Genomic DNA, 61,078 nt, shown 5'->3' on the forward strand with positions numbered 1-61,078 from the left:
TAAATAAATCTTTCAAAAATTCTAAACTTTGGGATGTTGACTTAGAATTATTTCTTATTGGGGCTGGTGCTGTGGCATAGTAGGTTAAGCCTCCACCTGCAGTGCTGGAGTGCTGGCATCCCATAAGGGCACTGGTTCAAGTCCTGGTTGCTCCATTCCAATCCAGCTCCCTGCTAATGACCTAGGAAAGCAGTGGAAGGTGGTCCAGAATCCTTTAGCCCCTGCACCCATGTGGGTGAGTGGAAGGAGACTCCTGGCTTCTGGCTTGATATCTGCAAGGTCCAGCCATTGCAGCCATCTGGAGAGTGAACCAGTGGATGGAGGACCTCTCTCTCTCTCTCTCTCTCTCTCTCTCTCTCCCTCTCTCTCCTTCTCCTCTCCCTCTCTCTGTTATTCTGATTTGCAAATATTAAAATAAATAAATCTTAAAAAATTATTTCTTATCCTTGGTAACTTACTGTTTAGTGAAAACTTAGCAGGTAACTTTGAACAGTTATATGTTAACAACTTATGAAAACATTTACCAAAAGGCCCAATGCCTTCTATATATTTTAAGAAGCCAAGAGTACATGTATTTAGAAAACTCTATCTTTTACACTTAGCAATTCAAAAAAAAATCATCCTACTGCAGAGTAGCCCTTGGTCTCTCTAGCTGCTACACTGCTTTATCTCTCTGCAGCCACTGTAAGTCAGAGATGCTCTTATCCCTGGGCAGGAAAACCTGAGGTTCATTACCTCATGTCAAATTGGATAGGGGCCCCAAATCAGTAATCCATCCCGTGATCACCTTGATGAGAGGATCTGGGTTGCGCATGGCACAAGCATCATGGGCCATCAGGAGTCGGATTCCCTTTGTACCCACAGTCATCCTCCTCACCTTGCACAGCTTGTACTGGGCATTCTCTTCAGTGTGTGTTCAGTTTGTATACCACCTCCAGCTCATGTCTGCCACCACATGGCTTCTGCTGTGATGTAGTGAACAGCAAGATGGCCCCTTGGTGTCAAAGATCAGGCAGAAATGCTCACCTGTTGGCTTGATGCTGATGTTTGCTCCATCTCACACATATCCATGAATCCAGCAAGGCTTGCAGCATCAGCTTGAACCTTGCTGTGGATTCTGACCCAGCACTGCTACATTATCTTCTCTACCTCCTCTCCAGTCAGTGAATACTTGAGTTTATATCTCAGGAAGATGAGGAGAGGGAGACATCCCTTAGGTTGCAGGGACCTGATGATGCACAAGGTGCCACAGCAAAGACCACCAATTCATTTTTTAGCAATTATACTTACATTGCCTTAGAAACTAAAACATTAGATAAGTATGGCTAATCTCTTAAGTCATGATCTTGCCAAAGAACAACTTTAAATTGGACTTCATAGGAAGCAATGAACATTGCATCATCTTTTCATCTATTGTTTGTGCTTAGGTGAAAATTACGTTGTGATTTTAAATCACACAAATAAGCACAACCAACTTTTACACATACAACAGTACACACATATAATGCATAGCATACATTATGGCACAGAAAAATATAGAAATCTCTGCAATTCTTTTTAAATCTTTTAATCAGGCCCTATGGCTCACCATGTGGGTAGCCAATTGTACAGATATGAATGTTGATAAGAGGAAAGAGCTTATTTCTACAAGCTGGCATCTTGGGGAAAGAAATATCTCTCTTTTTTTAAGATTTTATTTATTCATTTGAGAGACAGAGCCACAGAGAGTGGGAAAGCCAGAGATAAAGGTCCTCTACCAGCAAGACCACCCCCAAAATGGCCACAATGGCCAGGGCTGGTCTGATCCAAAGCCAGGAGCCAGGGCCTCCCCCATATCCCCCACACGGGTACTGGGTCCCAAGCCCCCCTGGGCATCTCCCACCACATTCCCAGGCCACAAAGCAGAGATCCAGAGCAGGAGAGGACCAACAGGGACATGAAATGGTACCCACATGGGATGGTGGTACTACAGGTGGAGGTCCAGCTCTATATGCCACAGTACAGCCCCAGAGAGAGAGAGCTCTTGATATAAAATGTAATATCTCTGTTACAGGTTAAATTTTTAAAAGATTTATTTATTTATTTGAAAGTCAGAGTTACACAGAGAATGAGAGGTAGAGAGAGAGGTCTTTCATCCAAAGGTTCACTCCCCAATTGGCTGTGATGGCCAGAGCTGTGTCAATCCGAGGCCAGGAGCCAGAGATTATTCTGGGTCTCCCACTTGGGTGCAGGAGCCCAAGGACTTGGGCCATCTTCTACTGCTATCCCAGGCCATAACTGCTAAAGGGTTTCTTAAAGGACAAGGGTAGCTTCAGGGGAAGGTAAATAAAACAATGAGTCACCTTAATTGACAATATGTAAATGCCCAAGCTTTTTTTCTGATGAGGCCTCTTAACCAGGGGGCTCAGCATCAGTTGGGTGAAGGCTTCTTTGTTAACTGGGGCAAAAGTCCACCATTATACAAATGCTACTATTCACCAGAGTAATTCAGGCAATATACAATATCAGTAATTGATTTTTGCTATATAAAATGTGAAAAGGAAAAGGGAAGGAGGATGGCTTTAGTATGGTTAAAATTCCTTTTTAAAAGCTCCAATCAACTGAATATAATTATTTCCTCTATTGGTAACCTCAGTTAACCCTATTGTTCCTCAGTGGAAACCTGAAAACTTTACTTCAGCATTTAACTCGGAAAGCAACTCTAGTCCCAGTGATGGTACTGGACACTAACATACATAAACATAATTATATCTTCATTTCATATTCAGTAGGCACTCTGTTAGAGAAACATCTTTTATTGCATTATTAACTCTTGTTCCTCATAGTCAATTTTATCAGAGGCATCTGGAAATTTACAATAGATTTTTTTAAATTTTTTAAATTTATTTCACAGATGGTGAGAGAGAGAGACAGAGAAAAAGGTCTTCCTTCCATTGGTTCACCCCCCAAATGGCCACTATGGACAGCGCTGTGCAGATCCAAAGCCAGGAGCCAGGTGCTTCCTCCTGGTCTCCCATGTGGGTGCAGGTTCCTAAGCACTTGGGCCATCCTCCACTGCCTTCCTGGGCCACAGAAGAGTTGGACTGGAAGAGGAACAACTGGGACTAGAACTCGGTGCCCATATGGGATGCTGGTGCTGCAGGTGGAGGATTAATCAAGTGAGCCATGGCGCTGACCCATACAATAGATGTTTAAGAGATCAGGGAGCCCCAAGGTCTCTGCTCTACTATTGGGTTGAGGTGTTAGAGTTGGATTGCTCTTGCCACCCCAAAAATGCTCCAAGAGACTTTCTCTCATGCAATTAACAAAGGGTAAGGTTTATTGATGATCCGACATGTCGGGGCCCCCGTCCCAATACAGGAGAACGGCCCCAAATAGTCTTGGGTTGGGGTTTTTATACACGTTTAAACAAAGAAAATCAATCATTGCATAGATCAGACAGAGGTATAGAGTAAACAATTGATACAGGTTAAGTGATTTTACAACCAGTTGATTTATGAATACAGGGAGTACAGGATATCGAGTAAGGGCCTGATTAGACCTCAGAGAACCATATGGCCTATACAGGGAGTATCAAAAAGCCTCCTATTGCCAAAAGGGAGGGCCACACAACAAACACAACAAGGTTGCAGGAACTGCCTTGATGATACCTAGGAATGCAGCTGAATGGCGATAAGGGCCATATGGTGGGGTCAGGGTTCCAGGAGGCAAAGAGATATACGGTGACTTCTTCTATCTTACTTAGGTGAAACTAAGGTTAGGCTCACATTGGGGTAATTACTGACTAATTAACTTTATAGAGGATGGCTATGCAGAGCAAGTCTAACGAGGTCAGGAAAGTTCACCAGAGGAGGTGGGGGGGAGCGGCTTTTAACTTTTTAACCCTACAGAGGTAGAACTGAAGCTTGGGCAGCCATTCTCCTGCATTGCCCAAAAGAGATAAACATTGGAATGTATTCTTTGTCCTTGAAACACAATTGGAGGGCCTGCACTGTGGCTGTGGCATAGCAGGTAAAGCCGCTGCCTGCAGTGCAAGAATCTCATATGGGCACCGGTTTGAGTTCTGGTGAAATTGGAGAAGACCCCCTAAATTTTACACTAAAATGTGGCCCCTTAAAGTTCCCTAGAAATGCTATCTAGGGTGCCATATGTGCTACTGGAATTTTGGGTGCCTTACGATTTCACCACGGGCTTATTACTAAATCCCCAATATTAATAAGCCCAAGAGGGTTCTTGCCTAATATTTAGAGGAGAATTCTAAATACCGGCACAGATAAATGAGGCAGCATGGTACATTTTAAGCTTTTATTTAGTGAGAAAAATACATAGGAGAGTGAGAGCTTTATTTAAGAGAGAGGTAAATAGGGGTTCATACCAAGCACCAGGAACCAGCCATGTGGATGAGCATCTAGGCCAGGAAGCCTAGAGCACATGGCCCAAAGGCCATGCGCCCTGGAGGTGTGGGGCTACAGCAATCCCCCTTCCTAGCAAGAGGCCAGGGAAAAAAAGCTGGCTGTGCCAAGGGGTGGCCCAGCTTTTAACCCACTTCCAAAGGAGAGTGGTTAATTAACCTGATTGGCTGGTGGGCATCCAGGTGTGGCCAGGTAGGGGGATGAGGTCACACAGCAGCGTGGTGAAGGCATGGTCTTCCAGTTCATAAATCTGATCAATTTTAACCTGTATGCCTGCCTACTTCACTGGCTGCTCCATTTCTAATGCAGCTCTCTTCTATTGCCTGGGAAAGCAATGGAAGATGGCCCAAGTCCTTGGGCCCCTTGCATCCATGTGGGAGACCCAGAAGAAGCTCCTGGCTCCTGGCTTCGGATCGATGTACCTCTCTGGCCATTGTGGCCATCTGGGGAGTTAACCAGAGGATGGAAGCCTTCTCTCTCCCTCTCTGTGTAACTCTGACTTTCAAGTAAATAAAAAATTTTAAAGAAAAAACTCAATTGGGTCTCACACTCTATTGTCTTCATACTCCACCCCTTACAGCCACCTGAAAGACCAGTTCCAGGAATTCCCCTCTGCTTGCTGCCCCCTACCTCACCCCCATCCCCCACCTTCCCTGGGGGTCAGGGCCTTCAGTCAGGTGTTCCATCATGGGCACATTGACAGTGGCAGTTGGTTACCCATCTCTACGGATTTATTTTCTCTGAATAAATTCGGTCTGGATATAAATTGGTACACTGCCTCCTCTCTATTCTGTGACTCTTTTCCTAACAGGACACCCTCCCCCCGCCTCTGCCTCTCTGTAATTCTGCTTTTCAAATAAAATAAACATTTAAAAATTCCACTTAACAACCACCTTCTCTTAAATTTAACACATATGCAGGCCATGCAATATTACAGTAGAACACCATTTTTTTCTTAGTCATAAGATCCTGACTATATCTTGCCCAATCAGCCACGATGCAACTCAAGGTGATTTTGGATGGAAATTAAATTGAACCACTCATATTTCACCAAAGAGGAAGAAATCCTCATACAAACAATCAAATGAGAACTCTTCCAAAAAATATCCAAATTTCCTCACAGGGAGGCTGAAGTAAAAATCTTAGAATCTGTCTCCCACACACCAGTATCACAAAAAATGACCTAAACCAGGTCCAAATGCCATGAGCCCAAAGAGCAGAGGCAGAAATTGCAGGTATGCCCCTGGTTCAACTTACCCAGTCTCTGAGCTGTTGACTCTAGGCACAAAGGGGAGCCATGGACTCCCTGCAAGGTAGCTAATGCACAGCAGGAAGATAAAAGAAAGTCCCAGAGAGAAAGTGCTCTCAGAAGCTGCTGGGATGTCCCCAGAGTCCCAGCTAAAATATTAGCTCAAGAGCAGCTCTGGGGTGGAGGTACAAGTGACCATTGCCCTCCTTACTAATGTGAAAGGGTTAAGCCACTTGAAAAATACATTCCAGGGGCCAGTGCTGTGGCTCAGTGGGTTAATGCCCTGGCCTGAAGTGCTGGCATCCCATATGGGCACCAGTTCTAGTCCCGGCTGCTCCTCTTCCCATCCAACTCAGTGCAATGGCCTGGGAAAGCAGTAGAAGATGGCCCAAGTCCTTGGGCCCCTAACCTGTGTGGGAGACCCCGAAGAAGCTCCTGGCTCCTGGCTTCAGATGGGTGCAGCTCTGGCTATTATGGCCAATTGAGGAGTGAATCATTGGATGGAAGGCCTCTCTCTCTCTGCCTCTCCTCTCTGTGTAACTCTGACTTTCCAATAAATAAAATCTTTAAAAAACAACAACAAAAATACATCGCAGACTTCTGGGCTAGCTCACCAATGTTGTTTCCAGACACATAATCTGGCTCTTGATGCTCACCGCTTCAATTCGCCATAGCTGAGTGCTGGCCAGAGGAAAGGGTGTATTTCCAGAAGGCAGCTACAGTCTTGGGAAAGAAAGTCCTCTCAAACCAAAGAAGCCTTTTGCTACCAAACTGTGCAGCACAGAGGATGTTTAAAGGGACAGGGGTAATTGGAGCACCAGGCTTGAAATAAAACAATGAGTCTATTCAATTGATAATTATGCAGATTTTCAGACTTTGTTCTGAGGAAGCTCCCACCAGCCAGTCAGGGGAGTCCAGGGTGTCAGCTGGGAGGTGCATTCTGCCTCAGTTGGGGGGAGGGTTCTCTGTCAGCTGGGTCAAAAGCCTGCCCTTCCAAATCATCTCCTTTTTTTCTGTAGGCTTCCGAAACTCTTCTGCAAATATTACTCACAAGATGAGGGGAATGTAGGGTGCTTTCATTAGGACTACCATGCTGTTGGAGGAGGGTGATTGGGGGTTTATAAAGAGGTTCTAAGGCAGGGGGTGCTGGTGTAAGGACTAGATGACCTAATGGGGAGTCCTTGTAAGAGTGGACAAGATGCTTGCTTCTCCCCAGGACCTGTCTATTAGCAGTTTCTAGCTTTATCATGAGAATATCGAGGAAGCAATGATCCCACCCTTCTGAGCTTCTAGTTTTATCATGAGAATAGAAAGAATTTGCCTATCCTACTATTCAGCTGGATTTTTGTTTTACAAGAGCAAACTAGACAGGATTTTGTCCCCAGCCTCTGATTGATTGTTAGCTGTGATTATTCTGCTCATCCAAATTGCAGTTAAAAAACTCCATCCATTTTTCAGGTCTCCTTCTTGTGGAGATTCCCTTATTGTAAGGTCACCACAAAACACACCAAACACTGGAGTAAGGGAAAGGATTTATTGACTAAAACGCAGCAGGCCAGAGGGGAGAAGCAAAGAAGGAAAACAAGGAGAAGGAGAATGTGAGAGATAGAGGCCAGGAGATGGAGAGAAAGAGGGAGAGAGGAGAGAGCTAGAGACAGAAGATGAGAACAGCTGAGAGGAAAGGGGAAAGGAGAGAAGGAAGCAAGACAGAGCAGAGAAGCACATGTTCAGGAACAGCTCCTTTTAAAACTTAGCTGGAGGGCAGGCAGGGAAGCAGGAGCAGTGAATCCCATTAGAATGAGAGTGGAGCTTCACACCAGTGGTTAGGCCATGAGGCCACCTGGCTTCTACTAATGGCCAAGAGGGGGGGGCATACAGGCCACAGGTGCTGGGAATCCTAGACAGCGCATTCTCGAGCTAGGAATACAGGGACCAGAAGTGGGTCTGGGTTTGCAATGCCCGACCAGAGGGAGGGAGCCAGCCAGCTGAGGAGCAGCCAGGTCCATCCCCCAGGGAAGTGCCAAAGGAGGCTTTGGGGGTGCGCTGTGCCAACCTTGGCTTGGCCAGGGAAGCCCTCCCATCTCTGTGCCTCCGGCCGTCCAGGCAGGCTGCAGGGTCGGGCTTGGCCGTGGGCCTATGGAGCTTGCTGCCCTGCCCGTGGGCGGGGCCTCCACGCGCCAGCCAGGTGGCACAGGGTTCCTGGGGCTGCGCCTTGTCCCAGCCCAAGGGAGGTTGGGGGAACCGCGGAGGCACAGAAAAATAGCAGGAATATACAGGCCACAATCTAATACCCCTGAATAGCAGCAAGTGACAGCAAAATACAGAGTGAAGGAGTCTGGAGAAACTAACAGCTTCATTTGATATTCAGGTGAAACTCAGTCCTGTATTAATAATCAGTATGAGCTACAACTTCTTGCATGTCATGTTAGTGTGTGAGACTTTTGTAAACTAGTTGTGCCCAGTGAAAACTGTTAGTAATTACATATACGGTCTAGATAAGTGGTGAGCATGCATCACAATAAGGAGTAAGATTAACTCAATCTTAAAACCATGAAGTTCCCAAAAGAAAAACAATAAAATAAATCAAGGGGCCGGCACTGTGGTGTAGTAGGTAAAGCTGCTGCCTGCAGTGCCAGCATCCCATATGGGCACTGGTTCAAGTCCCTGCTGCTCCACTTCCAATCCAGTTCTCTGCTATGGCCTGAGAAAGCAGTAGAAGATGGCCCAAGTCCTTGGGCCTCTGCACTCATGAGGAAGACCTGAAGAAGCTCCTGGCCCCTGGGTTTGGATTGGCACAGCTCCAGCCATTGTAGCCAATTGGGGAGTGAACCAGCAGATGGAAGACCTCTCTCTCTCTGCCTCTCCTTCTCTCTCTGTGTAACTCTGACTTTCAAGTGGAGGGATACATCCAAAAAAAAAAAAGATACAGACTAGCTCAATGTATTAAAACACAAGATCCATTTTTTACTGCCTGTAATAAACACATCTCGGCTACAAAGATACATACAGACTTTGAAAGTTAAAGGATGGAAAATGATATTCCATGATAACAAAAAGTAAAAAAGAGAAATATTAGCCATGATAATATCATGCAAAACAGACTTTAAAGCAAAAACTATTAAACAAGACAAAGAAAGGCATTTTGTATTAATGAAGGAATCAATCCAACAGAAAGATAAAACTATGTTAAATGTATATGTACCCAATGCCAGGTGCATGATTGCTTTTCATTTTTTTATGATCCATTTATTTATTTGAAAAGCAGAGCTACAGAGAGAGAGAGAGAGTTCTTTCATTTGCTGGTTCACTCTTCAAATGGCCAGTGGCCAGAGCTGAGCCAATCAGAAGCCAGGAGGCAGGAGCTTCTTCTGGGTCTCCCACATGGATGCAGGGGCCCAAGGACTTTGGCCACCTTCTACTGCTTTCCCAGGCCACAGCAGAGAGCTGGATCAGAAGTGGAACAGTGAGGTCTCAAACCAGTGCCCATATGGAATGCTTAACCTGCTTTGCCACAGTTCCAGCCCCAGTGCCTGATTATTTAAAAACCAAGGTTAATGGATCTTAACAGAAACATTGACTTCAATCCAATAGTAATGGGCGACAGCAATATCACAGTTACATCAACACACAGGACAACTAGACAAAGAAAAATCAAAGAAGACAACTAATCTACACTATGGACCAAAGTGACAGAATTGACATATACAGAACATTTCATCCCATAGTTGCAGAATACACATTCTTATCACCAGTGCATGGAACTCCTTCTAGGACAGATCATATGTTAGGCCATAAAGCAAATCTCAGCAAATTAAAAGAAAATGAAATCATACCATGTATCTTTTCTGACCACAATGGAATGAATCTGAAAATTAAGAACATAAGAAACTCTAGAAAGCATGCAAGCACATGGAGTCTGAACAGCCTGCTCCTGAATGAACTGTGGGTCATAGAAAAAATCAAAAAGTAAATAAAAAATTACAGGAAAGAAGTGAAAATGACAACATACATATCAAAACTTATGATATACAGCAAAAGCAATTCTGAGAGTTAGGTTTATAGCAATTAGTGCTTACCTCAAAATTGGAAAAGGATCAAACAAATGATCTAACAATCCATTCAAAACCTAGAAAAACAATAAACCAAATCACAAGTTAGTATGAGGAAAGAAATTCTTAAAATTAAAGAAATAAAATTGAAACAAAAAAGAAACAAAAGATCAGTGAAATGAAGAGCAATTATTTTTGAAAAAATTAAAATTGATGCACCACAGGCCTAAATAATGTAAAAAAAAAAGAGTGGAGAAGACACATATTAATAAATTCAGAAATAAAAAGGAAATGTTAGATACCACAGAAATAAAATTCATCAGAAATTATGAAAACAGCTATATGCCAACAAATAGGGAAATTTAGAAGAAATGGATTGATTCATAGACAGCACAAACTACCAAACATTGATGCATGAAGACACTGAAAACCTAAACAAAACAATAACCAAGATGGAGACTGAATAAGAAATAAAGACCCTCCCCACATAGAAAAAGCCCAGGACTGGATGGTAACATGCTGAGCTCTACCAAACTTATAGAAAAAAAAATGAATTCCAATTCCCCTCAATCTATTTCAAACAACTGAGATGGAGGAAATTCTCCCACACTGCTTCTATGAGACCAGCATAACCTTAATTCCAAAACCAGAAAAACATACAACAAAGAGAATTATAAACCAGTATCACAGATGAACAAAATATGATTGTTCACTTGGGCCAAGTGGTATCCCTGGTATGCAGGAATGGTTCAACATATGCAAATTAACAAATGTGACACATCACAATAACAAATAGAAGAATGAAAACTGTTTGTTTATTCATCCTGAGAGAGTGTTGTATTTTATCAAATGGTTTCTGCATCTATTGAGATAACCATACAGGTTTTTTTAGTTATTCTTTTTTTTAAGCTTTATTTTATTTATTTGAAAGACAAAGTTAGAGAGAGGCAGACACAGAGAGATCTTCCATCTGATGGATCACTCCCCAGATGGCTGCAATGGCCGAAGCTGCACCGATCTGTGGCACAGCAGGTTAAAGCTCTGACTTGAAGTGCTGGCATCCCATATGAGTGCCAGTTCAAGTCCTGGCTGCTCCACTTCTGATCCGGCTCTCTGCTATGGCCTGGGATAACAGTAGAAGTGGCACAAGTCCTTGGGTCCCTGCACCCTTGTGGGAGACCCAGAAGAAACTCTTGGCTGTTGGCCAGGAAATGCAAATACAAACCACAATGAGGTTACACCTTACCAGAGTTAGAATGGCTCTCATACAAAAAATATGAAGCAATGACTGCTGGTGAGGATGTAGGGGGAAAAGTTCCCTAGTACACTTTTGGTGGGAATGTAAACTAGTGCAACCTTTACTAGAGGCAGTATAGCGATTCCTCTGAAATCTGACAGTATATCTACAATATGACCTAGCCATCCCACACTGTGAATGTACCCAAAAGAAGTTAAATTGGCATATTAAAGATACCTGTATGCCCATGTTTATTACAGCTCAATTCATAATAACTAAGATATGGAATCAACCCAGATGCCAATCAAGTAATGACTGGATAAAAAAATATGGTATCTATGCACTATGGAATACTACTCAGCCACAAAAAAGAATGAAATTCTGTCTTTTGCAATAAAATGGATGCAACTGGAATCCATCATGCTTGGTGAAATAAGTGAGTCTCAAAAAATACAAATATTGTATGTTTTCCTTGATATATATTACTAATATACAGAGTATAAAAGATGTAATGTATAGGAGCAAAATTTGCATTTTGAGATTATTGTTTATAACATTTTCTTTACTCTCAAGGAACAGTGGTTTTCTTCTACATTCTATTTCTTGAATCCTTTACTTTGTGGAGGGTCAAACATGATTATAACATAAACTAAAAGTATGTCTTGTAAAAATTAAAAGTAAAATCATAATGGAGGGAAGAAGGTTGGGAGCCTGAGCAGGAGAGGGTAGGATAGGAAGTATCACTTTGTTCCTAAATCTGAATATATGAAACACATGAAATTTGTTCACCTTATATAAATAAAAAATTAAAAATAAATAAATTAAAGCAATCAAGAGAACAATTCAATTTCAAAAGCACCAAAGGTAATAAAATACTTAGGAATAAACTTAACCAAGGAAATAAAATACCTAAACATTGAAAACTATAAAAGATTACTGAAATGAATGAAAGATCACACAAATAAATGTATATATATACACTCTGTTCATGGATTATAAAATATATATAATAAATCAATGTTCCTAGTGATCTACAGATTCATATCATTCTTCATAATATCCCAATAGTTATTTTTAGTCAAAAATTTAAAAAACTATACAGAAAATTAATATGGAATGTCAAAGTATTTAAATACCCAAATATTCTTGAACATAAGATCAAAGTTAAAGGCCTCACATTCTCTTAATTCAAAAGCAAATGTAATCTAAACAGTGTGATATTTGAACAAAACCAGACATACAGGCACAGATTTGGTCTCAGTTGAGAGTCTGGGTAAGATATCTGCATTGCATACTACAGTGTTTATGTTCAACTCTCACCTCTGGCTTCTGAAACCAGCTGCCTGCCAATGGAAAATATGGGAGGCTGTGGGAATGGAACATGTAACTGGGACCCTGTCACCCACATTGGAGGCCAGGATTTGGTTTCCAGTCCAGACCTGTCATTGCAGACATATGCAGAGTGAACCAGATTATAGGGGTTCTAGCTCTCTCTGCCTCTCAAATTAAAAAATAAAAATATTAAGTGTAAATATTTAATGTAATAATCAGAAAATCAAGATTTGAATACCTCATCAATAAAGAAAAAAATTGACTAAATTCAATTTATGATTAAAACCGCAAATAAACTGTTAACTGAGGCAAACTTCCACCACAGAAAGGGCACCTATGGGAAATTTACAATAAACTCTTGTAAAATGGGAATAAGACTGCTACTTTTTTTTTTTTTTTGACAGGCAGAGTGGACAGTGAGAGAGAGAGACAGAGATAAAGGTCTTCCTTTGCCGTTGGTTCACCCTCCAATGGCCGCCACGGCCGGCACGCTGTGGCCGGTGCACCGCGCTGATCCGATGGCAGGAGCCAGGAGCCAGGTGCTTTTCCTGGTCTCCCATGGGGTGCAGGGCCCAAGCACCTGGGCCATCCTCCACTGCACTCCCTGGCCACAGCAGAGGGCTGGCCTGGAAGAGGGGCAACCGGGACAGAATCCGGCACCCCGACCGGGACTAGAACCCAGTGTGCCGGCGCCGCTAGGCAGAGGATTAGCCTAGTGAGCTGCGGCACCGGCAAGACTGCTACTTTTAACACTTCTATTCAACAGTGTAGTGGATGATTCTACCAAAAAAATGAACAAAGCAAAAGAATAAAGCTCCAGATTGCAAACAAAAGAGCAAAATTGACTTGTAATATTGAACACATAGTCTTATATGTAACATATATTCTGAGGAAGTCACTAAAATCCCACTCCAAAAATACAGTAAAACTCAGTATTTTTGCGGAATATAAAGATATAAGTAACAATTATATTTCTGTTTAACAGTGATGAACATTCTAAAAGTATAATTAACAATAACATTCAAGGTAGCATCAAAGAGTGAAAATACCACAAGAAGTTTAAGAAAAAAAAACTTGATTAAACTTAAATTGCGCTGATCCAGAGCCAAGACCAGGTGCTTTTCCTGGTCTCCCATGGGGTGCAGGGCCCAAGCACTTGTGCCATCCTCCACTGCACTCCCTGGCCACAGCAGAGAGCTGGCCTGGAAGAGGGGCAACTGGTACAGAATCCGGCACCCCAACCAGGACTAGAACACAGTGTGCGGCGCCGTAAGGTGGAGGATTAGCCTATTGAGCCACAGTGCCAGCTGAAAAAGGTCTTCTTTATGTTGGCTCTGCCCCCAAATGGCTACTACAGCCAGAGCTATGCCAATACGAATCCAGGAGCCAGGTGCTTCCTCCTGGCCTCCCATGCAGGTGCAGGGCCCAAGCTCTTGGGCCATCCTCCACTGCCTTCCCAGGCCACAGCAGAGAGCTGGACTGGAAGAGGAGCAACCTGGATTAAAACCTGGCACTCGACCTCGCGGCCGTGCAGACTTCTAAGGCTGCCTGCAGAGGTTTAGAAAATGGCGACAAATGAAAGTGGCAGCATCTTTGGCTCAGCGTCCTTGGCCGTGGAATATGTAGATTCCCTTTTGCCTGAGAATCCTCTGCAGGAACCATTTAAGAATGCCTGGAACTATATGTTGGATAATTATACGAAGTTTCAGATTGCAACATGGGGATCCCTTGTAGTTCATGAATTGCTTTATTTCTTGTTCTGTTTGCCTGGATTTTTATTTCAATTCATACCTTTCATGAAAAAGTACAAAATTCAGAAGGATAAACCAGAAACATTTGAAAACCAGTGGAAATGTTTTAAAGTACTTCTCTTTAACCACTTTTTTATCCAGCTGCCATTGATTTGTGGAACCTATTATTTTACAGAATTTTTTAACATTCCTTATGATTGGGAAAGAATGCCAAGATGGTACTGGATTTTGGCACGTTGCTTTGGCTGTGCAGTCATTGAGGACACCTGGCACTATTTCCTGCACAGACTCTTACACCATAAGAGAATATATAAATATATTCACAAAATTCATCATGAGTTTCAGGCTCCATTTGGAATGGAAGCTGAGTATGCACACCCTTTGGAAACCCTGATTCTTGGAACTGGATTTTTCATTGGAATCTTGCTTTTGTGTGATCATGTAATTCTTCTTTGGGCATGGGTGACTGTTCGTTTGATAGAAACCATTGATGTCCATAGTGGTTACGACATTCCGCTCAACCCTTTGAATTTCATCCCCTTCTACGCGGGTTCTCGGCATCACGACTTCCACCACATGAACTTCATCGGGAACTACGCGTCCACATTCACGTGGTGGGACCGGATTTTTGGAACGGACTGCCAGTTCCATGCCTATTACGAAAAGAAGAAGCTGGAGAAAAAAACGGAATGAACATCCTGTAAACCTTCCTGAACAGCATGGTTTCCCGAATTGGAACTAGTGGCTAACATCGCTTCCGGGGGGCAGAAACAAGTATGTGTCTTGGCTGCCTCGTGACAGCGAGAACATTAACAACCTTTCGGTACCTTCCTTAGCGGGACCTTTTTCTACTCTACATACAAGTCTATAAACGCCGAAACAGACACATGCCTATTTAAGTACAGTCTTCGTGAGAAGTTTTCAAGGCCTCTTTGCTAGCCTCACTGAAAGGTCGTACGTAACAGCAAACGTATTAACCCGAGTCTTGCCCCAGCAATACCGTAGGCCTGAAGTCAACACTGGTCTTTAAATCTTTTAGATACACACTGGTGATTTTCAGAAAATCCTGGAGCGTGGGGTTGGCCTTATATTCAGCTTTTTTAGAATTTGCCTGAGAGCAGAATGCCATGGCTTGAACCACAGCGGTTGAAGGGGTTGAGTGACTGAAGCTGCCAGGTGAGCTGTCGCCCACACTGGGAGCCTCGCGCCTGCGTGGGCTGCCCACTCTGGGGTGGCTTCCTCTGAAGAGCCACGTGTGACTGAAATGTGCTGCTGGCATCTGGAGATTAAGGCAGTTCTGAATTGATGTAAATGGAATATTTTAGTCTAAAGGTTTTCCAAAGTACTTGAATTTTTTAAAAATTGAGGAGCTTTATTTCCACTATATACCCTTTCGTTTTGGTATATCAGGTTTTCAATATACTTAAAGCTGTCTCTTGAAACTTTGTGAATTGACTTGCTGTATTTGCACTTTGAGCTATTGAAATAAATGTGATTTTTGTCTGAGAAAAAAAAAAAAAAAAAAAAAAACCTGGCACTCATATGGGATGCCAGTGCCGCAGGTGGAGGATTAACCAAGTGAGCCATGGCGCCAGCCCCACAAAACTTGAATTTTATACTGAAAAATTACAAAAAAAACCCATACAATTTAAATGAAGCATTGATTTCAGTAAGAGATTTTAATACTGCAAAAGTATATTCTTCTGGACCCAGTGTTGTGGTGCAGTGGGTTAAAGCCCTGGCCTGAAGTGCCAGCATCCCATATGGGTGCCAGTTCTAGTCCTGGCTGCTCTACTACCTATCCTGCCCTCTGTTATGGCCTGGGATAGCAGTGCAAGATGGCTCAAGTCCTTGGGTCCCTACATCCATGTGGGAGACCCAGAAGAAGCTCCTGGCTCCTGGCTTTGCGTCAACACAGCTCTGGCTGTTGCAGCCATCTGGGGAGTAAACCAGTGGATGGAGGACCTCTCTCTCTGTCTCTACCTCTCTCTGTAACTCTGTCTTTCAAATAAATAAAATAAATCTTTTAAAAAACTATACTTAATATAAATCATTGTGGAAATGTAAATCAAAACCTTAGGGAAATAACACTTCTTATTAAGTCAAATGACTCTGATTCACTATAGATGAATGTTGACATGGATGTGGAGAACAGGGAACCCTCATACATTTCCAGTAAAATATTGCAGCCACTCTAAAAATAATTTGGCAGTTTCCAAGCAATTTCTACATGGGATTATTTATTGCTTCAGCAGTTTCTCTGCCAGGCATGCCACTAAGAGAGACACAATCCACAGGCACATGAATACTGAAGCAATATTTATGAAACCAAATGTGAAAGCAACCCAAATACTGATATGTAAAGAAAGCAATGTTTAGTATATCTTTTATACTGCTATACAATCTGACAATCAAATTATAGATCACAAATAATGCAATTCAAAAGACAAAGAAAGGGAAGAAATGCAAAGCCATCCCCATATACTCAAACATCCCATTTCCCATTATGACATGTCCAGGAAAGGTCAATCTCTGGAGATAGGTTTAGATTAATGCCTTTGCTGGGGCTGATGGTAAATGAGGAGGGCTATAGATAATATGAAGCATTTGGGATTAATGGAAATGTGTTTATATTAGAATGTGCTTATGATTACATAACTTGCAACACAGCACAAAGCATAGACTATTCACTGAAAATAGGAGACAGGACTGGGCACACTGAATTTGTGCCTCATGGCAGAAAATAAAATGAACAAATATGAGGGGGTTTCACATATTTTCTGGAACATGAAATTGAAATATGTTCATTTTGGTTGAAATATATTTAAACCCAAAAATGCAAAGGCCTTACAATTCATGGACATTGTTTAGTATGAAATAACCATGCATGTTTTTCAATAAAATTTTACACCAAAATTAACATGCAATTTAATTCCATACTTCTTGTGATATTGTCCTAATTAAAATTAATTCCATATACTCTTTTTTTAAAACTTTTATTTAATGAATATAAATTTCCAAAGTACAGCTTATAGATTACATTGGCTCCCCCCCATGACTTCCCTCCCATCTGAAACCCTCCCCATTCCCACTCTCTGTCCCCTTCCATTCATATCAAGATTCATTTTCAATTTTCTTTATATACAGAAGATCAGTTTAGTATACATTAAGTAAAGCTTTCAACAGTTTCCACCCACATAGAAACACAAAATGAAAAATACTGTTTGAGCACTCTGGCCTCAGAATCAGCCCTAAAGGCATTCCGATCTGGCTGAAAAGCCCATGAGAGTATTTCAAGCATGGAAAGCCAAGACACTCTGGCAAAAAAAAAAAATAAATAAATAAAATAAAATAAATAAATAAATAAATGAAAGATCTCTGTGAGTGAGATCCCAGTGGAAAGAACAGGTCTTCAAAGAAAGAGGTACCTTTCTCTGAAGGGAGGAGAGAACCTCCACTTTGACTATGACCTTGTCTAAATATGATAAGAGTTGGAGAACTCAAAAGGCTTCCATAGCCTTGGCAACTCATGACTGGAGCCTAGGAGATTACTGATGCCATAAACAGGAGTGTCAATTTGTAAAGTCAACAACAGGAGTCACTGGGCACTTACTCCTCATGTAGGATCTCTGTCCTTAATGTGCTGTACATTGAGATTTAATGCTATAATGAGTATTCAAACAGTATATTTCATTTTGTGTTTCTATGGGGGTGCAAACTGTTTAAATCTTTACTTAATGTATACTAAACTGATTTTCTGTAAAAAAAAAAAATTAACAATTCCCAACTTGACTCTCACTGGGATTAAACATGACAATAGGTCTGATCTGAATTCATCATCATTTAAAAAATCATCTATTATTTTTCACTTTATGTTTCTGTGTGGGAGCAAACTGTTGAAATCTTTACTTAATGTATGCTAAACTGAACTTCTGTATATGAAGAGAATCGAAAATGAATCTTGATGTGAATGGAAGGGGAGAGGGAGTGGGAAAGGGAAGGGTTGCGGGTGGGAGGGACGTTATGGGGGGGGAAGACATTGTAATCCATAAGACGTATTTTGGAAATTTATATTCATTAAATAAAAGTTAAAAAAAGAAAAATACTGTTTGAGTACTCATTATAGCATTACATAACAACATACAGCACATTAAGGACAGAGATCCTATATGAGGAGTAAGTACACAGTGACTCCTGTTGTTGACTTTACAAATTGACACTCCTGTTTATGGCATCAGTAATCTCCCTATGCACCAGTCATGAGTTTCCAAGGCTATGGAAGCCTTTTGAGTTCACCGACTCTTATTTAGACAAGGTCATAGTCAAAGTGGAAGTTCTCTCCTCCCTTCAGAGAAAGGTACCTCCTTCTTTGAAGACCTGTTCTTTCCACTGGGATCTCACTCACAGAGATCTTTCATTTGGGTCATTTTTTTGCCAGAGTGTCTTGTCTTTCCATGCTTGAAATACTCTCATTGGCTTTTCAGCTGCATCCGAATGCCTTTAGGGCTGATTCTGAGGCCAAAGTGCTGTGTAGGATATCCACCATTCTATGAGTCTGCTGTGTATCTTGCTTCCCATGTTGGATCGTTCTCCCCTATTTTATTCTATCGGTAGTATTAGCAGACATTAGTCTTGTTTATGTGATCCCTTTGACACTTAGTCCTTTCATTATGATCAATTGTGGACATAAATTGATCACTGGGACTAGTGAGATGGCATTGGTACATTGGGTAAATTCCAAGGAGTGGGATGGCTGGGTTGAACGGTAGGGTTATATTCAGGTTTCTGAGGAATCTCCAGACTGACTTCCATAGTGGCTTGACCAGTTTGCATTCCCACCAACAGTGGGTTAGTGTCCCTTTTTCCCCACATCCTCGCCAGCATCTGTTGTTGGTAGATTTCTGTATGTGAGCTATTCTAACCGGGGTGAGGTGAAACCTCATTGTGGTCTTGATTTGCATTTCCCTGATTGCCAGTGACCTTGAACATTTTTTCATGTGCCTGTTGGCCATTTGGATTTCCTCTTTTGAAAAATGTCTATTGAGGTCCTTGGCCCATTTCTTAAGTGGGTTGTTGGTTTTGTTGTTGTGGAGTTTCTTGATCTCTTTGTAGAATCTGGTTATTAACCCCTAATCTGTTGCATACTTTGCAAATATTTTTTCCCATTCTGTTGGTTGTCTCTTCACTCTCCTGTTTCTTTTGCAATACAGAAACTTCTCAATTTGATGCAATCCCAATAGTTGATTTTGGCTTTGACTGCCTGTGCCTCCCAGGTCTTTTCCAGAAACTCGTTGCCTGTGCCAATATCTTGCAGGGTTTCTCCAATGTTCTCTAATAATTTCATGGTGTCAGGTCATAGATTTAGGTCTTTAATCCATGTTGAGTGGATTTTTGTGTAAGGTGTAAGGTAGGGGTCTTGCTTCATGCTTCTGCACGTGGAAATCCAATTTTCCCAGCACCATTTATTGAATAGACTGTCCTTGCTCCAGGAATTAGTTTTAGATCCTTGACCAAATGTAAGTTGGCTGTAGATGTTTGGGTTGATTTCTGGTGTTTCAATTCTGTTCCATTGGTCTATCCATCTGTTTCTGTACCAGTACCATGCTGTTTTGATTACAACTGCCCTGTAGTATGTCCTGAAATCTGGTATTTTGATGCCTCCGGCTTTGTTTTTGTTGTACAAGATTGCTTTAGCTATTCGAGGTCTCTTGTGCCTCCATATGAATTTCAGCATCATTTTTTCTAGATCTGAGAAGAATGTTTTTGGTATCTTGATTGGGATTGCATTGAATCTATAAATTGCTTTTGGGAGAATGGACATTTTGATGATATTGATTCTTCCAATCCATGAGCATGGAAGATTTTTCCATTTCTTGGTATCCTCTTCTATTTCTTTCTTTAAGATTTTGTAATTCTCATCGTAGAGATCTTTAACGTCCTTGGTTAAGTTTATTCCAAGGTATTTGATTGTTTTTGTAGCTATTGTGAATGGGATTGATCTTAGCAGTTCTTTCTCAGCTGTGGCATTGCTTGTGTATACAAAGGCTGTTGATTTTTGTGCATTGATTTTATATCCTGCCACTTTGCCAAACTCCTCTATGAGTTCCCATAGTCTCTTAGTAGAGTTCTTGGGATCCCCTAAGTAAAGAATCATATCGTCTGCAAAGAGGGATAGTTTGACTTCTTCCTTCTTTATCTGTATCCCTTTAATTTTTTTTCCTTGCCTGATGGCTCTGGCTAAAACTTCCAGAACTATGTTAAATAGCAGTGGTGAGAGTGGGCATCCCTGTCTGGTACCAGATCTCAGTTGAAATGCTTCCAACTTTTCCCCATTCAATAGGATGCTGGCCGTGGTTTTTTCATAAACTGCTTTGATTGTATTGAGGAATGTTCCTTCTATACCCAATTTGCTTAGAGTTTTCATCATGAAAGGGTGTTGAATTTTATCAAATGTTTTCTCGGCATCTATGAGATAATCATATGATTTTTCTTCTGCAGTCTGGTAACGTGGTGTATCACATTGATTCATTTGCACATACTGAACCATCCCCGCATACCAGGGATAAATCCCACTTGGTTTGGGTGGATGATTTTCCTGATGTGTTGTTGTATTCTATTGGCAAGAATTTTATTGAGGATTTTTGCGTCTATGTTCATCAGGGATATTGGTCTGTAATTCTCTTTCAGTGCTGCATCTTCCTCTGGCTTAGGGATTAAGGTTATGCTGGCTTCATAGAAAGAATTTGGGAGGATTCCATCTTTTTCAATCGTTCTGAATAGTTTGAGAAGAAATGGGATTAGTTCTTCTTTAAATGTCTGGTAGAATTCAGCAGTGAATCCATTCGGTCCTGGGCTTTTCTTTGTTGGGAGGGCCTTGATGACTGTTTCAATTTCTGTCTCAGTTATGGGTCTATTTGGGTTTTCTATGTCTTCATGGTCCAATTTAGGTAGATTGCATGTGTCCAGGAATCTATTCATTTCTGCTAGATTTCCCTGTTTGCTGGCATACAAGTCCTTGTAGTAATTTCTGATGATTCTTTTTATTTCTGTGGTGTCTGTTGTTACGTTTCCTTTTTCATCTCTGATTTTATTGATTTGGGTCTTTTCTCTTCTTTTTTTAGTTAGTTGGGACAATGGGGTGTCAATTTTGTTTATTTTTTCAAAAAACCAGCTCTTCGCTTGGCTGATTTTTTGTAATTTTTTTATTCAATCCTGTTAATTTCTTCTCTGATTTGAATTATTTCTCTTCTCCTACTACATTTGGGTCTGGTTTGCTGCAGTTTTTCTAGGTCCTAGGGATGCACTGAAAGCTGATTTATTTGGTACCTTTCCAATTTCTTGATATAGGCACCTATTGCTATAAACCTGCCTCTCAATACTGCTTTTGCTATATCCCATAAGTTTTGATATGTTGTGTTGTTATCCTCATTAACTTCCAGAAGGTTTTTTATTTCTCTTTTGATTTCTTGAATGACCCAGTGTTCATTCAGGAGCATGTTGTTCAGTCTCCATGTGTTTGCATACTTTCTAGGGTTTCCTGAGTTGCTAATTTCCAGCTTCATTCTGCTGTGGCCTGAGAAGCTGCATGGTATGATTCTAATTCTTTTGGATTTGCTGAGACTTGCTTTATGGCCTCATATGTGATCAATCCTCGAAAAGGTTCCATGCACTGCTGAGAAGAATGTAAAGTCTTTAGAGTAGGAGTGAAAGTTCTGTAGATATCTGTTAGATCCTTTTGGGCAATAGTGTCAATTAAATCTGCTGTTTCCTTGATCTTCTGTCCGGATGGTCTGTCTATTTCTGAGAGTGGAGTATTGAAGTCCCCCAGTACAATTGTATTGGAATCTAAGTCTCCCTTTAAGTCCCTTAACATATCTTTTAAATAGACCGGTGCCCTGTAATTAGGTGCATATACATTTATAATAGTTACATCTTCCTATTGAATTGAACCCTTAATCATTATATAGTGCCCCTCTTTGTCTTCTCTTAACAGTTTTTCTATTAAAGTTTATTTTGTCTGATATTAATATGGCTACACCTGCTATTTTTTTTGGTTTCTGTTGGCATGGAATATCTTCTTCCAACCTTTTACTTTCAGTCTTCATGCATCTTTGTCAGAAAGATGTGTTTCTTGTAGGCAGCAAATAGTTGGTTTTTGTTCCTTAATCCATTCAGCCAGTCTACCTTTTGACTGGCGAGTTAAGTCCATTAACATTTAATTTGACTATTGATACATAGTGACTTTGCCCTGCCATTTTCCCAAAGATATTTTCTAGTATATGCTTTGAGCTTCCTATGCTCTTTTACTGGTAGGTTTTCTTCCTTTACCTTCTTTCATATTGATGGCCATGTTTCTGTGTTTCTGAGTGTTGCACATCTTTAAGCATCTTTTGCAGGGCTGGACGAGTGGCGACAAACTCTTTCAATTTCTGTTTGCTATGAAAGGTCTTTATTTCACCTTCATTCACAAATGAATGCTTAGCAGGATATAAATTCTGGACTGGCAATTTTTCTCTCTTAGCCCCTGGGCTATGTCTCGCCATTCCCTCCTAGCCTGTAGTGTTTCTGATGAGAAGTCAGCTGTGAGTCTGATTGGAGATCCTCTGAGAGTAATTTGACGTTTCTCTGTTGCACATTTTAGGATCTTTATGTTTCACTGTGGTGAGTTTAATTACAACGTATCGTGGTCATGTTTACTAGGGGTTACTACGGGTTCTATGAGCTTCCTGTACTAGAATGTCTCTGTCCTTCTCCAAATCTGGAAATTTTCTGCTAATATCTCACTAAAAAGGCCTTCTAATCCTTTCTCCCTCTCCATGCCTTCAGGAACTCCTAGAACTTGAATGTTGGTTTTTTAATAGTATCCTGAAGATTCCTGACAACATTTTTTAGATTTCTAATTTCCTCTTCTTTTCTTTGGTTTGACTGTATGTTTTCCTGTTCTCTGTCTTCTAAGTACGATATTCTCTCTTCTGTTTCACTGACTCTGTGTTTTAGACTCTCTAATGTGTTTGTTATTTAATCTATTGAGTTCTTCATTTCATTTTGATTTCTCTTCACTAGCACACTTTTCTGTTCTACTAGTTTCTGCATTTCATTTTGATTCTTCCTTAAAATTTCATTTTCACGAGAGAGATTTTCTATCCTGTCCAATAAGGATTTCTGTAGTTCAAGGATTTGCTTTTGAAAACTTCTAAATGTTCTTATCATAAATTTTTTGAAATCCGTATCTTGCATTTCTTCTATCTCATCATCTTCATAATCTTGGCTTGGGGTGTTTTGTTTATTTGGAGGCATCATAGTGTCTTTGTTGATCTTGTTCCCTTGATTTTTGTGTTTGTTGCTTGGCATTGTTAGTTCTTCTTCCCTCACTGTGAGTTTTTTTTTTTTAATACTATGTCTGTTTTAAGTGGACTGCCTGCTGTTGGAGGAGCCTTGGAGGCTTGAGATGGGTGTGGCCTGAGAGCTCTGCTTGGTTCTTCTGGGTTAAGCGTGTGCAAAGGTGACACCCTCAGGTTATGCGTGGTAAATCGCTCTCTTTTTATTTATTTATTTATTTATTTAATTTTTTTAAACGTTTATTTAATGAATATAAATTTCCAAAATACGGCTTATGGATTACAATGGCTTCCCCCCATAACGTTCCTCCCACCCACAACTCTCCCCTTTCCCACTCCCTCTCCCCTTCCATTCACATCAAGATTCATTTTTGATTCTCTTCATATGCAGAAGATCAGTTTAGCATACATTAAGTAAAGATTTCAACAGTTTGCTCCCACACAGAAACATAAAGTGAAAAATACTGTTTGAGTACTAGTTATAGCATTAAATCTCAATGTACAGGACACTAGGACAAAGATCCTACATGAGGAGTAAGTGCACAGTGACTCCTGTTGTTGACTTAACAAATTGACACTCTTGTTTATGGCCTCAGTAATCACCCTAGACTCTTGTCATGAGCTGCCAAGGCTATGGAAGCCCCCTGAGTTCACTGACTCTGATCATTTTTAGACAAGGCCATGGTCAAAGTGGAAGTTCTCTCCTCCCTTCAGAGAAAGATACCTCCTTCTTTGATGACCCGTTCTTTCCACTGGGATCTCATTCGTGGAGATCTTTCATTTAGGTCATTTTTTTCCCTAGAGTGTCTTGTCTTTCCATGCTTGAAATACTCTCATGGGCTTTTCAGCTGGATCCAAATGCCTTTAGGGCTGATTCTGAGGCCAGAGTGCTGTTTAGGACATCTGCCATTCTATGGGTCTGCTGTGTATCTCACTTCCCATGTTGGATCATTCTCTCCCTTTTTTATTCTATCAGCTAGTATTTGCAGACACTATTCTTGTTTATGTGATCCCTTTGGTTCTTAGTCCTATCATTATGATCAATTGTGAACAGAAATTGATCACTGGGACTAGTGAGATGGCATTGATACATGCCACCTTGATGGGATTGAATTGGAATCCCCTCTTATGTTTCTAACTCTACCATTTGAGGTAAGTCAGGTTGAGCATGTCCCGAATTGCACATCTCTTCCCTCTCTTATTCCCACTTTTATATTTAACAGTGATCATTTTTCAGTTAAGTTTCAGCACTTAAGAATAATTGTGTATTGATTATAGTATTCAACCAAAAGCATTAAGTAGAACAAACAAACAAAATACTAAGAGGGATAACATATCAAGTTGCTCATCAGCAGTCAGGGTGAGGGCTGATCAAGTCACCATAATTTTTTTTTTATCAGGAGGTAAATAATACCACACAGCTGAGCAGAATTGATGGTATTTAGCTTCCAATCTCTGGCTTCTGCCCAAAGAATCTGTGTGGGCTCAGTTTCTCCTGCGGACTCCCACTGGGTTGCCTAGGCCACTGAATTGTAGCACCTCAGTTCATTAGCTCTACCCTTTTGTTATGTATATCCAGAATGGCACCTGCTCTTTGTCTCTTGCTCACCTTTGCAAGGTCGGTGGAGAGAGAAACTTGCCCATACCAGTACCTCCCGACTTTTTTTTTCTTCCTTCTCTCCTGTAGTCAGTCTGATGAACTTTCCCTCCTCAAGCCTGCTTCCCTCTAGACTCTGTCCGCCGTTTCCCCACCAATGTCTCAGGTTACTGAGTTCACCTCCCCTTCCAGCGCCGATGTGTGGACTCAGAGCTGTGGGCGTCCCTGCTCTCCCCGCTGGTCATCTGTGTCACATCCACTAGATCCAGAAGGGTTTCCTCTGCATTTTTGCCCCCAAGCCTTTCCCTGTGATTACTGTAATTCCTCTTTTATCAACCTATCTTTTCCCGGATTATCAGTGCACATCCTCACTATTCTGCCATCTTGGCTCCACCCCTAATTCCATATACTCTTAAAGAAATACTTCATTTTTCTTATATGAAACAATTAAAAAGTTGTACTAATTACTATTGTAAGGTAAAATACTGCCTCCTAATCACTCCACTTAGAAGGACAATATGCCAATTCATGGGGCTGGTGCTGTGGCACAGTGGGTCAAAGCCCTGGCCTGAATGCCAGCATCCCATATGGGCACCAGTTCTAGTCCTGCTGCTCCTCTCCTGATCCAGCTCTCTGCTATGGCCTGGGAAAGCAGTAGAAGATGGCCCAAGTCCTTGGGCCCCTGCACTCATGTGGGAGACCCAGAAGAAGATCCTGGCTTTGGATAGGCTCAGCTCAGTCCATTGTGACCATTTGAGAAGTGAACCAGCAGATGGAAGACCTCTCTCTCTGTCTCTACCTCTCTCTGTAACTCTTTCAAATAAATAAAATCAATCTTTAAAAAATGACAATTCACATATTTCTAGATTATGTTTGTATGAATAAACTGCTTCCAAAGATCAGAATTTTAGTTGTGATACTAATTTAAGTATTTTAACACCCCTTAATGTTATACACCAAGAACGATGTTTTGAGTTTATTTTGTTGACAATAATTATGCATACCTATGGACTGCAGTGAGAGATTTTAATTCATGCATACAATGTGTACTGAATAAATTGGAGTAAACAACATTTTCCCTTCTCTGACATTATACTTCAGGGCCTTGGAGCACCTTTCCTCTATTTGTTCCTAAAATATGGGATAGCTTACAGTGGACTATAGTCACCTACAATGATATGTAACACAAGGAACTCACTATCATCTAGCTCTGATTTGGTACCAATTACTCCATGAAGTTTTTAAAGAATTTCTCAATTAATTAGTTTCAAAGAAAAAGAGACACAGAGAGAAACAGAGAGAGAGAGGGGGAGAGGGAGAAGGAGAGAGAAAGAGAGGACATTCTCATCCACTGATTCAAATCACCAACATCTAAAACTGTGGCTTTGCCAGACTTTTATAATGATTTAGGTATGACTGCAAATGTACAGGTGACAAAAGCAAAAATAAGGAAGTAGGACTGCAAAAAAATCAAGTTCTACATACTAAAGGAAAAGCTGAAAAGTGAAAGCAAGGAAAGAGAAAATACTGGAGAATCATAGCTGATTAAAGGATTAATTAAAAGAATAGACACAATTCAAAAGGAAATATTGTAATAAAAAATTGGCAAAGGATCGAATCAGTTTTTCCATAAGCAGCCAACAGGCATTTAAAAGGGTCTCAGCACTGCGCTCAAGACCACAATGGTTATGATCACACGTATGTAAAAATAGCTATTATAAAAAAGTAAAAAAAAACATAAATATTGAACCAGCATTGGAGAAAAGGGAACATATAAATTGTTTATAGAAAGTAAATTAGTACATCCACTATGGAGAACAATATGGAGGTGTCTCAAATAAAATTAAAAATGGAGCTAACAAATGATAAAGCATTCCCACTATTGGATGTGCATCTAAAGAAATAAAATTACTATCTCAAAGATACAACTGCACAACCATGTTCATGTGAGCATTATTCACATGAATAAGGTATATAAACAAACATTGTCTATCAACAGATGAGTAGAGAAAATGCCAGACACACACAATGGAGTCACATTCAACCTTAACAAGGAAATTCTGACATTTTGTCACAATCTGGATTGAAAAGTTTGAATATACAATTGGGCTGATTGAAATGTCACAGAAAGATAAATACCACACAATCTCCCTTATTTATGGAATCTCAGAAAGTCAGACTTAAGCACAGAAGAGAATAGTGGTTGCTAGGTGCTGAGAGTGAAGGAAATGGAAGATGTTAGTTGAATGACACACATTTACAGTTAGGAGATAATGTACAGCTCAGAAATGTTATGAATATATGATTAGATATTCACAACTTGTTAAGGCACTAGGTTTTCTTTTAAAAACTATGTAAGGTGATGGATATATTAGTTTGATTTTCCTAATCATTTCAGAATGTATATGTACAAGGGAACTCCAAAAGGTTTGGAAAAACAGGATTAAACAGTGAAATTTCCATAAATTTTTAAAAAGTCTCTTCACATATCAAAACATCAAGGTGCAGGCCTTGAATATATACAAATTTTGTTTGTCAATTATACTCCAATAACTTTGAAAACAATCACCCTACATCAAAATTAAAACTCAAAAAAAAAAAAAAAAGGTTTATATCTTTGGGGTTGGGAAGGTTTTCATGGAACAGAAACAGTTTTAAAAACATTGATAAATGTGACTAGCTAAAATTTCTTATTTGAAAATTCAGGGAACATGTAAAGGCTCAGATGACATCCAAGACCAAAATACAGTGTCGTCTTGTCCCCCTAAAACCTCTACCAAAGCCCTGATCAAAATAAAACTGTTTCATTAACTTACCTGGTCTGTGACGCTGTTGTTACCAACAGAAAACGTGGTCAGACTCCCAGAAAGAGGTACGCTAAGAAGTCAAGGGCCATGAACTGAGACTCAGCTTCTGAACTATTCAGAAAACTTGGGGAATGCTGTCACCCCGGGGAGAAGAGGAACTGAGGATCCCATAAGTGACAGCTCTTCGCTGCAGGAACCCAGCACACAACCCATATGCTCCATAATGACCATCCTGTCCCCACTGCACAATCGGGGAAGACAAGGGGATGCCACCAACAGCTGCCCAGGGATGGCCCCTGGACTGTGAGCAGGAAAGGAACAGGACGCTGGGGTCCCGGGTGCCAGTCCAGCCCCCGTACTGCAGACCAGAAGGGGCTGAGTGGAGGGTCGTATCAGCAACGAGAGGGGGCCTACAGGCTCCAGCGACAATTTCTGGGAAGCCCACATCCTGCCAGCCTTTTCTGACAACTTCCCCACCCTGCCTTCCCCTCTCCTCAAGCTCCGCCCCACGCACCATGTCCCAAGGTCCTAGGTGAGCAGCTTCCTGCGATGGAAAAAGGTACGAGAACAATGGACATGGGCTACATTCAGAGTTCTGAGTGTTGGAGCCCCTCCTAGGGCCTCTCCACCACGGAACTGGTTGACTACTATGATGTCAAGATTCCGTGGGATTACGTAGCATTTATGCTACCACACCTGATTGGACAGCTTGCCTAGCTGTGAGGATGCACCACGTCATAAAAGATGCAGCCAATCAGTGTGCTGCATAACTCCAGGTCTTGCTGGAGGCAGAAGCAAGAAGGAGTCTTGGGCTCATTTCTGAAACTTCATCCTCTTGTGCGCCACCCTCCCTGCAGCGAGTGGTGGGATCTCCTCTCTGGTCCTGCTCACTGCTGGGCTCCCACCTGCATCTTCCTGAGAGGATCCTACTTGGAGCTTGCAGTAAACTAACTCAAGTCGGTTACCATTTAATGGCTGTTTATTGGCTTCAGAGCCTTTCTTTTTCATCATCTATGTGATACTTTTTCTGTTGAATCATCTGTAGTTTTTTAAGTATTGATTTAAAGAATATTTAAGGATATCACAAAATTGAATCCTCCAATTTCACTTGTTTTTTTTTTTTAGTCTGCCTGTCCTTTATTATTATTTTCTGTTTCCTGCTAGTACTTAGTAATTAGAACACACACACACACACACACACACACATGTATGTATAATTCTTCCAGTAATCTCATTTATCAGTTTTTAAATTTTTATGGATTATCTCTGTATATAAGCATCACCCAGGATATTCACATTTTATGACTTAGAAATTGATCTTTATACCATGTAATTACTTTTTGCTGTTTTATTTCCTTTATTACACCTGTAGTAGAAAGTCTGAGAGAGAGTGCAGGAATCATGGCCTAGGTTTAATGTAAGGAAAAAAGCTTTCAATGAGCCTTTATTATTTGCGTCATTTGCTGTAGGTTCATTTCACTCTCAGGCACAGTAAAGAAGTCACTGGCTTTTTTGTTGTTGCTCTGCTGGCAGTTTTCTCTTTCCTAGCTGCTGAACTTCACTAAATGCTTTCCAACACGGAATCTAAATGACCATGGGATTTTCTTCTTGTGATTTTTACCTGCATGGAAGTCCTGTCTGGGAATGTTAACCACCCTTGCATTTTTTATTATGTCTCTGCTTCCTATTCATATATTTTCTTAGATGATTTCATTTATTACATTAATACTTTTCTGAGGATATTAGTAGCTCTGTTTATAAAAGAGATGCTTTTTTTTTTTTTGACAGGCAGAGTGGACAGTGAGAGAGAGAGACAGAGAGAAAGGTCTTCCTTTGCCGTTGGTTCACCCTCCAATGGCCGCCGCAGCTGGTGCGCTGCGGCCGGCGCACCGCGCTGATCCGATGGCAGGAGCCAGGTGCTTCTCCTGGTCTCCCATGCAGGTGCAGTGCCCAAGCACTTGGGCCATCCTCCACTGCACTCCCTGGCCACAGCAGAGAGCTGGCCTGGAAGAGGGGCAACCGGGACAGAATCCAGCGCCCCGACTGGGACTAGAACCCGGTGTGCCGGTGCCGCAAGGCGGAGGATTAGCCTAGTGAGCCGCAGTGCCGGCCGAAAAGAGATGCTTTTAAAAACTTAATTTTTATTTCAAGTCTTGATCCAAAAATTTATTTTTTTAATTTCTTTTTTTAAAGATTTATTTTATGTATTTGAAAGACAGAGTTACAGAGAGAGGTAGAGACAGAGAGAGAGAGGTCTTCCACCCACTGGTTCACTCCCCAGATGGCTGCAACAACCAGAGCTGCACTGATCCAAAGCCAGGAGCCAGGATCTTCTTCTGGGTCTCCCACATGGGCGCAAAGGCCCAAGGACTTGGGCCATCTTCTACTGCTTTTCCCAGGCCATAGCAGAGAGCAAGATTGGAAGAGGAGCAGCCAAGACTAGAACCGGCATCCATATGGGACGCTGGCACTTCAGGCCAGGGTTTTAACCTGCTGTGCCACAGTGCCAGCCCCCTTTTTTAATTTCAAGTCTTGGTCTGCTTGCACCATCCTCACTGTAATGGTGGTTTTCCAAAAGAAACTAAAAAATAGACTTTGCTTATTTTCACTTTGGGTAGGTCTTTGAAATGTAAATTTGTTTTTTCTTCGGTAAAATTTTGAAGTATTCTCTAATTCTGGACCTGAAATTGTCATTGTGTGACTTTCTGGGTTGACCGTTTGGAGTTTTCAAAATGTGATTCAACTTACTTGGGTTATATAGGAGTTTTTCTATTTTATGTTATATTTGTGTTTTGGAAACCTGATTTTCAAAATAGGGTGGATATTGATCTCTGTAGTCAAATTTTACTCCTAGGAATTTCATATCTTTCTCTAGTATCTTGCCCAAAGCTATAATCTCTACAAAAGAATGATACTGTTTTAATTCCTAAACTGGTTATTTGTGTTACTTTCCCCATTTGTTCCTTAATTGTTTTTTCCTAATGGTTAACTTTGTTAACATTTTTCTTAAAAAAAGTCATTGTGTCCTCGTTTATTTGTGGTACATTGTATAGCATTTCATACATGTCTGCCATTCTCTTTTTTCTTCCTCTTCTTCAATACTCTGATATTTTTTGTTTATAATTAACAAGGGGGCTGTAATGATTGATTTTCAGTGTTTTGTTCTAACATAAGCATTTAAGGTTATAAACAATCTCTAAGCACTGGTTTACTGCATCCTCTTTATTCCTTCACGTGTTCCCAACCTGTTTCCATCACAGGCTGCGTGTGTCTCCAGTTCTGAAACCCACATGTACTGACTGGTAAATTAGTGCTTCAGCCATTAGAGACCCACTTTTTACACTTGTGTGCCCAGGTAATCACAGCCCATCAGCTACCCTTTCCATGTCTGCAAAAGGGCTATGGTCCCTTAAAATCTATCACATCTTGATTTCTTTTAGAGAAGCAATAAAATTTCCCAGACAGTCCAAGTTAGACATTTCTATATATACTACTGGCTACATCTGAGTTGTTGCTTCTAAATCAATCTTTCGTAGCAAACAGAACTGCTCTGATTGTCAGTTTTTTTTTTCTTTATGGTGTTACCGGCTAATTACCAACTTGCGTTGATGCTAGTGAGATTCACATACCTGATTTTTCTATTAATTAATTTGACATTCTGGAGTGGGCTGAATGTCAAAATTCTGCCCTCATAGAGCATATTTGAAGAAAGTGGTATAAATTATAGCTTTGTGTAAAATAGTTTAAATATTTGAAGTGCTCTGGATAAAAAATAAAATAATGTGATAGGTCCCAGTGGAAAGGACAAGGGTTGCTTTAGCCAGAAGAGTTTGAAAGTCCTCACTAATGGATAATACGTGATCTTAAAACATAGCAATGGGGAGTAACTTTCAGTGCGGAAGCTAGGAAAAGAGCATCTAAGCTGCAGAAGTGAAAAGCAAATTTAAAGATTTTAATGAGGGGAAAATATAGATGTATAATTAATGGATAAAAGAGGAAAGATTTGGAAGATGAAGAAAAAAGTGAAACATGGTGACTGCACTTCAAAATGTTTTCTCCAAAATTTTTGAGAAAAATTTAAAGAATTTTAACTTTTAAAAATATGCATTATGATTATACAGTAATTCACTTTATTAAACCATTTTACAATGTGTATAAATTTCAAAACAATATGTACAATGACCATTCAAGAAATTCATGTAAAATGCATTGAGAGATTATTTTGATTCAAAAACACTTATATCCATATAGATTTTTATAATGGACATTTTCAATGAGTTTTTAAAAATCACCCAGATTCATGAATTTCAAATTTTAATGCACCAAAATAAACTTACCTTTGAATCCCATTTCCATCTTATTTTTTAAAATACACATTGTTGGTGCCAGCGCTGTGGCTCACTTGGCTAATCCTCTGCCTGCGGTGCCGGCATCCCATATGGACACCGGGTTCTAGTCTTGGTTGCTCCTCTTCCAGTCCAGCTCTCTGCTGTGGCCTGGGAGGACAGTGGAGGATGGCCCAAGTGCTTGGGCTCCTGCACCTGCATGGGAGACTGGGAAGAGCACCTGGCTCCTGGCTTTGGGCTGATGCAGCACCGGCCATAGTGGCTATTTGGGGAGTGAACCAACAGAAGGAAGACCTTTCTCTCTGTCTCTCTCTCTCTCACTGTCTATAACTCTACCTGTCAAATAAAAAAAAAACACATTGTTCATAGTAAATGAATGTATGATGTATATATTTTATTTTTAATTGAAATCTATTTATTTTTTCCAATAAATAAATAAGAAACATAAATGAGACTCTATTAGTGAATTTTAAGGATGGAGATCTTTCTTTGTCTCTGGTGATTTTAAGAGATCACTTCTCTTGTTGACACTGGACTGTAGGATCCAATGTGTAGACTAATCCTGTTGGGTGCTCTAACAATGACTTATATATTCTTTTCTGATAGAGATTTGAATTTTCCCCCTATTGTTTTCCTGCTTATTTGTTGGTGGGTTACTATTTTAAGAAACACTGAGAGGAACATTATGTGCCCATTATGTCTTTGTGGTCTATTCCTTTCATTTCCTTAGAATAAATTCCTAAAAATGAAATTATTGGGTAAAAGAATGTAATCATTCTATTCTTTCATCAGACAAGATACTCTATTCTTGGGAGTCATGGTGCTTGGGCTGTGACCATTTGAGAAAAGTGAAATAGAAGTTCTTGTTATGGAAGTATTGCTCCTGCCTTCTTGTTTTTTGATTAGGAACCATAGTTTGGGAATTATTAATACATCCAGCTGATGAGGAAAACTTTTCCCTTCAGTAGAATGTTACTACAACAATGTGAAAGTCAAGGTAGAGCCGGCGCCGTGGCTCACTAGGCTAATCCTCCGCCTTGCGGTGCCAGCACACATGGTTCTAGTCCCAGTTGGGGTACTGGATTCTGTCCCAGTTGCCCCTCTTCCAGGCCAGCTCTCTGCTGTGGTCAGGGAGTGCAGTGGAGGATGGCCCAAGTGCTTGGGCCCTGCACCCCATGGGAGACCAGGATAAGTACCTGGCTCCTGCCATCAGATCAGCGCGGTGCGCCGGCCGCAGCGCGCCGGCCACAGCGGCCATTGGAGGGTGAACCAACGGCAAAGGAAGACCTTTCTCTCTGTCTCTCTCTCTCACTATCCACTCTGCCTGTCAAAGAAAAAAAAAAAAAAGAAAGTCAAGGTAGGATTATAAAAGAAGGAAAATTAAATGAAAAATTAACAAAGATAAAGAAGACATTTTACAAAGGTATAACAACTATGGACTAAAAGAGTGTCCTAAAACACCTTCATGCCGGTCAGCAACTAAGTCATTTCTGGAATGAACAATGTGGATAATTAGGTTAGGATAGTGCTTCTGTTAGGACTCAGGTCAAAGTCACAAGGTATGTAGTAACAATTTACACATTTTATGAGGAAAGATTGACTCTGAAACAGGGACTGTTTAAAAATCACATACTGAGATATAGCCAACATATTCAGATGGGCAGATTTGGATAAAATGAAAACTTCAGTGGAAATAAAACTGAAAGTCATAATCCTGGGGATGAACTTAGTTTTACCAATGTAAAGAGAAGAATCATTATTTCAAGGTACAACACACATTGATAGGCTAAAATGAGAAACTATAAGCAATTCAAATATCAAAATGTTCCATGCTGAATCACAAAAACGGGATTTTCAGATTAATCCAACTTGTAATGTCTCATAGAATTTAGGAAGTTGTTCTGGTTCTGTGGATCTTCAATTGCTCTTCACACAGAATATTTTCTTCTTCTTAGAAATAATGTCTTCTGAATGGCTCTGCAGTCAGCATGAAAGGGTAGGAAATGGCTTTTCAGAGTGGCTGGGCAAACATGCTTCCAAAGTGATTCATTGTATCATTTTATAATATCTCCAGATTTACACATGGAACTTCAGGATTTCATTTTTTTTTTGTTCATTCTCAAGTCTATGGACTTCAGCTCCTAAGGCATCAATGATATTTTTTCTAAGTTTAAGTGCAAAGGTCTCTAGTTCTAGTGTTTCACATCTTCAATTTCATATATCACTTAGTCAAAAATCTTGTCCTTCCAAATAAAGTCTTGTAACAACTCAGCCATCAAAATGTACCTCTGCATTAAATCTTATTTATCTAACCTGACATCTGTGGCTTTGATGTCATGAACTGCCCTTACAGATCGATCTTTCTCCAGGAGTTCAGTAAGCTGTTGTACTTATTCTGGCTGTCAGGATTGCTATAGAGGCCTTCTGTGTTAGTGTGGATAAGGATTGGTGAGACCACAGCTAATAAGGTGCACACACCCAAAGAACATAGGCTGACAGAGTGAATTGCCTGCATATTCATCAAATAAAGATCACTTTAGGGATGCAGTGGGACTGAAGAAAATGAGAAAGTCAAGCAGAAGGACTACTGCAAATAACTGATAAAAGTGCCAGGGAATCTTGTTAATGAATGTGACAGTGCCCTGAGGCAAAGAAAGTATCCACATCTACTAATTTGATGTTCTCACACTAACTGGTCAATGTTCTTCATCAAAGGGCTTCTGGGAAAATGAAGAGGCAGGTAAAGGGATTTCCTTGATGACTTTGATTTTCTCCCAGAATGCCTACATATGTTGCAGAAACATCATGGGTTCTGCCAAGTCTTTGAAAGCCTCAGCCATGTTAAAGGCCAATCATTGTTCCTGTAAGGTGGTGTTGAGTTGGTTAACCTCTGGGTCATAAGCTTGCAGAACTGCAAATTTCATGATCTCCAAGTCAGACAGGATTTCATTATCCTTTTGATCCAATGTGTGTTTCAACTTCTCAAAAAATTTCTTAATTTCATCTTAATCTTTAGTCAGTAACTGTGAGTATTTTCTCTTACTAGTTTCCAGGTATCCAAGTGAGAAAGAGCATCTCCCCTACACGTTCTCTCAAAGCTCTGGAAGAGGAAATCAAAGGCATTCCTTTCCTGAGCAGAGGCATCTTCAATAGATCAGAAGACATACTTGGTGTGGTCAGCAGGAATAGCACAGATCCCACAAATCAGCTGCATATCAGTCAGGCAGAAAGCAATGAGGGACTGCCCCAAGAGTCCTTTGTACACGGGCATCTTGGGAGAAATCTTGATCTTGTTCTACTTTTCTACAATACCCATCAGGGAATAATTAACCTGCAGCCTGCTAACTCCAGTAGCTGACATTTTCTTATGGCAGGAGGGACACTTGAATGATGATAGTCTCCACAATAAATTCTGCACAGTTCCCTCTATGAGACCTTTCAGGCGCTTTTGGCAGAAGTTATGTGAGCAAGGCAAAACTTGAGGATCATCAAACAGATTGCAACAAATTGGGCACATGAGATCTTCAAGCACTACATCACATTCAGGGAGTCTTCTGTAAGTCAGAGGGCACCAAAGACAATGGTGTTTCTAGGGAAGAAATGCTATCTTCTGGTTGAGTAAGAAGCACGAGCAGTTAGTCAGCAGCTCCATCAGCTCTACCAGAAGGAGTGCCTCTGGCATCATGAGGGATATGCCACACCCCCTCCAGCCATGGGGGCCACGTGATATGTGCCAATAATGGCTGCAAGATGGATTCATGGCTCCACATTACTTCTTTATCATTTTTCAAAAGGGAACATTCCTCAGTCATTAGATGAGTCAGTGTTGTAAGAAAAGAACATGTTTTAAATTGGTTGGCTAAATGAAGAGGTTTTCCCTGTTTCTTCCAGTATGACATATCCTACAGATACTAAACTCTAGACTCTTTTAGACAAAACAAAATGTAATTAAAATGTCAGTAGTTATAAGATCTATTTTTTGATTTACATCCTTATTTCACTGTTTGTCAAACATTTTTCTTCAAGCTCATTTTCTCCAAACCCTTGTATAAAATAAAACCCAATGTCCAGTTCTCATTGATCATGCAGATAATATCAACTGATTCAAACAAAGAGAGCTCTCAGAACCGTAATAGCTTAACCTCACCACACCTGCACTGCATGCAGTTCCTGAGGAACTATCAAAGTCTTCAAACATCATTGCTTGGAAACTAGTGGTTTAGATGAAATGTTTTAATCTATGTTTACTTTGCATAGTGTGATTGGTCTCCCGTTACTGATATGCCCATGTAGGAGCCATGAAGTTCAAGTTCTTGAATGATTTTCTTTGATAAAGAACATTAGAAAGTAGAAAATGTTAATGAAATTTTTTTTTTCTAATCGGATCGGTGGCTCTAGTGGCACAAATATTTTCAGCAGTGGGACAGTATTTTAAAATTAAAAGCTTAATGGAAAATCTAACATGTAAAACATATTAAGCCATTTTACATGTAAAATCATGATTTAAAATGTTAATATTCATGAGTGACCCAACCACTAATTAAGTGCAATGTAAGACATTTGCAGGTTTAAAATTACCAAACATTATATTTGCATCAGATGTTATGGTAAGTACTAAAGTTACATAGTGGTGAACAAAATTAACATAACCCCACCCATATCAATCTGATAGTCCAAAAGAGAAAAACTTAAATAACCAAAGAAAAACCTATAAATCTTATGAAAAGTCAATATGTTAGACTCAACATTAAATTTATTTCTACATTTTAATGATCTAACATTAAAATCCAAGTATAAATAAATAAGTAAAAATTATTTCTTAAAAAGTCAGCCCCTGGTATTCTCTAAGACCATTTTTCATTTAAACAAAGATGACAAAAGAAGTGTTATTCTTGAATTTATAGTAAATTCATTTACCTTAACAACAGACATTAATATGATAGTCAATGTGTTAAAAGCATTTCAATGGATACTTTCGTTAGTTTCAAAAATAATTTCATAGAAAATGAATGTCAGCAAATATTTTGAACATTTTTGATAAAATTAAAATAAATGCCCCTAAACAATTTTTTTAAAGATTATTTATTTATTTATTTATTTGACAGGTAGAGTTACAGACAGGAAGAGAGAGAGAGAGAGAAAGCTTTTCGTTCCAATGGTTCACTCACCAAATGGCCTCCATGGCCAGAGCTATGCCAATCCAAAGCCAGGAGCTAAGTCCTTCTTCCTGGTCTCATGTGGGTGCAGGGGCCCAAGCACTTGGGCCATCCTCCACTGCCTTCCTGGGCCACAGCAGAGAGCTGGACTGGAAGAGGAGCAACCAGGACTAGAACTTGGTGCCCATATGGGGTGCTGGTGCTGAAGGCAGAGGATTAACCTAGTGCACCACCTTGCCACCCCACCCCTAAACAATTTAAAATATTGTCAATATAGTGTAAGTTTTTCTCTTAAAGAGGTACAGGGAAGACATTTTATTTCATCCTGAAGTGACAGGTAATCTCTTAGTGTTAAACTCTTACAGTAAAAATGATGCTTGTGTTCACATACATGCACTCTTGTACATATAAATGTCATGCATTTCTTCCAAAACTATGCATACTATACATAAGTAAATAAAAATAATAAATGTTATAAATATTCATTACTTATACATTCATTTTTTAAAAGTTTTTGTTTAATTGGTGACTCTCAATTTTCTTTTATTTTAAAGATTTATTTCTTTATTTGAAAGAGTTACTCAGAGAGAGATGGAGAGGCAGAGAGAGAGAGAGGTCTTCCATCCACTGGTTCACTCCCAATTGGCCACAATGGCCGGAACTGTGCTTATCTGAAACCAGGAGCCAGAAGCTTCTTTCAGGTCTCCCACATGGGCACAGGGGCCCAAAGACTTGGACCATCTTCTACTGCTTTCCCAGGCCATAGCAGAGAGCTGGATTGGAAATGGAGCAGCCAGGACTCAAACCAGTGCCCATATGGGATGCCAGCACTGCAGACAGCAGCTTTACCCACTACATCACAGCACTGGCCCCACATATACATCATTTCTATAAAGCTTTTTTTTTTTCCCAGAAAACAACTATTTCATCTTTTGTATCAACATGTGGTACTTGTAAAACTTATGGAATATAATCCAATATTTCAAAACATGTATAAGTAGATCAATCAAGTAATTAGTGTTTCCATTTCCTTATAGTTTTTTTCTAAGCTCATCAGCTCCTCCCCTCTAATTGTTCATATAGTATATAATGCAATATTGTGATCTATAGTTACTTTGCTGTACTGGGAAAGCTAAGAACTGATTATTCCTATATAACTAGATTTTCATAACTATACCTGATGTCATCTGCCCCTCTTCCCTCATCTTTATTTTAATTAAAATTATTTTAGAATTAAAATATTTTAATTTTAAAATTGGTTATCTTCTATAATGACTCCAATTCTAACTTTCTCACAAGCATACTAGTATTTTAAAGCTGAATATCATATGATTATTTTGTATATGAAAAATATAAAAATACCATTGCCTCCGCCTTGCAGTGCTGGTACACTGGGTTCTAGTCTCAATTGGGGCACTGGATTCTGTCCCAGTTGCCCCTCTTCCAGGCCAGCTCTCTGCTGTGGCCAGGGAGTACAGTGAGGGATGGCCCAAGTCCTTGGGCCCTGCACCCCATGGGAGACCAGGATAAGTACCTGGCTCCTGCCATTGGATGAGCACGGTGCGCCGGCCGCAGCGTGCCAGCTTCAGCGGCCATTGGAGGGTGAACCAACGGCAAAGGAAGACCTTTCTCTCTGTCTCTCTCTCTCTCACTGTCCACTCTGCCTGTCAAAATAAATAAATAAATAAATACATACCATTGGTACTCCAAGATGTGCAATAAGTATTGTCATTCTGACTGCATTTTTAAATATAAAGACATGTAAACATGTAATTTCTTTATTTTCTACTGTGAGGCACACAAGTATGCCTCTATTTTTACTCATCTTATCCTAGAAGAAATAGATAAATTCTTGAACACCTACAACATACTTAAATTGAGCCATGAAGATGTAGAAAACCTAAACAGACACATAACAAAGACAGAAATTGAATTAGTAATGAAGACCCTCCCAACAAAGAAAAGCCCTGGACTGGATAGATTCACTGCTGAATTCTACCAAATACTTAAAGAACTAACCAATTCTTCTGAAAATTTTTAATAAATTGAAAGGGAAAGAATCCACCCAAATTCTTTCTATGAAACCAGCATCACCTTAATTGTTAAAGCTGAAAAAGATGTAACAGAAAAAGAGAATTACAGACCAATTTCCCTGATGAACATAGACACAAAAATTTTCAACAAAATTCTGGCCAATTGAATCCAACAACACGACAAAAAGATCATTCGCCTGAACCAAATGTGATTCATTCCTGGTATGCAGGGATGGTTCAACATTTGCAAATCAATGTGATACATCACATCAACAAATTGAAGAACAAAAACCATATGCTTATTTCATTAGATGCAGAGAAAGCATTTGACAAAATACAACACCCTTTCATGATGAAAAATCTAAGCGAATTGGGTTTAGAGGAACATTCTTCAACACAATCAAGGCAATTCATAACAAACCCACGACCAACTCATACTGAATGGGGAAAAGTTGGAAGCACTCCCACTAAGATCCGGTACCAGTCAGGGATGCCCACTCTCACCATTGCTATTCAATATAGTACTGGAAGTTTTAGCCAGAGTCATAAGGCAAGAAAAGAAATCAAAGGGATACAATTCAGGAAAGAGGATGTCAAACTAACCATATTTGCAGATGACATGATTCTATATATAGAGGACCCAACAGAATCCACTAAGAGGTTACTGGAACTCATAGAAGAGTTTGATAAAGTAGCAAGATATAAAATCAATACACAAAAACCAACAGCCTGTGTATACACAGACAATGCCATGGCTGAGAAAGAACTAAGGTCAATCCCATTCACAATAGCTACAAAAAAGTCAAATACCTTGGAATAAACTTAACAAAGGATGTCACAGATCTCTACAATGAAAATTACAAAACATTAAATAAAGAAATAAAAAAAGACACAAAAAATGGACAAATTTTCCATGTTCATGGATTGGAAGAATCAATACATCAAAATGTCCATTCCTCAGAGAGTAATTTACAAAGTCAATGTGATACCAATCAAAATACCAATGTCACTCTTCTCAGATCTAGAAAAAATGGTGCTTAAATTCATATGGATCCACAGGAGACTTTGAATAGCTAAAACAATCTTATACAACAAAAACAAAGTTGGAGACATCACAATACCATACTTTAAGACATCATACAAGACAATTATAATCTAAACAGCCTGGTACTGGTACAAAAACAGATGGACAGATCAGTGTAACAGACTAGAAACACCAGAAATCAATCCAAACATCTACAACCAACTTATATTTGACCAAGGAGCTAACCAATCCCTGGAGGAAGGACAGCCTCTTCAACAAATGCTGCTGGGAAAACTGGATTTCCACATGCAGAAGTATGAGACAAGACCCCTACCCTACACCTTACACAAAAATCCACTCAACATGGATTAAAGATATAAATCTATGATCTGATTTCATCAAATTATTAGAGAACATTGGGGAAACCCTGCAAGACATTGGCCAGGCAGAGTTCTTGGAAAAGACCCTGGAGGCACAGGCAGTCAAAACCAAAATTAGCAAACAGGATTACTTCAAATTGACAAGTTTCTGTATGGCAAAAAGAAACAGTCAAGAAAAAGAAGAGGCAACCAACAGAATGGGAGAAATTATTCACAAATTATTCAACTGATAAAGGATTAATAACCAGAATCTAAGAGATCAAGAAACTCCACAACAACAAAACAATCAACCCAGTTAAGAGATGGGCCAAGGACTTAAACAGACATTTTTCAAAAGAGGAAATCCAAATGACCAACAGACACATGAAAAAAGGTTCAGGATCATTAGCTATCATGGAAGTGCAAATCAAAACCACAATGAGGCTTCACCTCACTCTGTTTAGAATGGCTTTCATACAGAAATAAACAAACAATAAATGATGGTGAGGATTTGGGGGAAAAGGTACACTAATTCACTGTTGGTGGGAATGCGAACTGGTAAAATCACTATAGAAGACAGTTTGGAGATAGTTCAGAAATCTGAATATAGTCCTATCATATGACCCAGCCATCCCATTCCTTAGAATTTACCCAAGGGAAATGAAATCCACCATCAAAAGAGTTATCTGCACTTTCATGTTTATTGCACCTCAATTCACAATAGCTAATGTATGGAATTAACAACCTAGTCACCCATCAATGGAAGATGGGTCATTTGCAACAAAATGGATGAATCTGGAAAAATCATACTTAGTGAAATAAGGCAGTCCCAAAGGGACAAATACCATATGTTCTCCCTATTCTGTGACAACTAACAGAGCACCTAAAAGGAAACCTGTAGAAGTAAAATTGATACGATGAGAAGCAAAGACTTGAACAGCCCTTGTCTTGAATGTCAAGGAACAGCTTATTATCTCATTTTTTCTACATAATACCATTGGTTGTACTCTTTACTTAAAATAGAATTAATCATAGGTGTATTAATTCAATGGAAAATATATCCCAGTAAAAAATAAGGGTGGAAATAAGAGAGATACAAGCTGTACAGTTTGGAGCACATTCCCACAGACTTACCTAAGGGTAAACCTAAAAACGTGCCATGAGACTCTCAATCTCATTAAGCTGGATGGCTTCAATGCCACCTTATGTATTACAGTGATTATATTAAGTGCATAACTGATCATATAGATAGGGTTAAGTGTCAAAGGGATCAAATAAATAAGACCAAGTGTCTGGTAATAACAATAGATAGAATTAAAAAGCAGAGATGTTCCAACATGGGAAGCAGACTGCACAGCGGACTCATAGTATGAGAAATGCCCTAAACAGCACTCTGACCTCAGAATCAGCCCTTAAGGCATTCAGATCTTCCTAAAAAGCCCATGGGAGCATTTCAGGTATGAAGAGCCAAGACATTGTGGCAAAAAATGTTCTACATGAAGGATCTGTGTGAGTGAGATCCCATTGGAAAGAAGGGGCCATCAAAGAAGGATGTACTTTTCTCTGAAGAGAGGAGAGAACTTCCACTTTGCTTATGGCCCTGTCTAAATATTGCTGGAGTTTGTGGACTCAAAAGACTTCCATAGACTTTGCAGCTCATGTCAAGAGACTCAGGTGATCATTGACACCATAAATAAGAGTTAATTGTTCAATCAACAACTGGAGTCCTGTGCACTTACTCCCCATGTAGGACCTCTGTCTTTAATGAGTTGTACTATGATAATTAATTGCAAAACTTGTTTTCAAACAGTACTGTATACTGTGTGCATGTGTGTACAAATTGTTTAAATCTTTACTTAGTACAGAGTTGGTCTTTTATATATAAGGTTAATTAACAATGAATCTTAGTGAAGAATGGGATGGGAGAGGGAGTAGCCAGTGGGCTTGGAGGGCAGAAATGGGGAGGAAGAACCACTATATTCTTAAAGCTGTACTATGAAATTTGTATTCATTAAATAAAAGCTTTCTTTTAAAAAAGAGACTATTGGAACTCCCAGATGTGCTTGATAAAGTAACAGGATATAAAATCAACACACAAAAATTATCTTCCTTTGCAAATGCAGACAATACCACAGCTGAGAAAGAACTTGTAAGATCAATCCCAATAGCTGCAAAGACAGGCAAAGACAGGTGGCAACATATCAAAAGTCACTGCACAGGTGGCTGAGATGACAACTCCACCACCACAAACACAAAACCCACCACCTAAACCCATTGGCACTTGGGGACCAACCTGATCAGAGCAACTCAGGAATGCCTGGTTTACAGGTGGCTCAGCCTTGGTAGACCCTGGAAAGGTGCAGCCTGTAGACCCTCAGATAGAATGATCCTGACAAAAGAGGGAATAGACAATTCAGCACAGCATGCAGAAACGCTTTCAATTTGGTTAGCAGTAGAAAAAACAATCCAAGAAGGACACAAACACATTTACATTTGCAATAATTCACAGTGCTCATACAATGCAGTCACAATTTCGCCTAGTAAATGGAAGAAAAATAATTGGCAAATCTGTGGTAAAGATATATGGTCCAATGAGACATGTGCTAAGATATCTGAGTCCAAATAAACTTAAAATAATGATTTAACAAACTTAAAATAATGATTACTCATGTAGATGCCAGTACTAATAAACCCAATCATGAAGCACAATACAATGAGGTGGTAGACAGATTTAGTAAAATAGATCAAATAGCAACTATTAAGCTAAAAAAACCCTAATAATTGGTAAATTAACATACCTAAATTGAAAATCACTAAACAAAATTGAGAATATAAAGTAAAAATACACTAAAATTAAAGAAAAATCCAAATGGAAAATAGTTAATACTGATCCATTAGAGATAACAAAAGAAACTCTTCAATTACATCAATGGCTAGGACATATAGGAACACATGCAATGTACAAATGGGTTCCTGATTGAGACCTACCCATTACGTGGCAACAGTGTAAGAATGCTATTAAAATGTGTACAGATTGTCCAAATATATCACCAAGATTTAGACAGAACCACCATTAAAATATAAAATTAGAACATTTAGCTGTTTACTACAAATAGACTTTATAGATCCATTACTCAAGCTCCAAAAGAAATATGCATGTACAATAGTAGACACTGAAACAGGACTGGAAATTGCTAGAGAATGCAAACACCCAAACCAGGACAACACTATTAGTATTTACGGACATGGATTTCACTCTTTGGAGTCCCAATAGTGATTGAAAGTGATCAAGGATCCCACTTTATGGGATATAAAAGATGGGCAGAAAATTTTGACATCATATGGAACTGGGGCTGGTGCTGTGCCGCCGTGGGTTAACATCTTGGCCTGAAGCACTGGCATCCCATATGAGTGCCGGTTTCTAGTCCTGACTGCTCAACTTCCTATCCAGCTCTCTGCTATGGCCTGGACAAACAGTACAAGATGGCCCAAGTCCTTGGGCCTCCGCACCTGCATGGGAGACCTGCAAAATGCCCTAGACATTGCAGTTTTTGAATTAAACTCCAGACCAAGGATAAACACAGGACACCCACATAAAGCATAACACAAAATGCCAATGATTTATTAGAAGTAACACCACAACAAAATTCAAAACACAAAGTCAAACCTTATAAGTTAATTTAAAAAAACATTTAAGGATCAAATGTTACCCTCACAAGAAATTATAGCTAACAGACCAGGAAACACATACTGGACTACAAGCAATAAAGAACAATTAAAACTCCCAAGGAGAGATGAGTTAATATTTGTTGTAAACTCAGGTCAATACTCTTGTGCTGGGGCTAGCACTGTGGTGCAGCAAGTTAATGCCCTGGCCTGAGGTGCCAGCAAGCCATATGGGCACCATTTGAGACCCAGCTGCTCCACTTCTGATCCAGGTCTCTGCTGTGGCCTGGGAAGGCAGTGGAAGATGGCTCAAGTCCTTGGGCCCCTGCACCCATGTGGGAGACCCAGAGGAAGCTCCTGGCTCTTGGCTTCAGATCAGCACAGCTCCAGCCATTTTGGCCAACCAACGGATGGAAGACCTCTCTCTCTTTCTCTGCCTCTCCTCTCTCTGTGTAACTCTGACTTTCAAATAAATGAATAAATCTTAAAAAAAAAAAAAAAAAAAAAAAACAAAAAAAACTTGTGCTTATCTGAAGTAGGATCATGCCAGCAAATAGCCAACCCAATCTGGATCCATCAACAATACAGGCCATCACTACCTTCATAAAACCATTACTGCCCTTGGATGGATTTATGACAACCAACTACTAGACATCCTGGTGAGTATCCTGCACAAGAGTCCAACCTCAGAGTTTGAGCCCAACATCTTCAACATTTACACTGACACAGACATTAAATTTAACACTCAATAACACTGATCTACCCTGATGATGGGATGCCAATCTGCCTGTGCAACCCCATGAAATCAACTTCAAGGTTCTTCCAAACATGCTTCCTACAATATATACAACCTGTTTAGCCTTTACTGTGGTTGTCCTGTCTTGACATTAACATTTTATGAACAGTCAGTGAACAGTAGTGACTGGTAGAGAAAGCTCATCTCCAACTACACCTTCTGTTTGATCAAAACCTTAAAAGAATAAAATTCAATGGATATTAATAATTGGACTATAATCAGTACAAACCCATATACATATATGGTAGAACTGCAGAGCCCAGATGGAATTATACAAAGATTCCATTCATCACCTTTTACACTGGATCAATTCCCAATTGGATACACAACCCAGGAATGTGAATAAAGAGCCCAGGAGTGTATGGAAACAGATGAAAATTATGAAGATTTCATTTTGATTGATGATGAGACAGATAGCATTGGTATAAATCAAGAATAGTTCATCAAAAATATAATAACCTATATCGATGACTTACTTCCACAATTAAATATTCATCATCTCACCATTGTATACCAATTATTGGGATGACCAATCAGAAGACATCTTGACAAACTTTACTACTGCTCCTGAGACAGAAACAGAATAGTATGAGATGCCTCATCATTTCCTATATTATCCTTCAATTTCTTCAAATTTCAATCTCAAGCCCCCCCCCCCCCATATTTCACCACCAACCCTGCTACTCCAATCTACAATCATACTGACAATCTGGAAACATCTTGATGAAAATATTACCAAAGTGGCCGGGCACTTTGATCATAAATAGCTTGCCAAAAATATCTCTTATAACATTAATAACTTTTATGCCAAATATGCCTTCTGCTTTTATGTAAGTCAGTATGTTTATACAGAACAATGCAAAGAATACTGCAAAGCAAATAGAAGATATAGTGTCTGGCAAGCAGAGTTTTGGCCAGTGAACAATTTGGCAGAGCTTTGACAAGATGCAGCAGATCCACTCAGCCATCACTTGCAATAAGCCATTGTTGCCCAAGAGGATGGAAAGCAGTTGTGAGGCTTGATTTTTATCCCCTCTCTGGGGTAGGTGGGCAGTGATTGTGATCTAGGGCATCCTCAATCACAAGCCCATCCTTTTTGGGTGTCACCAACCAGAAGTTGGTTTTGGGTGTGGCCAATGGTGTGATAGAAGCCTTCTGAGTGAGACCAATTGTGATACGGTAAAGTGGGTGAAGTAAAGTAGTGGCCAGCTGGTTGGCTGCTTCTTTATGATGTAATGTTCTTCTGTCCTTATCGTGCTGACAAGCTGTGTCTGTTTCTGGCAGAAGATCTGGGCAGTTCCTCGTGCTTAGTAGCATTAGCTAAAGTAACTCGATCTTGGTTTGATTTTTCTCTTTCTTTTTGGGCTAGTGGTGCTCTGTAACTCTTTTGGGACTCCTGCAGGATTCCCTACAATGTGCCAGCAGGAGTTGTTTATTTTGAAATTGGAGATATAGATTCAATGGGGATCCTTGAGAAGACAAAGTGGGAAAGCCACACTCAATTGTTGCTGACTTCCCTTTGTCAACTCAATTGCTCTGTCTGAATTAATGTTATACCTCCCACATAGTGATTAGCGCTTGTAATTTCAAGCCGCTTATCAATGACCTGAGTACTAATACATATTTTGTGTTAAATCTACAAAAATGTATATAATGTAGCTGCTGTGGTAAACATAAAAAGAGTGATAATCAGAGTGGAATTGACTGAGGATCTTACAAGAATTAAGATCCAAGTCAATCTTGTAATAATCATTAATGAAAATATATACATTCATGCATCTCATGTCTGATTATGTTTAGTCCTATATTAATTCATTTAATATTCTTTAGAAACAGACATAGATAAGATAAATACCACTTTCCTCTTCACCATCCACAGAAAACCTGCTCCCTGAGTTAATCATTCTATTAAGTTTAATTTTCTCAAGCATTTTTAGCCATGTCTACATATAGAATGCATAACAAAGATGAGAATTCTCATTTTATGCATACTTGATTTTGGAATATTAGTGTATAAAGTGTTACATGAATTCAAATAATTAAATGTACATGTTTTAAAATGATCTGAAATACAAATTTTTAATTACTTATGGAGATATTATGTTCACTTAATTATCATGTAACTTTTCCATTCAGAGTGTACAATTGAGTGGTTTTAACAGATATATGGAATCATTATGGCTGTCAATTAAGAACACATTTACCACTTCAGCTACAAACTCAGTACCCTATAACTGTTCCTTAATGATGGCTTCATCCCTCCAACCCAAACTAAACACAAATCTAGTTAGTTTTTTTCATAGAATTTTGTACTGTGAACATCCCATTTGATGGATGCAGGTTTCCAAGAGTTCTCATGCCCAATGTGGAGCCCATCCACAAGTTGGGCCTGGGGCCCACCTCACAATTGCACTCACAGTGCACAGGAACAGCAACAGGCCCACGGAAAGGAGGAGAAGTAGAGATGATTTCTCACATCCAAGGTATCCAGTCAACTGGCAGAAAGGAAAACTTCCCATTCTTGGCTTCACACAATTGGACTGCAGTTTACTGACAATGATTCAGGAGAGGAGAGGGAAAGAGAAAATCTAAATTCAAATATCACTGAATTTCCATGCTGTTACTTAATCTCAGCAGATTTAAAAAAAAAAGATTTATTTATTTTGAAAGGCAAAGTTACAGAGAGTCAGAGGCAGAGAGAGAGAGAGAGAGAGAGAGAGAGAAAGTCTTCCATCCACTCATTCACTCTCCAGATGGCTGCAACTACCAGACATGCACTGATCCAAAGCCAGAAGGCAGGAGCTTCTTTCAAGTCTCCCAAGAGGGTTCAGGGGCCCAAAGGCTTGGGCCATCCTCTACTGCTCCCCCAGACCATAGCAGAGAGCTGGATCAGAAGTGGAGCTTTACCCACTATGCCACAGCACCAGCCTCAATCTTAGTAGATTTTAGCAGTTATGTTTTCATTCACGGCTGTTTTTGAGACCATTTAAAGAGCATTTAGAGGGTTGGATTTCTGTTTATATTTAAGGAATTTTCACCAATTTAAGAATAATGTAGGTCTACATAACTACTTGCTGTCCTATAAGAAATCTTTATAAAGATCTTTCAATTGTAATGAATTGTAATGAACAAGTAATTCATGAATTACTTGTAATTGTCATACAGTAATGACACATTAACTCTGACAATTAACATCATCAATCAATTGTCAATATCCTGAGAGTCACATGGTTATTGACATCCTTTGGAGGCTTTGAGGAAGCCAAAGTGTCATATGTGTTGTTATACTTTAGCAATTAAAAAATTCTAGAGGCCAGAGTTCTGGTGTAGCAGGTAAAGCTGCCGCCTGTGGTGCTGGCAACCCATGTGGGTGCCAGTTCAAGTCCTGGCTGCTCCACTTCCAATCCAACTCTCTGCTATGGCCTGGGAAAGCAGTGGAAGGTGGCCCAGGTCCTTGGACCCCTGCACCCATGTGGGAGACCTGGAGGAAGCTCCTGGCTCCTGACTTTGGATCGGCACAACTCCAGCCATTGCAGACAGTTGTGGAGTGAACCAGCAGATGGAAGATCTCTCTATCTCTCTGCCTCCCCTTCTCTCTCTGTGTAGCTCTGACTTTCAAATAAATAAATACATCTTTAGAAAAAAATTCTGTACTAGTCACCCCAAGTTCATTGAATTAGTAAAATTCATTCACGTATTTAAAACACCTTTGACAATAATTTTGAAAACCTTAGATGATACATAAAATTTCAAGGAATTGAAAATTCATTGATAATGAAGTATGAACTTAATTTAATAGGTAATGAAAAGATAAACGAGAGAATATGCCAAAATTTTAGTTGCATCAATAGATTATGCCTTTTTGGTTGTTTCTTTCCTATGTGTTCTATAATCCTAATGGCTAATTTAGAGCAACAAGTTAAAATTTGCAAGGTCTTTAAGAAAACATCTCTCATGTAGACTAGTCTATATTGATGTAAGGCATGATTTCTAGAAATCATGTATTAGAAATCATGTATTCTAATGTTTACTTTTTAGGAACAATGAATGGTGGATGCCATATATATGTGTAACTGCAGATTTTATTACCATTTTTCTACTTCTCATCACAGTTAATTGTTCCCTAATTTCATCATATCAGATATTATATTGATTTTACCTGTACAAAACACTTAGACATCCCATACTGGTTTGTGTATGTGTATACAAGTGTAAGTGTCTGTGTGTGTATGTGTGTTCATGCAGGTGCCATATAAGACAGCGATTGCATTGAAAATGCTGTGAGGAGCCCTACTCCTAACTTCAAATATTCAGTCCTCCTTAGAACTGCCCACCTCTGAGGCAGAGCAGTGGGTCCCTTTTCATTGTTCTGGGCTGAACTGTTTGTCCTCAAAATTCATATCTTGAAACACTAATCCCAGGGGCCAGCATCATGGCACAGGTTAATCCTCTGCCTGTGGCACCGGCATCCCATATGGGCACCAGTTCTAGTCCCACCTGCTCCTCTTCTGATCCCGCTCTCAGCTATGGCCTGGGATAGCAGTGGAGGATGGCCCAAGTCCTTGGGCCCCTGCAACCACATGGAAGACCAAGAAGAAGTACCGGCTCTTGGCTTCAGATCAGTGCAGCTCTGGTTATTAAAAAAAGAAAAGAAACACTAATCCCAAATTAAACTATTTACCAATAAAACAATTAAATAGGTAGTTGAGTTTTTTTCCCCCCTCTCATTCTGGTGTGTTGAACTAATTTTGTCTCTTTGCTGCAAAAGGGAAATGGAAAGTTTTATTAAAAGCTGTGAGATGTTTTTATACTCTCTTTCAAAATATGGAAATGCATATTAGTCATATTTAATGTGAAAGAGTTCTGAAGTACAATGTAGTAAGCAGAAATTGGTAGGATCTTTAAGTCAAAATGGAAAATGATCTACTAATTTGAATCATATATTACTAAGTGTGATTTACCCTACCAGAGGAAACCTCCATGGTGTCTCTCACTGTTTCCTTCAGAGAAGTAGTCATTATTCAAAGATGTAGAAATACACATATTGCTAATAAGTTTCAAATGCCTGATTAAGGAATGGGAGAATTAATTTCTTGGTAGCTGTCAGATCACTGGACCGAAAACTCAGAAATAATTGACCTCTTCAAACCAAACCAAGAGATGCTGTAAACACTCGAAGGGCAAGCTCTGAGACCTGGGGCCCTTTGTGTCACTTCTTAGAGCAGGTGCCAGGGTGTGCTCAGCCATCCCCGTCCCCACACACCAGTGGGTCTGTAACAGTAAGTCCTTTCTCAAATGTGTGATATTTGCAGCATGATGTGTGTGTGTGATTAGAGCCAACTGCGGTTGGTTGGTTGCAAGCTAAAAGGCTAGAGCTCAAGAGCAGCATGCAGGAGAGCAGTGGGCATGTGGAGTGGTGTCATCACAGAGAAGGGGCTGTGCTGGTGGGTTCTGCTGCCATCTGGAAGAAGTCAGTACACTGTAATTACCGCTTAGCCAGTGACAGTCTGTTGCATCCAGAGCCGAAAACTTGCCCAGATGTGATTTTTATAATAAAGGTGATATCCAAATAACTTTTTAAAAAAAGATTTATTTATTCAAAAGTCAGAGTAACACAGAGGAGAGGCAGAGAGAGAGGTCTTCCATCTGATGGTTCACTTCCCAGTTGGCCGTAATGGCCGGAGCTGTGCCAATCGGAAGCCAAGAGCCAGGAGCTTCTTCTGTGTCTCACTTGTGGGTGCAAGGGCCCAAGAACTTGAGCCATCTTCTACTGCTTTCCCAGGCCATAGCAGAGAGCTGAATCAAAAGTGGAGCAGCTGGGTCTTGTAGCGGCTCACATAAATGATGCTGGCACTTCAGGCCTGGGCATTAACCCGCTGCCTGATATTAAAATAGTGCACTCAGAGAATTTCATCATGACAGCCTCCATTTTGGACTACCCCTTCAGCACTGTAAGTTTCTACAGCACCAACAGCAGTGTGGACCATGAAGGATTCTTGCTGGGAGAGATAAGAGGGAACTTTCAGCATCAGTGAGTCATGCATTAGAAAGAAAGAATTTCTGCAAATAATTTAAATCCATAACCATCAGCTTTGTTCAAAACTTCATTTTCTGTAACTGTGAAAATGAAATTAAGGGAGAGATTTGAGACAGAATTCTTAAAGATATGTGAAAGAAGGTTACTGAGTGGTACATAACTTGGCAAACCTGCAGGTTTTATATAAGGAACAGATCACCCATAAACAGCTCACTCACACCACCAGAGTGCCCAATCTTGGCTTCCTTCTCTTCAGCTTCACCTCCACTATCAGCAATTTTATTCCTGTTTTAGAATTTAGGCTCTCTTTAGTTCAATTTGAAGGTATAATCAGAGGATGTCTCTACTCCCAATCTAGGTAATACTAGCAAGCAAAAACACAGTATCTTCAGTGTCAAACACCGTTTAGTATTATGCCAAACTTATTAAAGAACATGATACAGGAATTTTTACAATGATGGAATAATAAAAATCATTAGAGCAATTTATCAGGTTTATAGTGCACACAAAAAGAAAGTGCTGTCAGTGTGTCAAATGTAGAGCACAGCGTGCAAATTGTTGAGTATTATCAGGGAGAAGTGAAAAAATTAAGACAAATCATGCTGGGTAAAAGTATATGGGAACAAGATTTCAGCAGGCAATGTTAAGCAGGGAAGCACCACATAGAAGTATGCAATCATTGTTTATTCAATGGATGCCCTAGTCTGGGTTCACAGCTGGGAGGTAGAAATACACTTGGAGATGCAGAGGTCCCTTATCCTCTTCAGGATGAGTTTTACCCAACCAAGACAGTATTCTCAGTCATTCTCACATGGAAGCAAGTGTCTTTTTGCCTTTATCTCAGCTGTGGGCTCTTTCAATTATGCTTCCTCCACTGCTGGACTTAAGTATCCTGCAAATGGAGCAGATTTTCTTCCCCAGAAGAGCAGCTAGGGACAACAGTGGGGAATCAGGTGTCAATGATTGTAAAAATTTAATCAACCCTACAGAGCCCTCTAGTGGTGAATAGTCACATTCAAATGATTCATGACCCATTATTATAGCCCAATGAGGACCCCAGCAACACTCAGACCTCCCAGAGTTAATTCAACCAAAGAGGCTCTCCAGTTAGCACACCTTCTCTTGCTTGTTATTGAGAGAGGCACTTGAGGACTTAATCTAGGAGAGCTTCCATGTCAGATGCTTTGACCCTCAAGAGGAGAGTTCTTGCACACAGTAATCATAAGCCTCTCTCCCTGGTCCATGTCCTTGGATGCAATGTGCAAGCTTCATGACACAGAAAAATTAACAAAAAAAAAGAAAGAAAAAAAAAGAAAGAAAAAGAACAAAGAAAAGAAAAAGAAATAAAGAGAAAGAAGAAAAAAGAAAGAAGAAAAGAAAAAGAAATAAAGAGAAAGAAGAAAGAAAAAAGAGAGAAAAAGAGAAAGAAAGGAAGAAAGAATGAAAAAAAGAAGAAAGAAAAAGAGAAAAAGACAGAGGAAGGAAGGAAGGAAGGAAGGAAGGAAGGAAGGAAGGAAGGAAGGAAGGAAGGAAGGAAAAAATTGTGTTGTGATACAACTCATGGGTTTACCGTAAATTTAGATAAAGTGGGGGCCGGTGCTGTGCCACAGTCATTAAGCCTCTGCCTGTGGCACTGGTATCCCATACAGGTACCAGTTCATGTCTCGGCTGCTCCACTTCCAATCCAGCTCTGTGCTAATGACCTGGGAAAGCAGTGGATGGTGGCCCAAGTGCTTGGACCCCTGCACCCATGTGAGAGACCCAGAAAAATCTCCTGGCTCCTGGCTTTGGATTGGCTCAGCTCTGGCCATTGTGGCCATTGGGGAGTGAACCAGCAAAGGGAAGCTCTGTCTCTCTCCTGTCTGTCAAATAATTAAGTAAATATTTAAAAAAAATATATAAAGTGAAATTTTTCTGTGTAATTTCTGTTCTATAAAGTAAATCAGAAATTAGAGACTAAGCATAATTGGTTTTCCAATGTTTTGTAAATCAAAAATTTACCTCTTGTAGATTCATGCAGTAAAATTTACTTTTTCAAAGAGGGACAATTTTAACAAGAGCCTTCAAAGTATTTTCTATGATGAGCCAAATTCACTGTTGTCAGAAAAAAAATTTTAAATTTTAGGAAGGCCTATTAGAATGAATCAGATGTGCCTTCTATTCACATGACTTTGTGAGATTAAGAGAGTGCTTTGTTTCAACCTTTTTTTTTTTTTTTTTTTTGACAGGCAGAGTTAGACAGAGAGAGATGGAGAGAAAGGTCTTCCTTCCATTGGTTCACCCCCCAAATGGCTGCTACGGCCGGCGTTGCACCAATCCAAAGCAAGGAGTCAGTTGCTTCCTCCTTGTTTCCCATGTGGGTGCAGGGCCCAAGCACTTGGGCCATCCTCCACTGCCTTCCTGGGCCACAGCAGAGAGCTGGACTGGAAGAGAAGCAACCAGGACAGAACCAGCGCCCCAACCAGGACTAGAACCCAGAGTGCCAGCGCCACAGGTGGAGGATTAGCCTAGTGAGCCATGGCGCCAGCCTGTTTCAACCTTTTTCTACTAGGCTGATGAATATTGTCACTTGAAATGTTTTCATTTAAAACTGAATTCTAATTACCAATAATCAATCATTCAAATTAGTACATGATAATAGACATTAATTACTTTTAGTATATCATAGTGACAAAACTGCAGTAGTAGCACATTTATAGTTTGTTCTGGAGTCCTTATTAAAATATTTTTTTTCTTGAAACTGTTCTGCTTTCCTAGTTTCTTTTTTAAAAAATTATTGATTTACTTACCTGAAAGTCAGACTTTTCAGAAGAGAGAGAGGGAGAAGGAGAGAGAGGGAGACAGGGAGAGTACAAAGTACTGTTTGAAGATTACTTTTACAGTTAATTCTCATAGTACAACACATTAAGGACAGAGGTCCTACATGGGGAGCAAGTGCACAGTGACTCCTGTTGTTGATTTAACAATTGACACTCTTATTTATGGTGTCAGTAATCACCCGAGGCTCTTGTCATGAGCTGCCAAGGCTATGGAAGTCTCTTGAGTTCACAAACTCTGACCTTATTTAGACAAGGCCATAATCAAAGTGGAAGTTCTCTCTTCCCTTCAGAGAAAAGTACCTACTTCTTTGATGGCCCATTCTTTCCACCAGGATCTCACTCACAGAGATCTTTCATTTAGGTCATTTTTTGCCACAGTCTCTTGGTTTTCCATGCCTGAGAAACTCTCATGAGCTTTTTAGCCAGATCTGAATGCCTTAAGGGCTGATTCTGAGGCCAGAGTGCTGTTTAGGGCATTTGTCATTCTATGAGTCTGCTGTGTATCCTATTTTCCATGTTGGATCATTCTCTGCTTTTTAATTCTATCAATTATTATTAGCAGGCACTGATCTTTTTTATGTAATTTTTATTAAATTTGACATTTAATGCTATATTTATGATCGATTATGAACTTAAACTGATCACTTTAACTAGTAAGATGGCATTGGTAAATGTCAACTTAATGGGATTTGGAGTCCCATGACCTATGGCAAGAGAACAAATTTTTCAAATGCTGTTTAATTAAAAGCATATACATGGGGTTTTGTATATTTTTTCTTATTTAATCTTTGAAGTACACCTCTACTTATGGATTGAATTCTTAATTCTGTGTGAGGAGAAATGTAGGTCAAAGTTTTCATAATATAACAAAATTGCCTTGCAAAATATAACATGGCAAGAATTTGCATTCATGTGTACTTCTTTTCAAAGCTCAGAATCCTAAACATGTACATCTTTAGGGGTGCATATCAGATGCAAATTTTATCTGGAATATCACCTTCTAGCTTATTCACACTATTGTTCTATATGACTCATTTGTAGTACTGCAAGAGGATTCCCCCTCTATTGGACCCATTTGCAATAACACCAACCTCTTATTCATATTTTCCAGTTCACTGAAGTTATTCATTTAATCATACATTAAAAAAGACTCTAAAATCTCATTCACCATGTCTTCTGGTTAAGGATGTAAACTTGGTAACTCCAAACATTTGCAGATCCTGTGACTGCATCTGACAGAGCATATGACTAGTGTATTTATGCTGGTCTAACTAAACTCATCTTTACAAAATCACTTAATATGTGTATCTGTCTATATCTAAAAGTTATACAATTTTTTGTTCATGAGTACTTCATGTCATCATGCATGGATTGAGTGTTTTCACATATTCACATCACCATTCCCTTTTCATGTGGAATGGATAATATGACATAATGTCTCTACTGATGCCATAAGAGTTATACATAGGGGCTGGCACTGTGGCATGTGCTGGCATGCAGCACAAAGAACTGAGTTTCCTGAAACAGAGAGTGGGAATGTGGGGACAAGGACACAAAGAATGGAGCCAAGACAAATCCTGATCAAGGCTCGTTTATTCAACAAGTCCAGTAGTATTTAAACATGACCAGTCATACACAAGAAGGCACACAAAAGATTTACATATCCAAAAGACTTTTGGTGTTACAAAGGGTTCCCAATAAGGTTCTTCTGCTTAACAGATCACAAAATGTTATCAATCATTGATTATAAGGGTATAATAAAACACCTAGGTGATAAATGCAGGTTTCAGGTGTGACTGATTATCTACACCATCTCTTGTGAGAAGTTTAGCAGTGAGATATGGTTCTTCCTGCCTCTTCCTGGAATCTCCTTAGCCTTTTGTCTGTGCCAGGATGTCTCCATCCATATGTTTAAGTGTAAACAAAAGGGGCAACTGCCTGTGGCTGCCCACATTTCCCCCTTTTTTATTTTTTGAGGCATTGTTCCTGTCTTAGGTTGCCCATGTCTCTTCTTGTCCTTACCCATCATTGGACACCCCAGACAACCTCTGAGGCTCCTGTCTTAGGTTGGTACAAGGAGACCAAGTCTTACCCATCATTGGAATTCAATGCCATCCTTTTTGCCTCGGGGGTGAAGCTGTGAATGCAACTTTAAAATCTCAGACCAAATGGCACCAAATGACACAGAGAGGCATCGGAATATACAGGGGAGGCACAGAAGAAAAAGCAGGAGCAGCAATAAAGGACCCAGCAACGTCAAAACCAGTGGGTCCATTGAGATCCACCAAAAGAAAAGGGATTAGTTAGAAACATATGCTGAAGTTCAACTTTTAGCTGCTGTACCAGATATTTTATGTAAGGAACATTATTTGAGATAGTAAAGCAGCAACCTCCAGGAATCAAGTCACAGCTTATATGATCTTTCAGTAGTAAGTAGTCAATGGCAGCCCAGATGAGCAACACACCTGTCTGGACCTGATCAAGTTCTGTTAGGCAGAAAGTTAGGTATGAGCTTATGTGTGTGTGACAAAGGCCTCCGGAGAAGACTTCTATGTCCAGCATATGCATCTACATCTGAAAGCTATCCCGATAATGCTTCAGGGGCAGCCCAGTGTTCGCATCCTGCCCTGCCCCCTTCTACCTGATGACCTGCCAGGCAGAGATCCCTGCCCCTTCTGCCTGACAAATCTTCCACAATCTCCCAGGTGCAGCCCAGTATCTGCATTTCAAACACCATGCTCTGGATCCCCATTCTCTAGGGGGTCCTGCTCACCCTTCCTCTAAACTCAGGATGGCGCCAGCTAGACTTCCTCTTGTCTGATACCTTCAAGGGAAAACTCAGATAGGAGCTTCTTAGTATTTACAGCCATAAAATCCTTTGTTTCAGGAGGAGATGTGTGAAGACAAAGACCCATCTCCTTAAAAACCCTGGGCCTCAACCGGACTGTGCACTCAGCCTCTCTGCTGAGCCACCCGCCTGGTCTGGCCAGGTGTAATCTCTCCTCTCATCATGTAACCTCACTCCCCCCCCCCCGCTCAGTCTCTCAGGCTCTGTCTGGAGGGGTGCCCATCCATCCTTAAGGATGTCCCTTCCCTAATATACCTTGTTATTTTACCTCCCACTACTCTCTGTCTCACGCCTGAATTCTTTCTTGCGCAAAGACAAGAACCCTGCAATTTCTCCAGTAACAGTTCCTCAGCAATATTGGCTAAGGCAGCAGCAGTGGTGTTCACAGTTTTCGTAACAATACATGCTAGTTCTCTTAATCCGTGTTTGCATAAGCAAGCCCAGCAGCTCCTGCCATGGAGGCAGCAAGGAAAAAAGTTTCCCAATCCCCGGGAACATGGAAATTATCAGTACATCCTTCATAAATCATACGCGTATATCTTCTTTTGTACAGATTCTTATCAGCAGGTTTGAGGAGGGGTGCAACCCATCCAAGGGAGCATTTACCCCTATCATGAGGAGCTAGAGAGCTATATGCATAATAACCACCCAGAAAAACCCATCCTTTAGGAGCTTCGCTCCCATTGAATCGAGAAAGCTGAGTTTTGTTTAATTGCCAAGGCACATAGTATAACCTTTTGGTCGAATTGCTAATTTTTAGAGAAGTAGGATTTATGCCGGTAATTTTTTTAAACTCCTTTTTAGTAGAAGGAACTCCCAGGATATTGTTAGTTAACAGGTCTGTAGGAGAATTGGCTGTATTTACACAAAAGGATGACGTATTAGCTGAGGCAGCTAAATGTAGCCAGAAATTGCTACTTTTGACAGAGAAGGAGGAATTGACCATAAGAGTTACTTTAACAGTTTTAACCAATACATCAACGAGGCCTTTTTTCCAGAATTGACAAAGGTATACCCCGGAGTCTGACAATGTGACCAGTTTTAATATGCTAAAATCAGTATTCTCCCTTTTTGATTGATCAGTCACATTAAGCCATTGATTCTCAACTATATCCCTCCCAATATGGAACAAGGTTTGATTGTTCCTTACCCATTGTACAAACCCTGCTGTTTTAATTCCATTATCATAAGTACATGAACAATTTAGAACTACCGGTGAACCAACAGAGGTGGTAACATAAGTTTGGCTTGATGTAAGCCGGAGAGCCAGGATCCCGATCAGCAATGTTATCATGATGATCAAGGGGCTGCTTCGTGACATTGTTTGCTGTACCAGTCGCTCAGGTAACCACCGCACTTCATTGTCTTTCTTTAAGAATATAGAAACATGTCCATGTCCCCATATTAAAACAGGGTCAGGTCCATACCACTGAGCAGTTACAGGGTCTTTCCATTTCACATAGACTTGTTGTCTTTCGGTTTCAGGATGCCAGTGACGATCAGCTGCAAATTTCCCCTGATTATCCAGTATTAAAAAATTTAAGATGAAGAGAGCATGTGATAGCCATTTTTGCGGGGAATGTGCTATGGCCCCATATTCCCCCTTTTTTATGTTTTGTAAATGATTTTTTTTTTAATGTGGCATGTGCATGTTCCACAATACCTTGTCCCTGGGGATTATAAGGAATCCTGGTGATATGAGAGATGTGGAAGTTAGTACAGAAGTGCTTAAAAGAGTTGGAAGTATACGCTGGGCCATTATCAGTCTTTATTTGTATAGGGGTTCCTAAAACAGCAAAGGCCTGAAGCCAATGAAAGATGACATGTTTGGCAGCCTCACCCGATTGCGGGGTGGCAAAAACAAAACCTGAACATGTTATCTAAAGAGACATGTATGTATTTTAGCTTACCAAATTTAGGGAAATGGGTAACATCCATCTGCCAAAGCTATACACCATAGTGAGGGACCCAGAGAAATGTAACACAGGAAGGGCAGGATTTTACAATTTGCCTTGCCTGTTTCTGGGTGATTCCATATCTTAGTCCTAAGGTCTGGGCATTAAGGTGATGTAAATCAGGACCACAGGACGCTTTTTAGATTTTGTCAGTCTTCCTTTAAAGGATCTGGCTTCTGAGCCAGAGACTGGAGCAGCTAGAAAGAAACTGAAGTTTAGCATCATTTTACATCTTGGCACCACTTTTAATCTAAACAGCCCAATTGGTTATTATCTCTGTGAGATGAGGGATATATCTTTTGACATCTCCAGGGGCCCCTCTGGAGGTATCAAAAGTCCAGAGAATTTAAAACTTTGATTTTCAGAAAGTCTGTTGAAGGTGCCTAGAGAACTTAGAGTATCTGGTCAAAATAGAATTCCTTAACTAATTTAGGGCAATTTTAACACTTTTAGACCAGATCTGATCATAACAACATTTAACATAACTTTTTAAGACTTAATGTTTTTTATCAATCATAACTTAACAGACAGTAGAGTACACAGATTACTTTGGCAGAATATGGATTCTATATTTCTTGTTGTTGAATAGACCAGAAATAATAAAAAAAAAAAACTTGAACATAAGAGTTAGTACACAAAATCATCACATAACTCAGAACTATTTAACAGAGTTAAAAAGAGCTTACAGGACCTAATTTTAGAAATGGCAGAGTAACTGATTAAGCAGACACTGTTAAACAGAGACGTTATAGTTTTTGCAAAAACAGATTAAGATTTATGATTCAGACCATTTTCAGATATTTACTAACATTAGTACACTTTTTTTAAAAAAATAACCCCATTGTTGTAAATTTAGGTCAGTGTAATTTTGGCATTAACACTCAACTTATAGAAAACCCTGTAAACAATATTTTAAAATCATAAACTTTTTACAACTTTTCATGACTTGCTCACACCTTCTGAAACTTTACACCTGTAGTTACTTTTCCATAGTTTTGAATTGTCATGAATGGACAACCTCTGAGAACACATGCTGACAAACTCAGTCTCTTATCAAAGACGTGAAAAGTACACATAATACGTTTTTCATGTTTTACTTAGCACCGATGCCTAGATGACTTAAGACACTGAGTTATTAATGAATACCACACCATTATCTGAATTAAAAGTCAAAATTACATTTCCATGCTTTTAAGAAACATAAGGACAACACCTCCTGAGCAGCAAACACAGTCACTAGTGCATGGTTACAGCTTTGAAAAGATCTTTATCCTTAAGAGAAACAAGTTTAAAGCATATCAAAGAAATGTAAAACTGAGCAAGTGAACCAAAGGGCAGGGCGTTTGCATTAACCCAATTTTCTGAACCAATCTGTATTGGCTTACTTTAGTTAACAACATAAGGGCTTGTATACACAGAATTTACTCTAATTTTTATAAGACTACTCTAGCTGAAAATCAAAAACATGAATACAACATAGATCTGACATCATTTACTACATTTTAATACACTTTGTTGAAGGGTTAAAAAGTTAAAAGCCGCTCCCCCCCCACCTCCTCTGGTGAACTTTCCTGACCTCGTTAGACTTGCTCTGCATAGCCATTCTCTATAAAGTTAATTAGTCAGTAAATTACCCCAATGTGAGCGTAACCTTAGTTTCACCTAAGTAAGATAGAAGAAGTCACCGTATATCTCTTTGCCTCCTGGAACTCTTACCCCACCATGTGTCCCTTATCGCCATTCGGCTGCATTCCTAGGTATCATCAAGGCAGTTCCTGCAACCTTGTTGTGTTTGTTGTGTGGCCCTCCCTTTTGGCAATAGGAGGCTTTTTGATACTCCCTGTATAGGCCATATGGTTCTCTGAGGTCTAATCAGGCCCTTACTCGATATCCTGTATTCCCTGTATTCATAAATCAACTGGTTGTAAAATCACTTAACTTGTATCAATTGTTTACTCTATACCTCTGTCTGATCTATGCAATGATTGATTTTCTTTGTTTAAACGTGTATAAAAACCCCAACCCAAGACTATTTGGGGCCGCTCGCCTGTACTGGGATGGGGGCCCCTGACATGTCGGATCATCAATAAACCTTACCCTTTGTTAATTGCATGAGAGAAAGTCTCTTGGAGTGTTTTTGGGGTGGCAAGAGCAATCCAACTCTAACATTGTATAATTTGAATGGACTCAAACAGTTGTACTTTAACAAATTTGTGAGTCTCATCCTTTGAGAGTTCCAGGGATCCGACTGGAAGCCCCAAAGTTGA

The 61,078-nt window shown here is 39.9% G+C and overlaps 1 protein-coding gene and 1 pseudogene across 1 annotated transcript; one reads left to right on the top strand and one right to left on the bottom strand.

Moving 5' to 3' along the window:
* Positions 1–13,793: 13,793 nt before the first annotated feature.
* Positions 13,794–15,560, top strand: LOC149123266 (methylsterol monooxygenase 1). Its single transcript, XM_089309576.1, has one exon. The coding sequence runs from the start codon at positions 13,845–13,847 to the stop codon at positions 14,721–14,723; it is 879 nt and encodes a 292-aa protein (XP_089165702.1). The 5' UTR covers positions 13,794–13,844; the 3' UTR covers positions 14,724–15,560.
* An 18,980-nt stretch (positions 15,561–34,540) lies between these two features.
* On the bottom strand, positions 34,541–39,006 carry LOC149123267 (E3 ubiquitin-protein ligase TRIM13-like; annotated as a pseudogene).
* Positions 39,007–61,078: the final 22,072 nt, after the last annotated feature.

This window comes from Oryctolagus cuniculus, chromosome 12, assembly GCF_051225735.1.
Source record: "Oryctolagus cuniculus isolate XC-2025 breed Fujian yellow rabbit chromosome 12, ASM5122573v1, whole genome shotgun sequence".
In the NCBI taxonomy this organism is placed as follows: Eukaryota; Metazoa; Chordata; class Mammalia; order Lagomorpha; family Leporidae; genus Oryctolagus; species Oryctolagus cuniculus.

What these genes read in the sequence shown, in the direction of transcription:
- LOC149123266 (XM_089309576.1), top strand. Translation starts at nt 13,845, where the DNA reads ATGGCGACAAATGAAAGTGGCAGCATCTTTGGCTCAGCGTCCTTGGCC.